The sequence below is a fragment of the Lupinus angustifolius genome, chromosome LG11, assembly GCF_001865875.1.
Source record: "Lupinus angustifolius cultivar Tanjil chromosome LG11, LupAngTanjil_v1.0, whole genome shotgun sequence".
Taxonomy (NCBI): domain Eukaryota; kingdom Viridiplantae; phylum Streptophyta; class Magnoliopsida; order Fabales; family Fabaceae; genus Lupinus; species Lupinus angustifolius.
In genome coordinates, this window is record NC_032019.1 from 12,011,427 (window position 1) to 12,083,515 (window position 72,089).

A 72,089-nucleotide genomic window follows, 5' to 3' on the forward strand; every position below is an offset into this window, starting at 1 on the left:
CTTCAACATGATTAGAAAATCTTAGATGGTATTTCTGCATTTACTTATTAATCAAAACATGATTGAAAGATTTGTATACTAGTTTAATGATATCATGATTGTATTTAAAAGCATGTAAATGTAACATACAAAACATTAGGCCTAAAAATGATCTGTGGGGGAATTCATGATTCATGATTCTTGAGTTTATGGCCTTGCTAGGATTTTATTTTAGAATATATTTATGACACCTAAAGTATGTAATACTTGTAGTTAAGAAGAGATACCTTGTTTTACCTTTGTTGCATGATACTTCCTCTCTTCAAGCATTTATGATGACAAGTTGCTCATAAGTGTCATAGTCTCCTTTCATTTGATGACAAGTCAAAGAAGTTTGATCTTCTCATCTTCTTATGTGCCTAGAACATTTGTTGCCGATATGAAAGTTGTTGTCCATATGTCCTTATGCACACCTACAAAACACAATTACTTGCTTTTCTTGGTTACCCAACTAAGCTTGGGTCCCTTGATGTTAGTAGCTTGGGGTTTTTGTTTGTTAGTAATCCACATACAATTTCCATTTGGAACATCATGCTTTTTAATATTACATGCATTCAAGGTATGACCATACAATCCACGATGAAAGCAATAGGGGACTCAAGATGTGAAATTTTTAGAGCATTTACTTGTTTCTTGTGAAATGTGTTATTTGCATGCATATATCCAAACTAGATTTAAACCCATCATTTTTACATGCTGCAAGTAAGTTGTTTGAGTTGTGATAACTAGATGTGAAATTAGCAAGTTTATTATTTAAGACATTTTGTTCATCTTTCATGCAAATGAAATTTTCACAAATAGATGTCACACTTAAATTAGAAGTACAATCACATGAAGAGTTAGCATATATAGCATCTAAGGTTTCATTTTCAATTTTCAGCTTATCAATGAAGTTTTGCAATTCATATATCTTTTTTTCAAGATCTAAAATTAACCTTTTTCTTTCTATATTATTTTTAGCTAACATTTTAAGTTCTTCATGCATTTCAACATAAGCATCATAAAGCATGTCATACGTGGGAAGTATATCAGAATTTGAAATAGAATCGGATGAGTATACCTCGCTAGGCTCATCTTGCTCACTTACTATGCAAGATTTCAGATTTTGAGCCATTAGACAAATCTTGTGTGATTCTTCATTTTCTGAGATGCTTGTTGACGAATCGTCCTCTTCGGGTTCATCCCAAATGATATAAGCCTTTTTAGCTTTGATGTCCCGATAATCTTTCTTCTAATCTTGTTCAATCTTCTTGGAAGGGGTAGGGCATGTGTACCTCATACATCCTACTTTCCTACTCTTATGACAAGTGTTAGGTATCAGTGGACAAAACGCACCTAGAAGGGGGGGGGGGGTTGAATAGGTGTCCCAGTTACCAATTACCGCTTTTTGCACTGAAGCCCTATTCTGGAAAAAGCCTTAGTTAATCGATTAACTCAATTAACACTCTATCTTAATCGATTAACTAACAGAACATAGCAAGTTGTGAAGTGGCTTATTGCTCAACCACTCACCGATAATTAGATACAGATAAAGCAAATATACTTGAACATAATTAAACTCAATATGACAATTTTACAGTATCCAAAATTATCAGCTACAATTAGGCAATTATTACAATTTAAAATTAAAGAGATTAAGGATAGAAAGAGCCTGCAACAAGGAATTTTATCCTGGTTTGTTTGCGGGTCCACTTGTAAACTACATCCCGACCTCCCCTTCTGATCTCAAGAGATTTTATTCACTAAATACTAAAACGAATTTATTTTTACATGCACACTTCCAATACACAAACTTAGATGTTCCCTTCTTGAATCCAATAACCCGATTTCTTAGTTTGACTCACCTAATCACCTAAGAAAACCTTTCTTACAATCTAGCCCCAGCCAAGAAACGTTCTAAACTCAAGACCTCTAAGTCTTGGTGAAGACTCATTGAGTCTTTTTGGTGGTATAACACCAAGAGACGATTTCCCGTATTACAACACTAAAAACAGTACAAAAAACAAAGTATTATCAATCACAATGTAGCTCAAAATATCACAATTAAATCTCAGCTAAAAACTCAATACAAGAATCCCAAGTAAGCATGAATATGTATGAGTTAATTGATGTGCGAAAATAGAGAATTTCTATCCTAGAATTCTTCTAAAGAAATGCAAGAATCATGCAAAAGAAGATAGCAAATGTTAACACATTAATCACATGCAATTAGATCACAATTAAACCATAAACATGATACTATCTCTCACTATATCACTATGCATTTCTCTCTGCCTAAAATGACACAAATGAGCACGAAAAATATACAACTTAGCAATTCTAAAATGAATGATATGATGTATGGTGCAAGACCTAAAAACACGGTTTATATAGAAAAGCTTTCTGAGACTCAGTTAATCGATTAAGTGCCTTTTTAATCGATTAACGGGCTGTTGAGAATAACTGAAAATAGTTTTTCAGTTTTAGTGAAAATATATTTCAGTTTGCGATTATATATTTCTAATACTACTCTCCTGAGTTAGGATTCTAGTTTGAATAACTGAATTGTCAGATAGTTAGGTTCACCTCTCGATCCTTCCCCAATGTATCTAAGAGGTGTAATTTGTTGACTAGACAACTCACACGAATAAAACTCAGTTTAATGATTCAAATCACAACACTGAATGAAATAAAAGTAAGAACAAATATTTATTGAATGTAAAAGGGCATAGCCAAAATCCTAGAAACAAAGGGAATTACTCACTCATGATGGAGAAGAGAATATCAAATTCTTAGTTAGAGAATTGTAATGTAAAGTGTAAAGTGTATCATCCTTGAGGGAGAACCCTCATTTATCCTAATTACAAAATATTAGCCTAAGCCCAACAAAACAAATATAAAAAATATGAATATAATATAACATCTATAACGTCTTTTGGTCATTCAATTGGTCTTCGATAGCCTCAACGCGAAATTCTATCTTCTTGCACCCAATCTCTATTCTTTTTTGCTTTAATCCATCCAAACTGCACAACATAGCCAAAAACACTCGCTCACCCCGAACAAAGAGAAATAAAAGCTAAAAACAATCCTAAAGTCCTAATTATATCCTACAATGTAAGTTAAATGTAATACAGATGTAGCATAATTTCACACTCATCAATGTTCTTAGTGAAACCACTACAACCAAATTTATGAGGATTCCCATTCTTTTGTCTTTGGCTAGTTAAAAATAAAAATAATAATAAAAAGTAAAACAAATTAGATAAAAATCCCAACCCAAAATAAAGTAGGATTATCATTTAACACAAATGTTATGGCAAGTAGAACAAAATTCAACTGCTAGAAACATGTCGGTTGTTGCACAAAGTTGGGATGACGCACCTTGTCTCAATTGTAAGATTTGAGCCTTATTAAAGAGAAGTTTTGGTTTTGTTGTTCCTGCTGTGACATTATCTTGCAATGAGATAACATAGCCACATGTGTTTTGTTTTTTCTATTTGAAGTTACCTTCATTTATTATGAATAAAACCACTTAGTATCGGAGGGTCTGTGGTATGATATCTATATGTGTATATATTTTGAAGAATATATGTGCTTTGTATGATATCTATATGTGTATATATTTTGAAAAATATATGTGCTTTGTATGCTATGAATAAGTGTATCAAACTTTTCTCTATCAAATTACTTTATAAGAAAGTGGACAATTCTCTTGATATTTTCAATTATTAACAAATTAAAATTAGTAGTTCGTTTAAAGAAATTAATTTAATTGTGTGTGAGTTTAGTTGTATGTTATATTGGTTGGTAGTTTTTAGTATGAGTATAATTTGATTTGTCGTCTTTATTGTTGTTGGCATGTGTGAGAAAAGATTCTAAGGTTGAAGGAGACGACGGGAAAACTAGTTTAATTGTTGGATAAAAGAGCTTATGTAAACTCAGGTGAGGGAGAAACATTAGACATAGTGATATTAGAATATAGCATTGGGGTCTCTAATGATACTCATTAGTTGGAGAATCTTTAGACTAAAGTGATTGATAGGTGATCAATTGTCTTGATTGTTTTGAACAATCTCATTTAATCATTTTAGTCATGAATATTAAAGTATTTGTGTCTTGATTGAAATGATTATATGTTTGATATTGATGGTTTACTTATCTGACCTTATATTTAATAATAAATATACATGTTTGAATTATTATAGTGATCATGATTAATTTCATATTTGAATGAGAATTATTTGTACTTGCTTGAGAGCCTGTGGTTAATCACTCACTTAAAAATATAGTGACATTTGGAGCATTATCCATTTATTTTTATCACTAAGTTATATATTGAGCTCATCCTGATGATGTTATTGGAAATTGAAATTGAGATAATATTGATAAAAAGACTTAGTGGACTAACTTTGGTTAGTGCACATACATTATTACGTTTTTAGCTGGTATTGGAGAAAATGGAAAGATACAGTGATAGAAATATCATTGCAGATTTGGTTAGGGGCGACGATGACGATGATTCGTCAAGAAGCCTTGAGGGATAGTTTAGGTGGGATGATCCAGTGAGGATTCGGTCTTATAAACTGTATGACCAGGATAGTCCTATATGCAAACTAAGTAGTCTATGACACCCCCTTGTGCATTTCATGATCGGTAGAGAGGATTCATGAAACGGACTGGACTTACCATGTAAGCACTTCTTATAGAAGTACTGAAAAACAATAGATATTGTTACTTGTCATTGTTAAGGAAATTTGTACTCTGATTGCTTTCCCACTAGGCCACTAGGGTCTTGGCCTTCGGGCATTCTAATGGAGTTTGGTTTGTTGAATTGCATGAGTATAGCATGAGAGATCACTTAATGGTGGTTTATACATCTTAATACATAAGATACAAACATCATTCATTATTGTGCATATTTGTTATGAATAGAGATAATAATTGTTTTGTATATTGTCTAATTATGACATTATAATTGTTTGTGTTATAATTTTTTATAAATTCACATCGTCGTTTTTGCATGATTTAATGTCTTACTCCCTCTATGTCTTTTGTTTGTTTGCATATATAAATGAATTGTAGGTGGAACAGTTGAGTAGCTTGTTGAATATTTAAAGTAGTATAGTTTACCTATGACTCATGAAATCTTTCTAGTTTTATTTTGTGTATCATGTCTTCTAAATTTACCCAATTCATGCAATTTTTTAAACAACCTTGGTATGTTTATATTGTTTTTCTTACCTGATTTTTATACTTTATTTTACTTTAAAACTCTCTCCTACTACCAATAGATGTTGGTCAAGTAGTACATGTTTGATTCCTCTTAAGCAATGACTCAGGTTCGAGTCTTGTGGATGAAAAAATACCCGCTAGGAGAGTTAGCCCCACGTACCTGTGGATGTTCCCGGCTCGGACAGGAATGCCTCCAGTGCGAGGACGTCTGGGGTAAGACTTGTTCGTTACCCGACCGTAAATATTAGTCGGGTCATTTTTGAACCTGGACTAAACCAAAGTTAATCTGATCCTAAATGTCGTCTAGGTCAGCCTTTGAACCTGAATCTGACCTAGAACCCATTAAATATAAACTCATTTTAGTTCTCAATATTAATTATTATTATGAATATGTAATTTAACATATAAAATGATATACATATATATATTGTTAATCATGTATATATGATGAAAAAAATTAGAGAATCAATGATACTTTCAATTAAAGATGTGTCATTTTATACACAATTGAAAAAAGACATATACAAACATGTTGAGTGAGTGACAATAGGACAGGACAAGCTAAATCATACTTTTCTATTACCCAGACCTAAATATTAATTGAGTCTATTTTTTGAACTTAAACGTTACCCTATATCTAATGGAACCCGATCCTATTGGGTCTGATCATGGTCGTGCATACCGGCAGGTACAGTTGGGTTCTGCTCACCCCTACTCATATCTGCTCTATCTTACATTCCATTTTCAGTGTAAGAATAAAGATCACCTGTCCTAAGATTTAGTGTCTCATTGTGTACCAATCCTATCAAAAAATGTCAACTTGTTAAAAAAAACATAAAAACAGAAAATATTTTTTTTGAGTAGTTGTTGTAATATAATTGGTTTGGGATACAGAAACATGAATAAAGTGTAAGACAAATATTTTTCCTTTTCTAATTAAAAGAAAACCAAAAAGTATTCAAATTATATTTTTATCTCATTCCAAACGAATCTCCATTACTTCTGCCCTTCTCATCATGGCTTAAAAGATGGTGGTGGTTTTGGAACGGTTTCTAAGGGTAAAACTAGTTTGGGTTTATATTTGGGAGATTAACCATGAAAGCAATACTAGAGAGTTTCGTTGATTTGAACGGAATTTATATTATCGATCCGAACAAACAAAATATTTACGACGAATGTTAGGATTAATCCAAGAACACAAGGTCAAATACAGTAATCATCTAATACATCATGAACTATCACATAAAAGATCCTATATTTTGAAAAAGTTATTGACCAATTCAAAATATCAAAGTTGAATTATCTATTGAAAGTCTCATCTTCCAAATATCTCTCTAGATCATTTTTTTTTCAAATTTAGTTTTTGTACCCTTTAAGACTTTCATATGAGACTACATTTTTAGAAGAATCCCCATCATTTATAAAAAAAATTATTTTCTGAAATTCACGGAGAATAAAATTTACATAAATCATTTAATACTTCCACATCTTCAACCTAGCTTTTAAACTCTAAGTAACATATTAAAGTATTTATCGATGATTCAAGACAAAACTAACAAACAATAATAAATTAATCTTTTCGACATTTCCCTAATATTTTATCATTCTCATAGAACAAGTCATAGACCCTTGTTTGAATTTGTTATCACTCCACATGCTATTTCATCACGCCACACAGAAACAACCACAGAAATATAAAGTCATATGATAGAGAATTTCCAAAAACTTAAAAATATTAGCATCATGCCAAACAATCTCTATAAGTGGATGAAATATCCTTTTCACTTTGTCATGTTAAAACTTCTTGACGTTTTGGAACATCCACTCACACAAGGCTTTAATATTTGTTTTGAAGTCCAACAATATATTCAACAGAAACGCAATTGCAAGTCTTCAAAAACCAATCCTTCAGTTTTTTCTTTTCATCCAAAAACAATTTGTAGCAGTTCCTTGTGGTTGTGAACGTAAATGGGTTAATAAATCTACGCTCTAAATGGTTTATCATTCTACAAAACCCACACCATTGCTCAACCTTAAATTAAATTTCATAATGGATAGCATCTTCAAATACAATCCTCCTACAATCCTCTAAGTTATGGCCAATATAATTGCTTCCATTCAACACGCCTTTTATCACTTTTGGCATATAAACATTCAATGTTCAATTCTTACCTCAGAATCACTCCACGAGAAATAAGCATCTAGGGATGACAATTAAAAATAAACTTATGGATACCTTTTCGAACCCAACCCAAATTTAATGGAGGAAACATGATATGATTGGGTTCGGGTTTTATCCGAGTTCAATTTTTGAGTTCAGGTTTTATCATAGTTCAACTTTCGCGATTAGGTTTAGTATAGCTGATATCATATCCTGAATCCAATTAATATATATAAAATTATAAAATTAGACATAAATACATATATAAAACCTATATATATATATATATATAAACTTGACATATATATAGAACCTATATATATAGAAATATATGTCTCGTATGGGTTCGAGTTACCCGAAACCTGGTAGGTTCGAGGATGATAATATTATGATATCATACCCCAAACCCGATTAATATATATAAAATTAAAAAATTAGACATAAATACATATATAGAAACTTGACATATATATAGAACCTATATATATAGAAATACATGTCTCGTACGGATTCTCGTCGGGTTCGGGTTACCCGAAAGCTGGCAGGTTCGAGGATGGTGACTTATTTTCAATCCCGCTTAATTCATGTTCGGGTTTTAGATTTTGGGTTCGGGGTTGAGTAAGCACAAACCCGACCCTGACTCGTTGCCTTTCCTACTTCATCCCATCTTGTTTGGTTCATGTACATAGGAGGAAGGAAGAACTCATTTAATGGCTCCATAATTGCATCCATTACTTTGAATTTTAACCTTATTTATTAAGTAAGTAACTCTTATCCCATTAACACATTTATTAATATGTCATGATGAGCTTGGAGAGTAATGCTTAGTTGAAGATAGCCGTTATGGATGTTGAAGAGTTTACTAATCAGAGACTCTCATTATCCTTGGGAGACTTGCACCAATGAGTGTTCAAACATCTCCTACTCAAATTCTCACAAAAACTCACATGGGACATGTAGGCCACAATATCTATAAAAAAGCAAAGGGAAAATGATTCGGAAGTACATACAAAATGAAACAAAAAAATATCTTTAGAAGTATTTAGTTAATCAAATTTCACTAAGTAATATAAATTGTTAGTTTATATTTTTAGGATTTTTTTTTAATTAGACGAGACAGAAAACATAAATATGAAATGAGACTGATAATATTCATTCATGCAACATGAGATTTTAGCTTTATTATTACGACACTTAAAACTTAGAAAATCAATCTCAAATACATAACTTCTATCAACAAGGCGTTGATATAATGATGTAAGGTCTCACTAGTTCTTCAGGGTGGCCAAAATGTCAAAAATTCGATTCTTGTGATCGATAATTGTTAGAAGTGATAGCCACACCCAAAAAGTGATTAGTTCCTTACTCTTAGGGTTGGGAACAAAGATCACATGTCTCAAAAATCAAATACAAACACTAAATATATTAGGTGATCTCCATTTTAGAATGAGGAATACTCTTAATAATATCAAAAGAATACATATATTCTAGTTGTGCATTACTTATAGCTTATTACATTACTTATTCAATTCAAGAACAACTTGATACTAAATATATTTTTTTGAAGGCATTGACATGCACATTTGATTAGGAGGTCATACGCCTTATTGTTATTCTTGAAGGTGCATTACCTATATACTGTTGGAGAAGGATTGTCTATCGCTAATAATATTCTATTCCCTGTCTTAGGACAATAATATATTGTTACATGAATAATATACTGTTGGAGAAGGTGCATTACCTATCATGGAATGTTCAAGATATGTGATCTTCATTCATATAGTTATGAATAGACATCACTTGTCCCAAAAGTGTGTCCAAAACTCTATCCCTATCCAATAAAGTTGTGACACTTATTAAAAAAATTAAATAGTAAAAAACAGAATTAAAATTATATTTTATTTTTTTAATGTGTCACAATTTTATTGGACGAGATATAGTTGAAGACATATTCTTGAGACAAATGATCTCTGTTCATATAGTTATTGATTTGATGCCTGTCCTTTCAATCATAAGGTACCCCATTGCCACACATTACTCCCCCTCCTTCATTTCTTATCTCATCATTTTTATTAGTTATGACATGTGTAAGAATTAAGGGTAAGCATGAGTCGGGTTGGCTTGATGATCTAGTCATTTTATTGAATCTGGACTTAGACTCAAAGCTAACTAGGTCCTAAATGTTTATCGGGTTAGCCTATGAATCTGAACCTGACATTTGACTCAATTATATATAATGCATACATCTTTTAGATAAAGTCTTCTCCATATTATTTAGTATTATATGTATGTAATTTGATATATGAAATGAAATTTGTATACATATTGTTAAGAATGTTTTTTTGAAATGATATGTATATATATTATTATTTAGTATTATGATATGTAATTGACATATGAAATGATATATATTTGTGTATATCTAATTTGACATATGAAAAAATAGAGAATCAATGATACTTTCGACCAAAAAGATGTCATTACTATGTACATAATTGAACAAAGACACATAGAAGCGTGATGAGTGAGTAACCATGAGACTGGTTTGGGCCGGATCATGCTTGTCCCATATCCGACCCTAAATATGACTGAGTCTAAATTTTAAACCTGAACCTAGACCCGATAAGATCAGACCATATTTAGGCATGACCATTATTGGGACAAGCTAGGTGAACAAGTAGGATAGAGCCGGGTCGGATCCTGTTAACCCCTACTAAGAATGTTGAAGGGGATTTGTGTTTATAAAAGGGTTTGTGTTTCTTGGTTAAGTTGCATTTTGGGTAGGTATTCATCTACCATTTATGACCTTAAATATGAAGTGAAAAAGAATGATGTTCCCAAAGGGCTTGGCTTAGAGGGTCGCATAAACATCTACAAGGAGCAAACAATCTTTTAACTAAATCCAACTGCATAATGGTCAAACATGGTATCGCACTCTAATAGTAATATTAAAGAATGGAATTCGAAGACAAATGAAGTAAAAAACTTACAAGCTTTTACAAAGTTAGAATCTGAAATACTAAAACTTACAAACTTTAGACCAGGCCGTCTAAGGATCAAATATAAAATACCTATTTTTGCTAGGGGTGTAAAACAACTATTGAATATGTTAAATTAATGTTTCAATTTTTGCATAATACATTATTAATGTGATAATATATAGAGTGCTATTTGAATATTCTTTAAGATAATATAGGGATCTAATCTTCTTTAAGATAAATGTTTAATAGAAAAGCTGATCAATTTGATAAATAATTGAGAAATTGAATATTTAAAATTTCTATTGTGTCTTGGGAGAATTAATATAGTTTTTTTGTACTACTAAAAATATCTTAGGGCTAATAAACTTATCAATTTAGGAATATATAATTGTTCATTTCAACAAATATTGTTTCTAGAAATCGAATCCTTCATCTTTTGGTCATCATGAGGATCTAATGAGACTTTACACCACTAGACTAACTTGAAATGAGAAAATGAAGTAAGAAAAAATAATGGAGTTTGGAGATCATATAACACTCTATGTGTGATTTTATTTGATCACTAAGAAAAACATTTAATTATTGAACTTTAACTTAAATATATTTTTTCAATCAATTATAAAAAGTGATATACTTTGGGACAACATATATTCTCATTAGAATTTGGTGTCACACTTTTTAAAATGAAATCAACCATAATTTATATATTTTTTTAAATAATACAAATAAATATTAGATGATTCATTGGTTACATATTTTTTTTTTATAATTCTATATATTAACTTAACTGCTTTAACAGTTTTTTTACACCATATTAAACTATAATATATATTACCAATATGTATTTGTTGAAGTGGTACATACTTAATTCTCCTTAAAGAATGTTTTAGGTTCGAGTCTTATAAATGAAAAAATATCCACTAAGAAAGTTAGCCCCACTTACCGGTTAATGTTTCCGGTTCGCATAAGATTGCAAGGATAATAGTGGGAAACAAAAAAAACTATAATATATATTAACTGCTTTAACAGTTTCTTTTCCACCATATTAAACTTTGTTAAATGATAACGATGCTGATACTATTAATTATCACAAAACTCCCAATTTGATCTAAGGATAATAAATGTAACAAAAATCTAATGAAAACGGAAACTGAAAGAAAATAGAAAGGAAATTCTAGATCTGAATTCCAATTTTCCCACTCAATCGCATTTCCACGCCAATCCAATCAAGTTCCCATAAATTTTCCACTCAATTTCCATCATTCTATTTTCCATTTTCCATTTTCCATTTTCCATCTTCTTCATCAATTACTAATTCTGTTCCCACCGAATACCAAGCGATTATGTTTCTTGTCAAGGAAGAAAAGATCAGTGACCGAATTTGATTTTCACCTTTTCTCGATTGAGCCATGGCCGACGCTCTCTCGGTGGTTCCGGCCGCCGTGCTCCGAAACCTCGCCGATAAGCTCTATGAGAGGCGCAAGAATGCGGCTCTGGAGGTTCATTTTTCACTTCAATTTCTTGAATTGTTTTAGTTTTATTTTGAACTTTTTTTTTAATTATTTACGTGATTTGTTGAAATAGGTTGAGGGTATAGTGAAGCAACTTGCTGTTAATGGCGAACATGATAAGATAACCGCTGTTATTAAATTGTTAGCTACTGAATTCACTTATTCACCACAAGCAAATCACCGTAAGGTAACACACAAAAAAATTGATGATATATTTGTTTTTTTCATGAGCTTATAGTTATTTTTATTTAAATTAAATGATTGAGTCATAGTTTTTTATTTTAGTTTTAATTTAATAACGAGAAAAAATTGTATGCACTAATAGTGTTAGAATTTTATATATTCACCCCATTATTCAATCTTCATTTCTAATTATCATTGACTCTTCAAAACAAAATAATATAAATGAATTACAGATGACGCTTAAATTTCTGCAATGACATTGCATAGCACTCTTTAATAATTTGGTGATTTTATTTCTTTATTTTTTAGGGAGGGTTGATAGGGTTAGCTGCTGCTACTGTTGGGTTGACTACTGAAGCTGCTCAGCATCTTGAGGTGAGGAGTTTCTCACAAGCTACTTGAATTTACATGCAAATTAATATTTTTGTCATTTTTTAGAGTGTTGTTTTTGGTTATGACCTTCAGCTTTGTAAGTCATATTGGGTTTCAGATTAATCGAGTTTAGTCGTGAAGAACCATTTAAGGGAGCGATAAACATTTTTTCAGAAGACTCGATTTGGTGACCTTAAGGAGATTTGAGCTTCTAGCCATTTGGACCAACATGCATTCCTTTTTATTTTTTGTTACTTTTAAACTTGCATATTTTGGATTACAATTACAATTAGAACTTAGAACTCTTTACACTTGGGACATTATGCAAAATTAGTTCACCTAAGAAGTGGTAGTTGTCATTAGGTCTAGTGGTAGTGTCATAACTCTATTTTCCTTAAGAACAACGTGGAAGAGAAAATTTGAGTTGTATGTCTTAGTGATAGAATATAAAAGCTTTTGATGGCTTTGCATGTTTTCGCAGTTGTTTAGTTGCATGGGAAAAAGAATGATGGGTTTGTTAAGCTACATTCTGACCAGCTTTAATTTCCTGTTCAAAATTATGGCTTTGAGTGGTTTATTATAAATTGATGGGGATAGGGGACCGAAAGGGTTTGATGAATTATTTTGAATGATCAAAATCAAAAGATGCTGCAAAACTATGGTTGTGTTTGGCCTTGCTTATTTTTTACTTCTTTTCTCTTTAAATGTAGAAATTAGGCCAAACAGCTACATACAAAAAGCTTTACAAAAAAGTGGCTTCAATTAAACAAAGGAAGGTCTAGAAAGAGCTTTAAAAAAACCCTCCAAGGAGGAGCTTTTCCTTGTATACACGGAGCTTTTACTAAAAAAGGCCACCCTTCGATGTCCTCTAAGAGCATATCCAAGTTTAAAAAAAGCTTTTGCATACTTTTATTTTGTGCCCTCTGCCCTATTTTATTTCTATCCTGTATGAACTCCACTGCTAGTCAATTTCACGTTTCTATCCTTTTTCCATGTTTTTTTTTTATATTTTTTTCTCTTTCTTTATTCCATATTCATTTTTTATTTATTTTTAAACATACCTGTTTCATGTTCATTTTCCAGTTTTTTATTTTTCCTTTATTTTCACTATTTTAAAATAATATTGTAGAAGAAAAGGAGATTATCTAAGTAAAAAAAATTTCAAACTAGCGAACAACATTTAACCTGAAAGGAGCATATAAGTAATCAACATCATGAAATTACCTAACAACTTTAACTTCTATTTTTTAGCTCTAATTTTTTACTTATAATAAGGAGTTTTTTAAGTAAAAAATAAAAAAACTAGGCCAAACATAACCTATATAAGAAAGTATCTTGTTTCATATACCCTTCCCCAATTTTTCTCATACAGGGGCTTGGAAAATTCACTTTTCATGGTGCATTTATTTGTTATTTTCCGTACGTAGCACTTTTAACCTCCTAATGAATGAGGGCATAGTGTTATTTACTGCCCGTATGAAGACCAAATATCCACATAATCAGAACTAGACCAGAAGATCCCTAGGGCATACTTTTCAAAGCTGCTATGGCCATAGAATAGGTCCTTTCCAATTTTAGTTTATATACATTTAGGTGTATAATACTTATTTTGTATTTTTAGATAGTCTATAATCTTTGGTAAACCCTATTGATCTGTGTCAATGAGTAAGTCATAAGCAGCTTTGATGGTTTCTTTTGTGGGGTCGGAAAGTGCATCAAATGATAGGTTTAATTTTTATGTACTTGCCTTAATAGGTTTAATGTTTATGTACTTGTCATCGGTATTAAACATGCTGGTCACTTTGGGATGCTAGCTCTGTTCTTCCATGCTGAGCTGATTTTAATATGGCTCAAAATATCTGGATGAGGAATTAAAAACCAAAATGATGATTTTACCTGAAGGGATACAATTGAAATATGTAAAATTTTACCAAGCTAGATGATGTGTTACCGATAGTTGCACTATGTTCTTTATGGATGAATTTATCACAATTATGTATCAAATTTACCAAACCAGTGTATTTGTGCTTAATGTTGTACTTAGCTGGTCCTAAGCCCGGATAAAGGGTTAAGGTTGTGTTAGGCAGTCGACAACGAACATAAAACTTTGTCGATTCTCTATGATATGCATTAATGATGTTGTTGTATGTAGCAAATTTACCATTTTTCTTATGTACATATCTTGTATTTGACAGCAAATCGTTCCCCCGGTGTTAAATTCTTTCTCTGATCAAGATAGCAGAGTTCGTTATTATGCTTGTGAAGCACTATATAACATAGCTAAAGTGAGTATTTAATTATGCTAACCAATCACATTTTTAATAGGATAGTAATATACCATCATTCTCCAATGCGAATCTTTTGATGGTAGGTTGTGAGAGGAGATTTTATTATATTCTTCAACCAGATATTTGATGCTTTATGCAAGTTATCCGCAGACTCAGATGCCAATGTACAAAGTGCTGCTCACCTCTTAGATCGACTTGTGAAGGTATAAGTTTCTCCTTTAATATAATAATCTGTATTTAAATACCAACATCAAATAATCTGTAATGATTTGAATTGCTGTTCCCTTTGGATTTATCGATGACTAAACATTGCTCTATTGAAACAGGATATTGTGACTGAAAGTGATCAGTTCAGGTGCACATTCTTCTTCTCACCTCTACAACATATTTTCTCTATATCTCGTGTTTTAAATTTTCAAAAGACTTGTAGATACAAAGATCTCTATATGTAACTTATACTGCTTCATCCCTCTCACTTTTCTTTTCGATCTTCAGTATTGAAGAATTTATACCATTGTTGAGGGAGCGCATGAATGTATTGAATCCATATGTCCGCCAATTTTTGGTAGGTTGGATTACTGTATTGGACAGTGTCCCAGATATAGATATGCTTGGTTTTCTTCCTGATTTTCTTGATGGTAAGTGTATATTATGAATGGCCTTTTTTCTTTTTCTTTATTCTCTTCAGATGTTCTTTTGGTGTGGAAAAATCAATGTAAACTATGAAGCTAACTATTTATAAACACCTCAGGTCTGTTTAATATGCTGAGCGATTCAAGTCATGAAATACGTCAACAAGCTGATTCAGCTCTTTCTGAGTTTCTTCAAGAGATTAAGAACTCCCCAGTAAGGCTTCTGCTAAATTGTTGTTTTCCTTTTTGTTTAAGTCCTAAGGTTTCTTACACTGTTCAGATCCCAATTCTGCTTTTATCTCATTTTTTTGCCTATTTGCTGCCTGGGCAAGATTATTGCATCCATTATCCTCTTTTCTATGAATCCTATCTTTTAAGGTTCATCCATTTGTTGACTCCTTTTTGTTTGTGCACATTTGTGTTGTTCGTCTATAATGTGCATCATTTCAACCACTATTTTTATAAAAAGCAACATGTTTTGTTCATTTGTCATTTTCTGACTCGAGCAGTGCTACTCTTGAAGTCTGTAGATTATGGTCGAATGGCTGAAATACTGGTACAGAGGGCAGGTTCTCCAGATGAATTTACTAGGTTAACAGCTATCACATGGGTAAGTGGTGTTGCAATGTTTTGACTTGTTATACTAGTTTTCGCTGCTATTAAACTCTTGTGTAGTGTTGTTATCTTATCAAAATTACTAGATACAGTTTTGTTCTTCATTATTTTAAATAGTGCCTGTGGCTGTTTGTTTATACAGATAAATGAGTTTGTCAAACTAGGTGGAGACCAGCTGGTTCCATATTATGCTGACATTCTTGGAGCCATTTTGCCCTGCATATCTGATAAGGAAGAGAAAATTAGAGTGGTAGGCTTACTTGAGCTTCGTTTTTGCTTTACTGCACTCTTTTTATGGATTTTTAATTCTCTGTTTTCTTCACTGTTTAATTTCAGTGTTATCTTCCATGTAAAACATTGAATCTAAAATATTTTTTTGTCTTATGTGTTAGGTTGCTCGTGAAACCAATGAAGAGCTACGTGCAATCAAGGCTGATCCCTCTGAAGCATTTGATGTAGGAGCAATCCTCTCTATTGCTAGGAGGTATAGTTTTTAATCTGGGAAAAAGGCTAGCTTTGAATTTCATTAATGTACTTGTAAGTTAAGAAATTATTGATATGTGTAGTGCTTTGAGAATCTGAGAAGCTATTGGGAATTGATTATGAAGATCTTTTTTGTTTTGCCAACTCTAGTTTGCATTAATCGTTCTGTACAATGATTTTGGAATGGTTTGACTGGCTAGGCAACTGTCTAGTGAATGGGAAGCTACACGAATTGAAGCTTTGCACTGGATATCAACCCTTTTGAACAGGCATCGTACTGAGGTGACTAGATTGTTTGAATTCAGCTTTGATTTTGATATTTTATGGGTCTGCTATACATCTCTGGACTTGGTCTAGTTTCTTAATATTCCTTTGGAGTCTGTTATACAGCTCAATTGCATTCCCATTTGGCTATTGCTGAAGTCTGAAAATTTTCTGTTGTTGATACCCTATATCATTATAGGTTGTTGATTATAGGTTCACTGATAGCTCAATTTCCACTGGTTAATGATTAATGATGGATGCTACTTGGCTGTAACAAACTAATACTATTCTCCTTTTATATTTTACCTTTTGCCTAAAATCAAATGAGAGTGCTTTCCTTTAACTACTTAACCTGCAAAGCTGCAAATAATTATGGTGCGTGGTGAATGGATAATATACAATTTGCCTACCAATTTATTCTTTGGCATCTTCCTTGTTTGTGCGAAACTTTGCCTTTCATAAGGTCAACCCCCTTTCTGAATAATTACTTAATCAATTTGCATGCAATGTTTTGCAAAGATCTGATCTCCTTTATGTTCATGAGAGACTTTGATGTCCATTTTCACATATTGACTTTCCTTGTGCGAAACAGGTTTTGACATTTTTGAATGACATATTTGACACCTTACTCAAAGCACTTTCAGATCGGTCTGATGAGGTAGTGTTATGCTGATAACTTTTTTACCCCAAATGTTACTTTGCACGGGTTACCGATGCAACAATTCCGAGTTCACAATTGAAATCTTCTAAATATGATTAAAAAAATATTAAATTAATATTAAATCAAAATTTAACCATTCATAGCAAATGATATCAATTATTGACAATTGACATCTTTTTTTGTTGATATTTTAGACTATTTTTGAGGATTTAAATAGATTTTATTAGAGTAGTCCTTATGATTCACTATTTTGTATTCCCTCCTTTATGTTCAGCTCTTATATAGTTATATATATGGAGCTGTTAACCTTTCATAACTAATTTTGATAATATTCAATATTATTCATGCTCTTCTTCTCTCTTTTCTGATTCTCTCTCTTCTCTTGCTCAAGCTTTTCTAACAGATTTAGAAAACAATAATTAAATAATTTTTTTAAAAACCCACACAATGCACAGTTGTGACAATCATTGGGAAAGATGAAGGTACAACAATTTTGATTTAATTCCAACTTTACAAGTATTGAAGCTTGTTTATTTTTCCATTGATCATGATCATTAAATAAAAAAAGTAGCCTAATGCACGAAGCTCCTACCTAGTGGGATCTGGGAAGGTAGACGTATGCAGCCTACCAACCTTATATTCGCAAATGAAGAGGTTGTTTTCAAGATTTGAATGCATGACCTCTCGGTCATAAGTCAAACAACCTTACCAATGCATTGAAGCTCGCTATTGAGGGAAGACAAAAATTCTAAAAATAACACTTCCGAACAATTCAGATAAAAATTGTTCATATAGTTCCCCAACATTACCACAATTTTTTTACTTGAAAAAAATTGAGTGCATGTTTTGGTTTTGATTGTGAGGGTAAGACTGTGTACATCTACCCTCCCTATACCTCATTAAGTAGGAGACTAGTGCATCGGACTACCATGTTTTGGTTTTTCTGGAAGCCAAGATAAATTTCTTGGATAAGCCTTCTTGCCTCTCTAGTACTGGTTGAATAAAAATTGAAAAAAGGATATTTTTAAAGTTTCCTTTGTATAATATATTTGTTTAATTGTGGAAACTGGTTATTCATATGATTTTTAGTAATCCACCACAACTTTGTAAATATTAAATAGGTTGTGCTTCTAGTTCTTGATGTCCATGCATGCATTGCAAAAGATCCTCAGCATTTCCGTCAGCTTGTTGTTTTCCTAGTGCGCAATTTCCAGATAGATAATTCTCTTTTGGAGAAGTAAGCTTTTTTCTTCTTCCAATGCATTCTTGAAGTTGTAGAGTTTTCTAAAATATTTTTATTTATAGCTACTAATTTCAATTTTTCATTGACTAAAATTTTAATACTATATAATTTATTCCAGGCGTGGTGCTTTGATAATCCGTCGGCTTTGTGTGCTTTTGAATGCTGAGAGGGTCTACCGTGAACTTTCTACAATATTGGAAGGGGAATGTGATTTAGATTTTGCATCAATTATGGTCCAGGTATATCTGGGCTAAAGAGACTGCAATTCACTTTCGTTTAGCTGTTTCATTAATATATTTTCTTTCAGCCTTTCAGGTATGGAAGAGGTTAACCTGTTTGCATTTATGAGTAGGATTTGATGTGCACTTTTATTTGACAGATGGCTATCTTGTTTGCATTTATGAGTCCTACTAATCTTACTGTTGATGTGGATATACTTAAGATCTACTTGTTTTAAAATATTATATTGTGCTTCAATGGGATCAGACGCTCAAGATTCCAAAGGTCTAGGCTTTTGTTAAATGATTCATGTTTTGGGGGAACGGGTGCTGTTTTTATTTCTTACCCCATTGCTGAGCAGTTCTTTGGCAGTTTTAAGTGCAGTTGTTATTTGTGTGAATTTCTGTTATAGGCCTCAGTCTATTTTATGGAAATGGAGAGAGATTAATGACTGTGTATAACAGGTCTAGATGTTGATAGACCAGACACTAGTATCAATGTTATATTTATTTGTTTGTTGCTTTTGTATTACTGTCGTGATTGCTTTTCAAGAGTCTAACATTTATACAATCTATGCTGTGAAAGAGTATTCATCCTCCTTTTTAAAAACATTTCAGGCTTTGAATTTGATCTTACTTACATCATCAGAATTGTCTGAGATTCGAGATCTTTTGAAACAATCACTGGTAAATCCTGCTGGGAAGGACTTGTATATTGCTTTGTATGCTTCTTGGTGTCATTCTCCAATGGCAATTATAAGTTTATGTTTTATAGCTCAGGTAGGTATTTATTTAAATTTCTATTTGTCTTGCACATATGCACACAAATACACAGACATTGATATTAGTTTTAGCTTTATTTGGTTAATGTGCCCTCTGTTTTTGTAATAAAACTTTTGCCTCTTCCTCAACAGACTTACCAACATGCAAGTGTCGTGATTCAATCTCTGTTAGAGGAGGATATTAATCCCAAATTTTTGGTCCAGCTGGATAAATTGATTCGCTTGCTTGAAACTCCCATCTTTGCTTATCTTAGATTGCAGGTGCTTAATTACTACAGCATGTTTCATTGATGTGTATCCTTTTAAGTTTATATATTTTGTACCTATTCTTGTAAAATATGATTAATGTGGAGATGTTGGTTGTGTTTATGATGATTATGGGTAAAGGTCAGCAGTCTCTTATTAATTGTTTTTGTTGGCTACACTACCATTGTGCACCCTATGTTTTATGATTTTTATTCCAGGCTTCATGTATCATACCAGATACCAATTACTAAATATTTTCAGTTTGGGTCAAACTTGAAGACTAGACATCTAATCTTTGATATAGACTTACTTTTGATAGTGTTTTTTATTTTTTATTTTTAACTTGAAAAAGAAGGTTTAACTTATTAGTAGGATGATTGTCAGAGGCATTGCTTGTATAATAAATCACACTCTGTTTATCCAGTATGCTTATTTGGGAGAACATTCCTTATAAAGTAAAGAGTAATGGTAAATATTACAAATTGATTTTCATAGATGCATACAGGATAAGAATTTACTGTAATATATATTAAAGTTTAGGCTTTTAGATTCAATCCTTATAATTGATTTATCCCACTAATATAACTAATCAAAAGGGTGATTTTACATTTTTAATACAATTTTGTATAAAATAGCAAACAGCCTAAAGTAAATTGAGTCTATGGTATGGGAACCCCTTGACTGTGTTTTGTTTTGTTACCTTTGTAAGGAAAGAGAAAAGGAAAATTGAGGGAATATATTCACTATGTTACCATTTAAGTGCCTGTCTGCTTAAATAGGTTCAAGATCATATAATATTTTTTTCGCCTCTCAATTCTGTTGTGATGAAACCCATTCTTATCACTCTATTGAGTATCAGCATATGCTGATAAACATGTTAGCTTTTGTCCTTTTTTCGTTGTGTTCTCTTTTATGAAATGATTCAAGTAATGATCAGTCCTCTTTTTAATTGTGATAATGGATAGTTTTTTTTGTTTCTCTCATGTGCCTGAACTATTATTTAATTTTGCAGCTTCTTGAACCTGGAAGATATATATGGTTATTCAAAGCATTGTATGGTCTTCTAATGTTGCTTCCTCAGGTATCTGCAAGTTTAACAATTTCTTTTCTTCAAAAGCTAGCGAGGCTTTAATTCTTTTACGAATGGGGTGTGTTCATACGCCCTTCCTTTTTGAGCATTTATAAGTGACATTATGTGTTGCATGACCAGTTTCCTAGTGTATATTACTACATTCTTAATCAAGCTCCAATTTTCTCATTTCTATGTCATTAATCATTTCAAAAGCAAGAACATGGTATACTCTATATTTTGTTTCCTTCCCTTTTGCATCCGTTTTATTTGGAGAGACATTTCTTATTTGCCCATGATAGGCCTTGCCCTTGCTTATAGATGATTTCTTTTTCAATCTAGATGCTACCTTCCTGAATTTACTTTGGTAAAAAATGCACTGTTATATACTCTTAAAGGCTGGGCAGTCAATCGCACGCAATCACGTAGGAGTGGTGCACTCTGACCTATAGTTATCTACTAGTAAAGCTTTGATACCGTGTTACTATGTATATTGGTTGGTGCAAGTTCATCTTTATATGCTTTGTATTTTAGTTTTATGTTTTATGTTTTTCTTATTGAATGCACAATTTTTTTAGATGTGTTTATGCCAGCCAATAAAATTAATGATGATTCTGATGACAAAAACTATTGTTGAATGTATCAACTTATCTTCTTGCTGCTTAACTTCTGCATTTTCTTGACAAACTTGGTGATATGAATGGTTTACTGTTTACTTGTTGACTCTTAAGCTTATACCACTATGCAGCAAAGTGCCGCCTTCAAAATACTAAAAACTCGTTTAAAAGTTGTTCCATCACATTCTTTCAACGATTTGCCATCAAAGAGAATGCCTTCAGGGGATCCCTACCAATTTCATCACATGTCTGATGGATCACAAATTACAGAGGATGGTGACTTAACTAAAGATTATGAGAGCTCACATAATGGAATAAATTTTGCAGCAAGGCTACAACAGTTTCAGCAAATGCAGCATTTGCACCAGATGCACTTTAAAGCACAGGCGAAGCCGCACAATAAATCCATTCCAGTACCAAAGGTTTGGGGCCTTTCCATTATGCATGTTGATTTTTTTTCTTGTTCACTATATAATCAAGCACAGACATTGGGATACAACATTATGTGTAAGAGCAACATGATGTTTTTAATACGACTTGTGTAACTATTTTCATGATATTTTAGGTGATCAATTTCATATGACATGCATGGCTTATGAGGGACTCCGAATGGTCCCTTGCTAGGATCAATATTATGGCAAGGCATATTGTCCTGTGATAATAAGCCTTACATAATATAAGCACTGTTCACTATATAATCAAGCTCACTATAGAGGAGTCCAATCCTTCGCTCTATTCATGTGCAACATATAACATAGGAAAACTCTAGTCTATCTAATACATTTCCCCTTCTTGAACTTTTTGAAATTACCATTTTTTGTGAAGTTTTCTGAACTGGTGTGTCATTGAAGATGACTATGCATTTTTGGGCGTCGACGAAGTGTATGAGCATTGAGCAACATTTTTTTAATTGAACAACTAATGAGGTTTCTGCACTAGGTATCGGTGTTGGAAACATGTCTGACACTTGGAAACCTTGATAAACAGAGGTGTCCGTGCTTGCTAGGTATCACATATTAGGAAAGAATGTATTCAATCAAGTTGTGAGAGTATTACGGAATGGAAAGGATGAGGGAGATGGTGCCTATTATTCATGGCTTAATATGACATATATTCTCTATGATGGATTATTTTGTCCTCATTTAAGATATCCTTTTTCTGCTTTCTGTTCTCTGATGTCATCATCAACAATTTATGCAGGAGGCGCAAATAGAGGAAGAACCAAGTAGACTGCAGTCTATTGACCTTAATGTTCCTCCTCCCAGATCATCAAAGAGAGGTCCAGGGATGCTACAATTGTAGTTCTAATGTTGCATCTGCTTCCTATCTCTTTTTTTTATTGTGCATTGATCTCAAAGTGTATGTGAACTTTGAATGGGATCAGGTATGATTTGTAAAGTTGTAAATCATTGTAGCTCGTTTTATTGTAGTTGTGGGATGGTGAAAATTGGGTTTTGGAGTCTGGGGCTTTCCTAGGCTATTCTTTTAACCTTTGTAAAACTTGATACCCGCGTGGTTCTGTTATTTTTTGCTGATAACCATGTGGGATGGAGGGGCTATCTTATCTAGGAAGTGTTATCTTTTTGTTTAGCTGTTCATCACTTACTGTCATACTATATATATATATATATATATATATATATATATATTGTCATGTATTGTTTTGGGATATACATATAATGAGCTTTTAAACTTGTGCAAGCAACAAATTGGCTTCAAAATTTAAACTCATGACCTTTGAATAACAAGGTAACAATATATCTTTGTGCTGAGGTGCATCCTCATTATTGAATAAATTATGCAATGCTACAATATTTAGTTGGATTAACCATTTTCGAAGTAGTAAACTGTTAATCAGTCGCATCATGGTTTATGATAGGTTCAGTTTTTTAAATCTTTATATTTATAGGAGTAAAGAGTTGCACATGCAAGAATTTCCTCACAAATCTGAACCACATCAAATACATACAATGAAGTTATTTCCTGCGTTAGGCTAATGAACACTTATCTCATGCATTATAAGTAATGTATATGAGTATGATACCAATATGGTACAGCTACCAATACAAAATACAACATTTATAGCAAAATAAGAGATTCAGACCCATAATTAGTTCAGATACAAGGATTAAAGATGATTAATGTTAGTAAGATTTAGTATTAAGATGTGAGTGTGGAAACAAAAGGATAAAAATAAAACAGCAGATTATAGCAAAAAATGATTAAGTTTTAGAATAATCCACACCTAAATTGTATCAAAAGTACTCATTACATGTGTACTAGTATGTTCAAACTAGATTTTGCCTTAAGTAGGTCTAACCTATATAGCATATAAACTAGATTTTGCCTTAAGTAGGTCTAACCTATATAGCATATAAACTAGATTTCAAAGCCTAGGTCCGCTTGTTTAAAAGTCTGATCTGACTTGTTAGTCTGTTTAAAGACTTATTATATTATATGATCATGAAATATGTCATCATGTCTATATTTTAATGGGCTTATAAGCCTACTTTTAGTTAGGTTCATCTAATTCTAATAATTAAATTATATTTTTATATACATATTTATAATAATATTACTTAAATTAAAATAGTATAATTTCAACATTCTTATATAATATAATTAAATAAGTCGGTATGTTAGGTTCAATAGGCCTTTTAGGTGACCTAAAGTCTAGCATGTTAAGTTAAATAGACTTTTTAGAAAGCCTGATATAGTTTATCATACTTCATAACTAGGGAAGGCAAAAAAAACCCGTATCCGTGGGTATCCACGGGTAAAACCCATACAGGTACGGATCACAAAGAGTACCCGTGGGTATTATAAACGGGTTTTTAAAAATATCCGTAGTACATACGGGCAGGTATGGGTATTATAGTACCCGTGCCCGCGGATACCTGTTATTTATATGATTAATATATTATATTTAATTAAAATAAAAATTACATTATTCTAACATTCATTACACTATACTATGTACATCTTTTCATTTTACTTTGTTTACATATTTTATTGAGTTTGGTAGTGAAAAACCCTACAAATATTATTACATGTGTAGAAACACACATGTTTTACAAAGAAAATATATACTTTTTGTTAAGGAAATGAGAACAAAAAAGCACACAAATAGAAAACACCAATAATTTTAGCATTTTTGTCAAATAGTTAATCAAAAGGTACAAAAATAATTAAGTTTCATCTCATTTGAAACATAATAGAAGTAAAAAATTACCAGAAATACCCGCACAGGGTACCCGTACGGATACGGGCGAGTATGGGTAATGCTTTCCTATTTTAAAACGGGTAGTGGGTAACTACTACCCGTGTCCGTCTGTGCCCGTTGTCATCCCTATTCATAACTTCTCTTCATCTTCCATCCATTGCCCATATTAAATTCATAAATGAGTATGGATGCATGACCAACAAACCACAAGACTTAGTTGAGTATGTTTATTTCATTCTAATTGTCCAAATCATTTAACCTCCCAACCTTCATAACAATCGAAAAGTGCTGAAATGCAGATCATGCTTCAAATTACATTAGTTCAATGGAGAATATAACAACAATCAAGCCTTAATCTCATCAGATTGGTCATTTGTCGAATGAAAGATAACTCTGACATGTAATGATAAATTCTAAATACCGAATTACTTTCCTTTTCCATCCCAACTTTAGAGCAGAAAAGAAAGGCACTTACAAGGCTTAATATATCACTAAAATCCCAACCAAACAAATTATGGAGCAGAACCATTTCAAGAAATCCTAAGATACCCAAAAATAAAAAGGTAGAGAAAGAGCAAAATTCCTGAGCAAGATACAAACTCAGTAGTTCACTCCATGCTATATTTTTTTTCATATACACAAATCTACATCGCAGTACTTATTGTCAATCAGTGGTCTACAGAAACAAATAGTTAACTACAAATTAAGCAGCTAAATACTAGTGATTAAACTTCTTGTGTTACCTCCTCCTAGGTTGCGGGATATCAGTTCAAGCTAGAAGGTTGAAACATCAATGTTCAATCGTAATAAACTCGGCTTACAGAGCATATATCTTCTCGATATCGGAATTATATTCATCCACGTCTGATATATGTGCAGAGTAAGACCACGAGAACGATTTGCTTCCACTTGCTCTCTTGATTTGTCGCTGGGAATCACTGCGGTACGTCCCAAAGTGCTGCCTAAAAACAAAGTAGCATAAGCATGCTAGAGTCCCAACTAGAGTTGGTACTCCCAAAAGGGTGATGGTAATAGCCATCCATGTTTCCCTTCCAACAACCACAAAAGCTAATGCAAGAAAAGCCCCACAAGTGCAGGAACATGCAGCCCACATTAGCTTGTTAATCACTGACACAACCTGCTTTTGAGCCCTTGTGTCCCATGCTACCAAAGTGATTTGAACGACAACAACTGCGAGAGAAATGAAAAGTGATGTAGAATTCAAAAGGCAGAAAACTCGGAAACCAACTTTGTCGGCTATATTGGCCTTCCCTGCCTCGGGCCCTTGCATTAGGTATTGACCAGGCAAATTGAATATAGCCAAGAATGCGATTGAGGCAAAAAGGACAGAGACGACCGTGACAGAATTGATGGTGTTTTGTACTGCCTCTCTATGAAGTTTCTTCAATTCCTTAGCGATACCAGAAACTCGTCTACGGGTTTTTTCATTCTGTTTAAGTTGTGACTGCACCTCATGCTTTATATCACTCACAGTTCTTTTAAGTTCCATGGCTTCGTCCACTCGGCCAACATGTCTGGCATGCTTGGCGCCATATTCAGCAAGGGCTTCATTGATTTCCAAAGCTGAATCTCCATATGGAAGTTTATCTGCTAAATCCAACGCTGTCTCCTGCTGATTATTGATGGCATTGACATCCATAGCTGTATAGCTTAACAAAAAGATCACTATCTAAAATAAGAAGAACCAAGTGTCAGTAGAGGCAGACAACAATTTTGAAAGGAAACAATGAATGTTCTTCGCTATAGCATGATATCAATTACATGAATACTATAGATAAACTTCATATCATAATTTGGAGATAAATAATTACATGGTTCCTTATAAACTACTGGTTAAATTGTTACAACTTACAAGCATACAAATATGAGTTTGGCACTGTGGTTATGTTTTATGTGTCTACTTCTTCTAGCATACAAAATCCCATGATTACTCCCTTGCTAGTTATCTAGAATCATTTTTAATTACGAAATGTTGAATTTCTCTTGAAATGGATTTAACTGCATAATTACAATTTTATTATAGTTCTGTGGAGTCTCACCAATTATCATATCATGTCTCATGGAGTTTGTCATCATTTACACATAAAGTTAAACTTCAACAGAAATGTTAAAAACATTCTCTACATTCTTATACATTTAACTACCCAAACAAGGTTGTCATTTTGTTTCTAACAAGGAAAAATGTTAGAATGAGCAAAGTCATGCAGAGCTTATATGGTCAAAAAATGAATATCCCACTGATATACAAAAATGAGCAAATCCAAGTATAGCTGCAGCAAAATGCAAAAGGATAATGTAAAACAATGAGCTGCCACCTGAATTCGTTTAACGAAAACGAAAAAAAATGTACCACAATTATAGCATCTGAAAGATTGGATGGACCAGTTTATAACAAAAATGAAGCAAAAAAACATTCAAAAAACAAAACAACTGTCTCATTGCATTGCGAAATTGACCTGTGAACGGGCTTTCCTCGTAGCAATGTGTAGAGCTGTATTACCCTTCTTATCTCGTTCATTCAAAATGGTAGGATCTGCTTCTAATATCTCTTCCACTGCTGAAGTACTCTGTCCTTTTACGGCCATATGCAGTGCAGTTTGACCCTTTCTATCTTTGATGCAGACAATTGCGGGATCTCGGGCAATAAGTGCTTTTACAATAGGAAGGTTGCCATACCTAGCAGCATTGTGCAATGCAGTTTTGCCATTTTTCCGAACTATCATCATTGAACTGACATCAACATCCAAGATGGCATTCACCACATCTAAATGACCTTGAACAGCAGCTGAATAGAGAGGGCTAGTGTTTGTGGAGTCACATAAGTTACAAACCTCAGGCCATGTACTCAAAAACTCCCTCACAATATCTGGAAAAAGAATGACAAACTAATCATGATTGAAATCTTGGTATCATCAACATCGCAGTAAATTAAGAATATGTAATTGCAATATGATAATTCTCCCTTAATCTTGATACCTACAAATGAATAGTATACCTTGGTGTACTTTTAATTTTTTTGGAATAACCAAGGGTATCCCCTCAACCTATGGATAAGGAACTAATTCCTTTCGGAGTGTGTGACTGTCCCTTCCAACAAGTGTCACTCACAGGAATCAAACCCTTGACTTTTGGATTATCTGAAGATCTAGTGCAGCCTTAAACCACTATACCAACACTTGCTGGTTGGTGTAGTTCTAATTGATAGTTTATTATAAAAAGATAGAAACAAAAGAAAATCATTTTGTAGAAGGTGGGAAGGGAATTAACAAGTCTGTCTTATAAAGTTAAATCCTGAGGTCCAATACATACTCTTAGAACTCAATTGCAAGTTTGCAACACATGAGAATGATTTTGCCTCATTATGAATTTATGATCATGTAATTCTAGCTGAACCATCAAGGATTTGCCAAAATGGACATGAATTATATCATAAGGGGAAAAAACTCAAGAATAATGACATGGAATGTCACAAATTTGTCATAAAATTGATTTCTAGTCTTCTGAATATCTAATCTTCCCAAAGTTCAAAACTTGTGAAGCCATGGAGGCTTAATTAATACAATACAACCAACCCAAATTTGTCAAAATAAATATATATACATATTAAAACAAAAGCAAAACATTATGTTTCAAAATCAATTAGATGAACACAACAAACAAATTATTACTCCACAAAAAGCTACATACATTCCCTCCATAAAAAATCTGTAAATCAAGCCCAAGAATTTTCGCATATAAATTATAAAAGAAAGTTAACTCAAAATAACATATACCCATTTATGCAAAAACAAAACTTTATGTTTTACAATGAACCTTGATGCACACAATAAACCAACCATTAATTCAAAAAAAATAACAATCCCTGATTGTGTTAAGGAAAATGCAGCAGCACGGTCACAATTGCAGTTGCTAAAACAACTAAAATTACAAAATTGCAACCTCAAATATATTTATTTTTCTTTAAAAAGTTACCTCTAAATGAAAAATATCCAATTGATAACCAAAACAAAAGCAAGAACTATAAATAAATCAGAGGAAAATACCCAAATGGCCACACTTAGCTGCAACATGAAATGAATTCATATCAGCCTTAGACCTGATCTTCACAACCTCAAAGTCACAGAACCTGAACAAGAAACTAAACACCTCTTGAAAACCATGCTCTGCAGCAATATACAACATGGTTTCTCCAGCATCGTTCTGAAGTGAGAAAAACTCAGAAAAAAGTGATGATGGTGATGATGATGAAGATTCATCCTTGTTCATCTGTTCTAGCTGTATCTTCAACCCATCAAGGTCACCAGATAGAACAGTGTTGAATATTGCTTGGTGGGTTATGAAGCAAAGAGCCTTTGAGTCCATGATGATGGATGCAACAAAGAAACAAGAAAAAACAAAAGTACAAAACAAAGGTTGATTTTTTTGAGGTTTGGTTTTTACTTGTAGTGGAAGTTTCTGTTAAGTTGCATGGTTTTGTGTTTTGATTAGAACCCAGAATAGAAGAACATGTGAAAGAAAGGATCAAAAGTGTGAAACTTGTTTCTGTTGCAACAAAGAGGAAGAGAGTATCGAAGTGAAGTTGATGACAAAGCTGTAGTTTTCTTACACGCATACGCGTTATTATTTTATTATTGGTGAATTGCGTGGGCGTTTTAATTTGTATTTATTTGTACAGCAATCTTTTTCAACAAATTTTATATTCTAGCTAAAAAGAAGACATTAGTCTAGCTATTAAAGAGCTCTGATTAATTAAAAAAAATCTTTCGGGTCCTACCTTTTCTTCCTAAGTTCCTATTTATTCTCATCCTTGCATCATTTTGCACTAAAAAATGGAAATGGAAAAACATTATTCATTCAGAATTTTGAAAGCAAAGATTGTTTTGAAACATGGTTAGAAAAGTGGTATGATTAAAAGAAAACTTTCAGTTTACTTTCTGACTTTTTTAAAAAATGTATGTAAAAATGACCTCAACTATGTTTCAGGTACAAAATAATTTTTGTCTCGAAATCATTTTTCATTGTTGATAAACTTTGAATAATGTTGAATTTAATCTTGAAAAAGTTGTATATTAAGATACACATTCTTGAACAGAGAATAAAATATATTCTTATGTCAAACTAGTAAAAGTATGAGTAATGCACCATTTTGTGTAATTTTAAAAATATTTTTTATAAAATAATTAAATATGACATATATCATAATTTTAGTGGATGAAGAAGATGACTTATCTCTTCATATCAGAAGATATTTATTTTGATTTAAAAAATATATATTAAACTTGTTGATGACAAGAAAAAGGGTTGGAGAACTTCCTGTCCTAAATGTTTTTTTCTTTCTAATTTATTCGGATTAGTGGGTCCAATCTGAAAATAAATATAAAATTAAGAACTTTATATTGTGCCAATTTTGTACCTTCTTGTTTTAAACACAATCATACTAGATTATTTCATATTTGTATCGGTACTGAAAGTATAATATAATTATTACCATCGTATAATTTTTGTTTTTATTTTATTTTTAATATTTTTTAATTTCTAAAAAAAATCATATAATTATATATAATCACCATCAATTTTGTTAATTATTATCTCACCTTAATTTAATCATTAAAATAAAGACAAAAAACATAATATAATGTGTATTCAATAAAAATTACAATATAAATTGTATCACATATAAAAAATATTTTAATTCACTAAAATAAAATATATAAAATTTAAATATTTGATAACAAAAAAAATAAAAAATGGCATCGTCACAATAGTATAAATAAATATAAAAGGTGTATATGGTATCATATCTGGTTGTTCAATAAGCCAGAATTTTATTTGTATTATTTGTTAGGGTGGGGTCTAGTTGTACAGAAAATCCATGTGAGGTTGAGGGTGATATTGACTGTATTTAGGTAGGTTCCTTCTCTGTCACCATAAAATAATACAAAAGTGATATATTATTATATAAATCACTCAATAAACTCTTCTCCAAATTCTCTTATACCTCATAAAATAATATTTTTTTTGTTAATAGTTTATAACTAATATATCTCATTTTCTTGTTATATAAAAAATTTGTATGTTGATTTTGCAAAATAATATAACATTACTTAGAACTCAAAATATTCTTCATACGTTTGAATGGTGGAATGTTTTATAATTTATATAAGACTATTTAGTTCTTTTTTTGTCTTCAACCCTGTATATTAGTCTGGGTCAGTTTGGTAGTTAGTAAGAAAGATAATGTAATATTTATCATTTATTATTTATGGGTTAAAATTATCATTAATTTTTATATAAAAAAGTAAAATATATAAACGACAAATAATATGGTGATGATATAAAATAATATTTTAAACTCAAAATAAATAGTTTGCTAGACTTTCATTTATGCATAATTGTTTAGTTCATAACGGAAAAAAAAAGTCAAATTCACATATTACTTAATACACAAAAAAACATGAAAAGTAAAAATTTCATATTTAGATTTTTTTTTAAATTATAATAAAAGAAGGAATAAAGAGAGACAGTAGATATCTCTCTCCCCTTGGAAAATCCTATTTGGAATGAACAACGATGTTCTCCATTAATAAAGAGATAAGTGGTTGTTTTCACCCATATTTTTAATGACAAAAAATATGATTTCATGATAAACAAAGAGATAAAATATTATTATATGTAGCTTTTTATGTGGTACTTGTCTCTTCATTAATGGAGAAATCCTTGCTCATTCGGAATTGACAAATAATTACGATAATGAATTGTCAAGGGATGGCTATGGGCCAAAAACTATACCTATAGTGGGCTATGCATTTGTTTGAATATGATTGTCAAAATAAAATTGCATAAAATTACAATTGATAGTGCAATTTAAGTAAGGAAGATCTATTAAATTGAGAAAACTGAATCACAAGAAATTCCATGTGTGCTTAAAGTTGTTACACTCTGGAAGGTTTTAAGCCCACCAACTCTCCATGTTTGTTTAATTTCAAACTCCACCCACTATTCATATAAAAATTAGCAAAATTAATCTCAAATATCCTCCTTAATTGCTCCGTATATAATTTAAATTAGTAATTACTTTCACAGTATAAATTCCAATTGATTAACCATCAAACAAATAGCAGTTGGCACAAAGAGCTAAGTATGTAGTTCAAGGTGCATTCATGCACTGTTTTGAGGATTTGGTTATATGAATAACAAGAGTTTAACTACAATAGATAAGTATCACAACTAGTAAGAGAAAAGAGATCCACAATCAAAACTTTAATCAAGCCTCAAGGCAATTGTTTTCATATTCCCTTGAACTTCCTTTATTATTTAACATCGTCCTATACACAGTTTTATTGAATATGCGATATTAAAAGGCAATTCTAGCATAGTAAGAATGCATGTGGAGAGTTATGATATAAATTATTGACCAGACATCTTTCCAATTAGTAGTTTTCAACAAAATATAAGTTGAAAAGGTCTCAGGGTGTGACGGTGTATGTCGAGATCACTCTAGCAAATGGATTTTTGAGTTCTATAAAAATTTGGGGACATCTAATGTTTTATTGGTAGAACTTTGGGACATTTTTTCCATTCTCACTATAGTGTGGAACAAGGGAGCTAGCAAAATTATTATGGAAAGTGACTCTCAAGTGGTTGTGAACCTGGTAAACAATGGTTGTGATAACTTTCACCCTTATGCCTCTTTAGTAAAAGTGATCCAGGAATGGATGGATAAAGATTGGACAATTCGCTGCACTCACATTCATATGGAAGCTAATCAAGTTGCTAATTTTATAGGCACTCATGTGATAGACAAACCTCCTCCTGGCCGTAGGGATTTACTTTTATTTGATTGTACGGGTATGTTCTTGCCTAGAATGTTCAAGTGTAGTCCTTTGGGGTCCCCCCTCCTTCTCACCAAAAAAAAAAAGTCTCAGCAGAACCATTGTCACTTGTTCTAAAAGTGATATTTTGAAGATACAAGAGTTATAACGCTGGAAACTCCAATGTTAGGGAGTAATGGCTGCGTTACTGATAGAAAATGTGCAATGGGTAAACTCTGAAGAATTGATATCAAGTTTCAGTTGATGAATTGAACACCATGCAACACAACATATTTAAATGAACTTATTCTGGCGATTGACGAGTCTTACCCTTCATACGAACATCCTCAATTCTGATGCTCTCATTTTTTCATTTCATATTTCTTAACTATAATAGTTTCATATCCTTGGATTACTCCTCTTTTGCTCTTACTATTTTTTACCTTATTTCTTTATAAATAAAAACTACTCTCTCACATTATGTAAATCAACTTTGATTTGCTTATAATATATTTTGGATGTCCACACACATTCTTATATAAAATGACATTGATACGGTGCTTGCACTTGCTCAAATTTCAAAGTTGCTTTTAGGTTTGTCAATTTTATCTTAGGTCAACTCAAACACCTCCTTATCTCATTTGTGTTCTAGTTCCTTTGAGTTTAAAGAGTATCTTGTCTACAAATTGGCCTCTTCAATGTTTAAGGATAGGTGTCACACTGTTTTCCGAAAAGATAAAATGTCACCAACTTTTTTGTAGTTTAAAATATATAGAATATGGTGAGGAGAGAATATAAGACAAATCTTCTAATGCAAGAGTGTATTATCAAAAGGCAAAATATAAACTAAGGATTGATATTAAACTAAGCTATAGTTTTGTTATCCATTACACTACCAAAAAAGAGTATTATATGTATATATATTGGAATATATTTTTTTCTATTTCATTAAATATACCACTTATCAATACATATTTTCTATTTCCAATACATATTTTTTTTGTTTCTTTTCTATCCCCGCAGGCTAGCAAAATCATAGTAATATTTTTATTATTAACCGTAATATCAGTACAGAAATAAAGACTTTTAATTATGAGTTTTCATTCATAAAAAGAGATTTGGGTAAAAAGGAAAATAATGTCAGCTATAAAATATATCTAGTACTCTATCATAAATGAGCTTATGAGTTAATAGTTTATTCAAATTACTATCTTTGCCAAAAAAATATAAGGTTATTATAAACTAATAGTTTATTATTATTATTATTGGATGTGCAAAAAAGGAAAACAAATATGTTGTCCCATAATAAAGAGAATAAAAAATCTAAAAAAGTGCAAATGTGAAAAAAGAACAAAAGAAATAAAAATGACTATAGCAACAACAATGAAAGCATTATGAACATATTGCAATTGAATTTTCAACAACAATGAAAACAATAGAATTGCTAGTATGTACTTTTTAAATAATTTTTTACATTATATTATAAATTTTATGATTGGCCGTGAATTTGTATTGATAGGGTGTTAATTTTGGTAATCAATGTAGTATTAGTTAATACATTTAATTCTGGTTGTTGGTTTGTTTAATATTAAATTTATACATTGATTTCTGATTGTTCAGATTTGCTTATTTTCCAAATAATCTTGGTATTTGATTATTAATTTAATTGATTTAATAGATTAAAATTTGATATTCAAGTCATAATAATATATTTAATTGTTTAACTTTATACATTATGATTTATAATGATCATGATTTAACAAAGTATTATTTTTTAACCAATCATATCTCTCATATATGTCAATACTCAATATCCAGTTTCCCCCTCATCAAATACTACTCACAGATTTTTATTGATCAGATAGTTATCTAACTTAAGTTATCTGATATTCTTGTTAAACGTGCTTCATGTAAAATCTGTTAACTTTAGTCCAAAATTATTATTTTAAAAAATTGTCCTTCGCAGAAAGTATTGAAGAATCGTAACTTTTTTATGATGATCCAACGCTCAGTTAGATTTTAATCTATAATCTATAATAGAGTTACAAAAAATCAAGCTAAATATTATAAATATATTGAAATTAACATAAATCGGCATTAAATATAATATGATCCAACATAAATATATTGAAATTAATATATAATAATATCCAACATAAATCGGCATTAAAATTAACCCCATATTTTTATAATTGCATTTGTTATTGTAAAAAATCAAGGTATATTTTGTAAAAGATCTAACAAATATATTGAAATAATTAACAAATTCTGTTTAACAACCGGATTTCCATGCTATAATCAAGCTAAATATTCTCCAAAATTAGAACGAAATCACTTTTCTAGAAACATACAGCACACAAACACCTTAATCTGACTACCATAGTTTGCCGATAATTGCATCTTTTGTTCAACCAAGCCAAACTTTCTTCCCATATACCATTCCATTAACAACAATTTCCTTTGGTTTTCTTTGGCTTTCTTTCCTAAAAATCATGGGTTTCAGATCCCTCTTCAATCGCAAGAAGAAACTCATAAAAAACTCAACATCATCACCTAACCATCTCACCAGCCCCATCATCTCTCGTTCTACATCCGTTTCAATACATGCCCGCGCTGAATTCATGGCGGAGCTTGAGCAAGTTTTCAAGAAATTTGATGTTAATGGTGATGGCAAGATCTCTGCCTCGGAGCTAGGGTCCATCATGGGAAGCCTAGGGCAACCCTCGAGCGAGGAAGAACTTGATAACATGATTCGTGAGGTTGATGCTGATGGTGATGGATACATTAGTCTCGATGAATTTATTGAGCTAAACACGAAAGGTGTCGATTCTAAGGAGGTTTTGGAGAATCTTAAGGATGCTTTCTCGATTTTCGATGTTGATGGCAATGGCTCCATCACCACGGAAGAGTTGCACATGGTGATGGCTAGCCTCGGCGAGGAGTGCTCCATCGACGAGTGCCAGAAAATGATTAGTGGGGTTGATAATAACGGTGATGGCATGATCAACTTTGAGGAATTCAAGATCATGATGATGGGGTCTCAATCAAAGGAGAGAGTTGAGGTTGAACCATAAGGAAAAATTAAAGGCATGTTTTCTCTTGTTTCCTCTTTATTGTTATTATCATTTTATGCATTCCAACTTGTTTAGTTTCTTTTCCTTACTTTTGAAGAAATTATTGATTGAAGGGGTTTTTCCAATGTTAATATGGATAATCTGTTGTCACAAACATGTCCCAAACTATGTCTCATATCAATTATATTATGTCATGTGAGTTAAAAAAAATTATATATTCATAACTTTATCAGTCTTTATTGTGATTGATTAAGGACGTGATTGGGGACATGGTTAGGGACAGCAAATCCCCATCCTTTAGTCATACTTGTTTACTGGAGAGACATGTAGGTTTTAAGGTTTCTGGATCCAAATTGAATGATGTAATGCAATGTTTTTTTCTTCGATTGTGCATCCATGGCATCATTTGATCCTCTTTATTAATTTGTTCTTATATTTTTCATACTTTGCCATTTTTATAAATTGTTTGTGATATACATTTGACCTAATTGTAATTTTTTTTGTTTATATATGTTTACTTTTATTTTGTAACAATTTATTGTGATGAATCTTTAATTTCAAATTTACTTTTTGCTTAATTTCGGATGGATTAAAAATAAAGAGCAATATAGAAAATTAAAAACACTCTTTTTATATTTTAAAACATAAAATATTATCATATGTGGATTTCCACCAAATAAAATGTATTTATTAATTGATTGTATTCTTTATTGGGTATTATAAAAAGTCTCTAAGACTTTGTTTGGAAGTTATGAGGGAAGGGAAAGATTGTCTCCAAAAACCGTAAATTGGAGGAATTTTAAAAATAGATACTTAAACCCTCCAAAACCTTCCCCCTCCTTGATCTCCCAAACAAGGGGAAAAGTTTTCTCTTCCCTTCTCTTCCTCTCCAAAACCCCACTCCCAAGCAAACAAGGCCTAATAGGCTTCACTTGTACTGTCTGAATGCATGCTTGTGTCATCTTTATCCCAGGAAGTGATAGTGGGATTCATTTCTTGTTGCTTCTATCATTTCTCTCTACTCCAAATTCTTCTCTCTACTCTTATTTGTTAATGTTTATTTCATGCATAAAGCCGTATCAGTATGGTAAGGCTCTATAAGGTAGATCTTTTGCCTCTTGCATTTGTTATGTAAACCTTATATATATATATATATATATATATATATATATATGTATGTATGTATGTATGTATCTAGTGAGAAAGACATACTTATATGAGAGTGAGGGAGTTGATTATTAACCCTTAGAATAAAATGAAAAGCTTGGATTAGATATCTCTTTTAAAAGTCACATGACTTTACATTCCTTCTACAACATACAGTGGAGCCACAATGGAATAAGCAAAACCACCAACATCATTTTGATTCTTCATTTTTGAGCCACCCGCATAGAGAAGCCACTAAGTTCTGTTGTGACAACCTAACCTAACCATCACTCGTGGATAAAAACCACATGCTCCTTCACGAATCACAAATCTTAGATCTGAACCGAACGTCATATCTTATGTTCTCTTTTTGTTGCGTCTTAAAATTGAAACCATAATGTCTCAATGGAAGTAGTAACGTCATTTCTCTTTCGTTTTCTCTTCACTGTGTCTGTAAACCAAAATTATAAAAAGCAATAGGGTAGTAATTACATTTTGTATGTTGCATTTGGGAGTGTGTTTTGAGACTGCCCACCTGTTTGCCATAATGCCTCAATCAGTAAACAATTTTTTTTGAATGTGTTACTTTTGTTTAGCTTAGTTGAATACTTATCTTATCACTGCAATTGAATGTCATTCACTTGTTTTATCCTTTTTCACCATTAGTGACATGTGAATGTCATTCACATATGCTCTTCCATGAGTTTCTTCCATTCACTTATTTTATCATTGCACTTGGATGTCATTTTATTTGTGTAGAATTATATTTTTTCTATTGTCCATTTGTGTTGAAAAATATATTTCAAGTTATAATTTGATAATTTTGATGAAATTGATCTTTGATATATTACAAATTTTAGCATTTCGAAGTGTAGAATTCTTATATATTCGGTTTTAGTATGTGTACATACTAACAATATCAAAGTGAAGAAAAAAAATCTCGCATGTCTCCAAAATTGGTTCTTCCTAGACTCACTATGAATAATTAATAGAAGTGTTAATCTAGATTTAGTGAGTTATAAAAAAGGATTTTTTCAGTTCATGGGGACACACTTCTTTTGTTCCAATGATAGGTGATTTGAGTAATAACATAATAAGTTAGCAATTATTCAACTTTTCTATCAAAGTTTTTGATATGCATAACAATATTTTTTTAATGTTTAACTAACTTGAGCATGCATTATTTAGTTCACATGAATAGTAGTTCCTAGCTTGCATAGTAAAGTGAACAGACTCTTGGCCTTTTGATGGGCGAGTTTTGTGAGTTCTTGTAAGAGGAGGGAAATGATTTCTCTCGTCTCACCAGAACTCACAAAACACGCGCATTATAAGGCTGAGAGTCTATTCACTTTAACTAGACATGCTAGGAACTGTTCTTCATGCCAACTAAATAACTGCTAACTTATAATATCATTACTCAAATCACCTATCATTGTAACAAAAGAAGTATGTTCTTCGTGAACTAAAAAAATCATTTTTTATAACTCATTATATCTAGGTTATAAGGAATTTATTACTTCTATTCATTATCCACAGTGAATCCACGAAGAACCAATTATGGAGACAAGCCAATTGTTTTCTTCACTTTGGTATTGTTAGTATGATAGAGTATGATAAGAATTTTGTACTTCAAAATGCTAAAATTTATACTATATCAAGATCAATTTTCATCAAAATCATCAAATTATAACCCAAAGATACTGTTCAACACAAATGTACAATAGAAGAAAAAATAATCCTACACAACTGAAATGATATCCAAGTGCAGTGACAAAATAAGTGAATGAGAGAAAACTCATGGAAGAGCACATATGAATGACATTCACATGTCGCTAATGGTGAAGAACGATAAAACAAGTGATTGACATCCAAGTGAAAAAATAAGTATTCAACTAACCTAAACCAAAGTAATGCATTCAAAAAATTGTATTTACTCATTGAGACATTTTGGCAATATATGGTGAGCAGTCTCAAAACACACTCCCAAATGTAGAATGCAATTACTACTCCCATTGGCTTTTCATAATTTTGGTTTTAAGACACATTGTGAATACTCAATTTAGTCCTACCCAATTTCATCATGTTCTTATACAAAATTACATATAAATTGTTATAAGTCAAAATACCAAAAGACTTGTTCTCATCAATCTTGTAATTTTAGGATCAAAAGTTCATCTTTACTTATTCACAGATATAGGTGTTAAAATTTTACAAAAAAGAGACGACCAAACTTACAAGGAAAAGCTTGATATCTAAAACAACTTATCGTCTTCGGTTGTTTCACAACTATTAATAAAAAGGAAACAAACTAAAAATATGCCAAAAATAGTAAACTTCTATAAGGATTATTCTTTTTCAAGAGAACTATGTGCTTGTTTGGAGATTGTCATATAATATCAACTTGGAGATTTCAGTAAAAGCTTTTGGGATAATCATGTTTTGATGAAAAAGGCTAACATAGACCCTGCATCCATACATCACATAATAAAGTTACTAATCAATTCACTAATGAAGGATGCAGACTTCCCACAACAACCAAAATGTTGTACACTCGACAAAGGCATAAGCCATATGAAATAATTCATGGAGTATAAGCACTAGCAACAACAACTTAAAAGAACCATTGGATATCTCTCATTTCTCATCTACAAGCAAAACAATATTTGAAAAAGACCAAAGATCTCTCTCTTTCATATTCTCATGGTATACCACAACAAAGAGTGAATAATTAAATATGGGTAGTAGTTATTTTGGAGAGCCAATCATGGAAAAAGGGGAGTGGGTCTTCCCCTTCTTATTCCTTAAGCAAAGGGAAAAAGAGCAATTTAGATAAACCAAAACAACCTGTTGGGGATGTAAATATGTTATTATATGAAGTCCCACATTGCCTAGAATTAGAATAGAGTAGAATATCAATGTTATATATTGAACTCAAGTCCCTTGTTATAATGTGCACCAGATATAAACACCTAATAGAAACACCACATGGGCAGGTGGGCCCATGGGTGTGCTAGGGTTTGTAATCCTTATTCTCTAATAATATCTTGGTAGTCGCTCAACGCTCCCGGGGACGTAGACACAATTGGCCGAACCCCGTTAACAAATTCTCTTGTTTCTTCTCTTCTACTTATTCTATGCACATTATTTGATTGCTTGCGGTCAACACTGCCCAACGGTCGCTTCCGCTGCACCAACAATTGGTATCAGAGCCGATTGGTAGTTGGCTCTTAGCCCAGACGTCAGATAATGACTAAAGAGGGTGAAGGCGTCATGACTAGACAAGGTGCGTCAAAGGTAATGGCAAAGATAGAGTATATGAGTTGAAGGAGAAGGAAACATGGCGGAACTGTAGTGTGGGCGATGCATGTGTTGATCCAGAACCACATAAGTTCATGTATTGGGTTTGGATCAAGGTGGAGATAGAGACAAAGGTGTTGAGTTAGATGCTGACAATATCTCTCTGGATGTTGAGAGAATGTTCTCATTGGAGATGAGAAAGAGAATATCGTAATGACGTGTGTGAGACGTCATAGTAAAAGATATTAATTGTTAGCAGATCCACAATAACACAAGGGAGATGGTTGACTTTGATGTAGGGTGTGACATAGGCATTGACTTTGATGCAAGTTGTAACATGAGCATTGGTAGAGATGTAGATGTGTGACATGAGCATTAGCTTGGATGCAATGATGTGACACAAACATTAGTTAGCATTGATGCAAGGTATATTTTATGGGTATACTCCTTATGGTGGAGTATGATAGTTCTTTTGAACTAGGATTGTTGGAGTAGACAATGGTGGTAGCGGTTGAGGCTTTCCAAGGAAGCTCTAAGGTTCAGTTTGACTGAGCATTGAAGAGGATGATTGTTGGTGAACTTTTGTGTAGAAGTTCCAATATATCGAAAGACTTCCTAGCAATAGGTGGCTAGGCGGCATGTTCCATTTGATGGCGGTACGGGAAGCTGCACTATAAGTTTGGATAGCTAGGCTCTTGATAACATCGTCAATGATACTCAGAAGGTCTATGCTGTAGGGGAGCAATTAAAGATAATTATACATTGAACAAGGTGGAGTTATATATTCACTAAGGTGGAGATTCTTGTGTAGATTTCCTAAGGAGCAATATATTCGTCTATTTCAATCAAGGTGGAGATTGTTGGGGATGTTTGAAATATGTTATTATATGAAGTCCCATATTGCCTAGAATTAGAATAGAGTAGAATATCAATGTTATATATTGGACTCAAGTCCCTTGTTATAATGTACACCAGATATAAGCACCTAATAGAAACACCTCATGGGCAGGTGGGCCCATGGGTGTGCTAGGGTTTGTAATCCTTATTCTCTAATAATATCTTGGTAGCCGCTCAGCGCTCCTGGGGACGTAGACACAATTGGCCGAACCCCGTTAACAAAATCTCTTATTTCTTCTCTTCTATTTATTCTATGCACATTATTTGATTGCTTGTGGCCAACACTGCACAACGATCGCTTCCGATGTACCAACACAACCACAAAAAGGACTTTGAGTTACTCAACTAGAGAAAATCAGTTTACCTAGTCAAGTGGCATGTAGATATCATTTTCTTACTCATCATCATCTACATCATGCTCACCACCTTATGGCTTCCAAGCCGAAGTTGTGATAAGCCTATCCGAATATGAAAAAAATCAAACATCAAAAAAGGAGATTCTCAACCAAACAACCAGTTTTTTACATTATCCTAATGACTTTCTAGAAATTTTGGCCATTAGAATAATGTAGAAAATTGATTGTTTGGTCAAAATCTCCTTAGTTGATGTTTGATTTTTTCATATTTAGGTACGTCCATCACAACTTCGGTTGTAATCCATGAGGAGGTGAGCATAATGTAGACGAGGATGAGTAAGAAAATGATGATGATATCTGCAAGCCACTTGTTCAAGTAAACTGATTTTTTCTAGTTGAGCAACTCCAAGTCATCTTTGTGGTTGTTTTGGTTTATCTAAATTGTTATTTTTCCCTTTCCTTAAGGAATAAGAAGTGGAAGACTCACCTCTTTTTTCATTTCCTATGTTTGGCTCTCCAAAATAACTACTACCCATGTTTAATTATTCTCTTTTTGTTGTGGTATACAAGGAGTATATGAAAGAGAGATCTTTCGCCTTTTGAAAATATTGTTTTGCTTGTAGATGAGAAGTGAGAGATCTCCAATGGTACTTTTAAGCTGTTGTTTCTACTTCATGTACTACATGAATTATTACATATGGATTTTTCCTTTGTCGAGTGTACAACATTTTGGCTGTTATGGGAAGTCCCTATCCTTCATTAGTGAATTGATTAGTAACTTTATCCTGGGATGTATGGGTGGAAGGTCTATGTTAGCCTTTTTCATCAAAACATGATTATCCCAAAAGCTTATACTGAAATCTTCAAGTAAATATTGTATGACAAACTCCAAACATGCAAATAGTTCTCTTGAAAAAGGAAAGTCCTTATGAAAGTTTACTATTTTGGCATATTTTTAGCATGTTTCTTTTTTATTAATAGTTGTGAAACATACGATGATGATAAAATTTAGTATAGATATCAAACTTTTGCTTGTAAATTTGGTGGTCTCTTTTTTGTAAAATTTCAACACTTAATACACTAAATAAGTAAAGATGAACTTTTTAACTTAAAAATTACAAGATTGATGAGAATATGCTATTTCGATTCATAACAATTTATATGTACTTTTTGTAAGGACATAATGAAATTGCATAGGACAAAATTTAGTATTCACAACTGCCTCTATTTACTTATTGCTTATCAGATAGCAAACAAACCAATGTTTGGGTGTTATCTTGGTAAGTAATCAACAAAGAAATGAACGTCAATTTTTAAAAAAAATAGACGAAAGCAGTGGTCACACTACAACCTTAAATGTGATGTTGATAGAATTCGAGACAATATAAATACGAGAAAGCATATCAAGTACTACCAAAACTCGAGAAAATAAAAATAAATACAGGAATGTAGGTTTGGTAATGCTAGAACTCGAAAATTCATATTAAGCTCGGGATCCTGGAAAGATTGGTTGAGAACACATTAAGCTTAGGGCTTGGAAAGTAAAAAAAAATTAAACGAAGACGTGTATCGGGTAATGTAGGAACTCAGAGATTCACATCAGGCTCGAGGTCCTAGATAATTATAATTGAAAGCACATCAAGCTCGGGGTCATGGAAAGGAAATGGTTTTTAAAACAAGCACACAAGTCGGGTTTTATGGAACTCAAATTCACAGCACGTATGGGACCATGGAAAGTTATAATTGAAAGCACATCAATCTTGGGGTCCTAGAAAGCAAATATTTTAACTTTAGAATGCTTTCCAAGGACTACCAGAACATGGAAATTCACATTAGCCTCGGGGTCTTGGAAAAGATTGGTTGAGAAAACATGAGGCTTAGGGTCCTGGAAAGAATAATTTTTATGCGAGAATACATGTCGAGTACAGTTGGCACTCGGACATTCACATCAAGCTCGTGGTACTAGAAAGTTATAATTGAAAGCATATCAGGCTTGAGGTCTTGGAAATGAAAGCTTTTTAAAATGAGCAAACAAGTCGGTATTGCCAGAACTCATAAATTCACATCAAGCTCGGGGTCCTAGAAAGTAATAATTGAAAGCACATCAGGCTCGGGTTCTTGGAAAGGAATTATTTTTTAAAAAGATCACACATGTAGGGTACTGCTGGAACTTGGAAATTCATATTAGGCTCGAGGTCTTGGAAAGAAAATATTTTAATACGAGAACGCAGATTGGGTACTACCGGAAGTTGGCAATTCACATTAGGCTTGGGGTCTTGGAAAGGAAAATTTTTATACGAGAACGCAGGCTGTTGGAGCTCGGAAATCCAAATCAGGCTCGGGGTCTTGGAAAGTTATAAGTGAAAGGACATCAGGCTCGGGGTCTTGGAAAGCAATATATTTTAAAATAAGCTCCCAAGTCGGGTACTTCCGAACTCAGAAATTCACATCAGACGCGAGGTCCTGGAAAGTTATAATATAAAGCACATTAGGCTCAGGATACTGGGAAGCAAACATTTTAGGATGAACACGTAGGTCGGATACTGCCGAAACTCAAAAATTTACATCAAGCTTGGGGTCCTAGAAAGTTATAATTGAAAGCACATCATGCTTGAGGTCATGAAAAGGAAAGATTTTAAAATGAGCTCGTAGGTTGGGTACTGTCGGAACTTCGAAATTCACATCAGGCTTGAGATCATGGAAAGTAATAATTAAATGCATATTAGGCTCGGGGTCCTAGAAAGCAAATATTTTAATATGAGCACCTGTATCAATTACTATTAGAAATTGAAAGTTTACATTAGTCTCGGGGTCCAGTAAAGGAAAGATTTTTATATGATAATGTAGGTTGGGTACTGCCGAAACTTGGAAATTCACATCAAACTTGGGGTCTTGGAAAGTTATAATTGAAAGCATAGGAGGCAAAAGAAAAATATTTTAAAATGAGCACACAAGTCGAGTTCTGCCAAAACTCGGAAATTCACATGAGGCTCGGAGTCTTGGAAAGTTATAATTGAAAGCATATCAAACTCAAGGTCCTAGAAAGCAAAATATTTTAAAATAAGCACGCATGTTGGGTGTTGCTGGAACTTGGAAATTTACATGAGGCTTATGGTTCTGGAAAGTTATAATTGAGAGCACATCAAGCTTAGGGTCCTGGAAAGCAAATATTTTAAAATGAGTATTTAGGTCTGGTACTGCTGCAACTTGGAAATTCATATCAGACTTGGGGTCCTAGAAAGTTATAATTGAAAAACACATCAAGCTTGTGATCCTGGACATGAAATATTTTAAAACGGGCACACAGGTCTAGTACTACCGGAACTTGGAAATTCAAATTAGGCTCGAGGTCCAAGAAAGTTATGATAGAGAGCATAGCAGGCTCGGGGCCCTTGAAAGGATTTTTTTAAAACGAGCATGCAGGTCGAGTACCATTGGAACTTGAAAATTCACACCAGGCTCGGGGTCATGGAAAGTTATAACTAAAAACACATCAAGCTTGGGGTCCTAGAAAGCAAAGTTTTTCAAGTAGTGATAAAGAATGCTTGAGAATATGTCGTGTATTATGTTGTCATTCTTTGAATGATACAAGTGATGTCATGTATGAGTAATGAATGTAATGCATATATAATTGTTCTATTTTGTTGCTCAAGATTTTCTAGAATCTGACAATCTCTTTTTATGGACTTGAGTTGAATGTGATCCATCTTGGATATAGTTGTCGACAATTTGTCTTCAATTTTAATAATTTATTGAAATAGTAGGATAATGTAATAAATTTACTAATGTCATGTTAATAATTTTTTGGAAGAATATGACCGTTCAATAAATTGCCCCAATATCTTTATCATAGACTTGTTATGAAAGGTTGCAATTCAGACTTTAAGAAAACTGTCACAATTGGCATAGTTGAGGATAAGCAATAAGGAATTTTTACTTAAGGGTGTTCATTTTTATTTCCTAATTTTCCCTCTGAATACCTAGTGTAGGTACCTGTAAGCAATTCCGTGTTTTTATTATGATACTAAGTCACCGTTGAATATTTTCGACTTAGTATCGCTCTCCTTTTCTTAGGTTACGCTTGTTGGTTTTTAACCTAGCACTCTTTTTATTTTTTGTTTGTTTTTTCTTGTCCTTTTGCTTGTTTTGATTATTTATTAACACCCTCAAGTGTGATACTCATAAGTGCATTAAAGCACGAGTCACCGTTGAAGCTTAAAGGCGAGAACATAAGCTTTTGCCTCTGCTTGGTTGAAGGATTTTGGACTGATCCATGACGATCATCTTCAGCCTTGCCCTAAATATAGGTTTCTTGGTAATTTCATTCGAGAAATGAGATCAGCCCCCATAGATGCCCTAGTTTGGATAGTCACCCTTCTTTTGATTTCCACTTGTCATGTGTTTTCTCCATGCACAATTTTTTAAAAAGAAATACTAAAAAGCAATGAGCACACAAATTTGAACTATTTTTTTGGTTTTAAGTGTTGATGTGGTGGTGGTGACGATGATGAAATTTAATCCAATGCATTAAAAATGAGATATCTAAATTTAGTAAGATTTAGTAGAGTCATCGTTTCTCTGCCCAAGTGTGTATACCTTCGGAAAATCAAATCCTCGACAAGGACTTTTTAGCTTGTACCATGACCCGACTAAGAGTTTCAAAGAAAAATGATATAAAGACTCAAATCCTCGACAAGGACTTTTCTCTTATATCTTTTGTTCTATTATTCAACAATTTTCTGACACGATATTCAAATACTAGGATTTTTTTTCCCGAATGGGTGAAGGCCTAATATTAAGACCAACGTTTTTTTATCCATAAGAATATGAGTAGTTCATTTGGCGGTCATTGACAATATATTTTATTTGCCCTAACCTTTGTCTGAGATTTTATTGAGGATTCTCAGCGGGTTTTTTATATATATATATATATTTTGTTTTTTTTTTCTCTTTGCACTTTGACCAATGAAAATTTATGACTTGACTTTAATTCTTTATCCTCTGGGTTAGATTGGGAAATGATGTATAGAAGAGTGTGTTTATCTCTTAATAATTGAATGTCAAAGAAAACATTTGAAATGCTACCATGCGCTGGGTTATAGATATTTTTTGGGTAATTTAGAAGAAATCTTCTTTCTTAAATTTAGAGATCAAATGAGATGACTTAGGGATATATTCTTTATGGTTGGGATTTCATGAATGCCTTGTATCATTAGAAAGATTTGCCTTAGGATCCATTTTGGGTTTTACATTTGCATTATACTCCTTTTCATTTCAATTATTAAATCAAATATCTCATATTAAAGCGAGAATCGACTTTTATGAATGAGTTTTTGTGGAGCGAAGCATGAAATGGAAATTTTTATGATGAATGTACTAGTATGTAATCGTTAAAAAGATGCGCATTAGAAAATGAATACTTATTGATGAAAAGAGACTTGAGTGTCCCACTATTCATGACTCTAAAGCTCTAGGGAGGGAAATAGATTTGTATTACATTATTTTGCTAGTACCAAGATGACAACATGTTGCGATTTAAGCATTTATTAAACCAAGACATTTCCTTGAAAATGAATCAATCTTGAGTTAATAACATATTGCACTTTGCTTTTTAATTGATCACAATCCTTTCTGAAATGACCAATTGCACTAGTATGATATTCACATTTAGCATTTAGGTTGAATCCTTGTGGGTGTGGGGATTCCACCTACTTCGAGAGGATAGGAATCAACAATGATCTTTGAAAAAGTTATGGAAATAACTCAGAATACGACATCGGGATTAGATCTACAAACTCATAAGTTTTTGCTTTCAGATCGCTCTTCTGTACCCTTTGTAAGGGATTAACATGATGCTTGTGGAAAATAAGGCCTTTGAGGTTGGTCTAGGGTCTTTATGAATGTGGTTCCCTCATTCATACCTTCACTTGCAAGATCACTTTGAATTACCTTGTTGGCTAGGTTTTTCTTAATCTTATTACTCTTGAAGTGATTCTCAATTCTCTCCCCAATGGTTATCAAATGACGGAATCTCAAAGGACTTTTCAAATCATCATATCAAAGTTGGGGGATTGTAGGGTATTGATAAACATTGAAACATTCTCTTCATTAGAAAACTTGGGCTTAACATGAGCGGCCAATCCTCCCCATCTTTAGATATACTTCCTGAAGGTCTCATTATTTCTCCTAGAAATATTTTTGAGTAGCATCCTATTAGGATCTTGATCAATGTTGTATTTATATAGTTTAAGTAAAGTGTTAGACAAATCCTTAAAACATTTCATATGAGAATGTTCAAGACACATGTACCAAGTGATGACAACTTCAATAAGGCTCTCCTAGAAAACATGGATTAACAAATTGTCATATACATATAGGGAGTCATTTTCCTAGAATACATAGTGAGGTCATCCTTAAGATAATAAATTCCCTGATATTTCTCAAATTCGAGCATATTGAACTTTGGTGGCAATATCACATTCGGGACCAAACACATGCTTGTAACGTCCTTCAAACTATAGGAACTTGTTTTCTAAATAGTTTTAATTCTTTCCTCGATTGCCTTAATCCTCTCCCAATCTTGAGGATTTCTAAAATTGTAGGGAGTAGAGGAATGTTTCGGAATATCCTAGACAACTGGAATTTCCATTTGTAGGGAAGATTCAGACCAAGTCGTGAGGTTGGAATGCCATTCTAGGCACTAGAGTTGTCTCTTGCACTGTCAATCGCATGAGAGTATTCCATGATAGCAAGATCTTTTCGTCCTTCTTAAGTTGCTTCAGCTGAGTCCTTTAAAACCAGTTTTCAACACGAGTGCTCGTATACAAAAATGATTTATATTTTTTGGTGCATGTGTGCGATTCTTAAATGAATTTGAATGAGTAGGTGATATTTTTTAATTGATATATTTTTTATTGTTTTTTTAGTATAAATTTTAGACTGAATCTTTTTTGTTGAGAAATGTTGGTAAAGTGAGACACTTCATCCCGCACTTGAATACTATGAGGTGTACCCTGATAGCTTCTCCTGTGTTGATGACAATCTAAGAGGAAACACAAGGCTTCAAGTCAAGATTGTATTTATATCGTTTATTAGCATTGCCCAATAAACCTCTTTCCCTACATTTGGTATCTTGGTAGCATACCCCACTAGGTCGCTTGCAGTTGATGATAATTTCAGAGGAAACTCAAGGTTTCAGACCTAGAGTGCATCTATTAAACACATAATGTTTTTTTAACTCCTTTCAGTTACTTTGGATAGCAAGATATTGTCATAACACTAAGAACTGATGTATGTATCTTTACCTAAATCTCTATCATAAAAAAGGAATTTATTGAAAATTGAAATATTTTATGCATGAATCGATGATATACATATTGTATGAGACGTATTATTTTTTTACATGTGATGCATGCAAATATATTTTTGTTTTCGTTTCTTGAATGCATAAGAAGTGCATAAATTGGTTTATTTTGTATTTTAGATAATTTATGACGGTGTATGAAATATATTTTTAGTGAATGTATACTTATAAAGGTGCATAAGTTGACTAATTTTTTACTTTTTAGATAATTGGTTGTACATGATATGATAGTGTATAAAATTCAATGTTTGAATGATACTTTCTAGTTTTTTTATGATAAATCCATGCATGAGTAGATGATGTGGTTTTTCATATGATTAGATGGATGAATGTTTAATTGATATTTTTTCGGAATGAATGTTAGAATGATAAGTTATTTTTTTATGAATGTATGAATGATGTTTTTCTTAATGTATGTATGAGTGATATATTTTTTGGTGTGATTTGGATGAATGTTAGAATGATATGTTCTTTTATTTTTGATGAAAATGCTTGAATGATGTATCTAATGAATGAACGTATGTATGGTATGTATGAATATGATGTATAATGGCTATATATTTTGTATGCCCCTAGGGTGTGATACCTTATTTTGGGAAAATATAGTCTTAATTACAACATAGTAAAATGACATGGTGAATTTGACATCTATTATACTATTAAGGTCACTTTGAAGTTAAATAATATAACTCCATGCTTATTAAGATGATAGAGAACTTATCCCTAGGGCGATGAGTCCATCGAAAGAAATGAAACTTGTTCCTAGGGCGTTGAGCCCGTTGAAGGGAAATGAAAATTTTCGTTAGGGAGTTTAGTCTAAGAGAATACAAATTATCCCTAAGGCGTTCAGCCCATCATAAAATATGGAAATTATTAAGTCGTCCTTATGGCACAAGGACATCAAAGTGCAATGACATCCTCAAAATACTCAAACATGATCATTTCTAAGGGACAAATGTCTCAATTTGAAAATGGTGACAAACAAATTTTTGGGTATGCTTCTCGTGTCTTAAATAAGATATACTTACAAGGTTTTGATATTCTAAAGCTTACAACCCTATGGAAAGGTACTAGGGCATGATTAAAATAGACTTATAAGAGCTTTAGACTTCTAGGTCATCAAAAACATCCAATCCTGAAAGAAATGAAATCAAATATCATGGGCTAGAAATGAAAAGGATCGAGCCCTCGAAGTCGCTAACTCATGATACTGGAAATTATATGGGTGGTCCATCAAGCTAATATCAGATGCAATACGATGGCACTTAACAGCAAAGCATATGTCTCTTCTATCTCAAATCCTAATCACTAATACCCGGATCCAGGACATATGTGTGTCTAACTCAAGTGTATTATGTTTGTGTGTGTGAGGAAGTGTGAAAACCTTTTATCAAAAAAACATTCCCACCTCAAAAGCTTCAAAAATAACCACAAAGAGTTTATATATAATAAATTAAAGTAGAAAAATAAACCAGATAACAATTTATTGTTCTAAAAACTAACAAACAATGCAAAATTGGTATTTAAGTCTATATCCTTAGTAGCTCTAGGCCTGACTCTCTTATGGGTTACCCCTAGTAGAGTCACCAATTGTCGCGACCTGATTTTCAAATGGAAGACTGGCTTTGTGACTTAGGAAGAGACAAACTCGATTTTCACCTCTCCCAAATGATTTGGAGTCACCACTATGTTTTTTTACGAAAACTCTCTTTAAACCCGAATTGGATAAAAATGGTCTTTAAACATATATTTTGAGTTCAGGAGTTGATTACAGATCGGGGAAGTTATTAGCACCTCATCTACCCGTATTAAAATGACAACCTTCTCTAATAACATGGACTTTTATATCCTTAAATATTATTTATTAAAATTCATTAACTAAATCAAAATGTTTTATTTTTATTTTTGTGTTTGACAAGAGTTCATCTTCATCCTATGTATCCCTAGATGCAATATGGAAACTATTCTTCCAATCCATGAAGTCCAACTCAAAAGGAGTGAACAATGCCCTACTATTTCTAGGCAAAGGCACGTCCACCCATGATGACTCACCTGTCCTTATCCCTACTCGTGTTGTAGGTCACCTGGAACAACCAAAAAGACCCGAAAGGAGTTAAGGAGCCCCATTTCCCAACAAAAGAGGTCAAAAGCCAGAACAAACACACATTCACTCGGTTGAAGTTGAGTAGGGACCACCTGAAGATGATGAAGAACCAAGGAGCACCACTTACCCAAGGGAATGCAGAGCCTAAATTCCCGTGGGTAGATCTCATACATGTAAAATGAGAAGCGATCTCCCAACTCTACCCAATGTTCACAGCAGACCTTGTCATCCTTCCCTGGAGCACACAAGGCAAAAGCCAATCACATCAACCCTCAGGCGCTCCACATAAGAGAATGAAATTTTTATCCCCAACACCTCATTTGACACAACAATGAACATAGTTATACCCCTCATGACCACCAGGGATCATATACTCATCGGCCTAGGAGGCAAAGTCATGAGTCATCTCAGACCTGCCATCATAAGAGTTATCCGTTAATAACAACTCAAGGCCATTAACTAGGGACAACTACCCTCTACGAAGAACTATATTGCTAACAACAATAGTAAATAAAAGACCACACAACTCTTATACTACTCTAGCGTGCGAACTCTACAATTATTGCACCACGACAATGAAAGAAGAACGTCAAGGGATGAGTTACCTGAGTTTTGAACAATGAAAAGACTCTGTGTGAATAGTAGTAATGAAGGTTTGTGATGAACAAGAAAGAGAACAAGAAATGTGAGTAAAGAAGTCAAATGACATTCCCCACACTATTCATAGAAAAATGAAGGAGAAGGGTGCACTCAAGCCTACATTGTTCCAGTCATCATAACTGTCTGAAAGAAGTAAAGACACAATGATCTAACAATAGACACGAAAACCTAAGCATGAGATATGCTAGAAGTCAAGGTTAGGTACATCCCCACCATTCAAGGGAAAACATTCGAGTGCAATCCAATGACATTCCAAGGATAAATACAATTTATTTATTATGTGTAAGGGACAATACGACTTATTTAATGCATGAGTCGAAAAGATTGGGGGCAGGTCATGCCTCATCATACGTCATCATTATAGAAGCAACAGAAAGCCCAAAGCTTCCCTAACTAACCATGAATATCCAAGCGATAAGTACTAAAGAAGATAGGTGAAAAGCCTGAAAAACAAATTCGAAATGGATGTAGGGGCTATTTCTCGTGCTTGGTTGTACACCTGGAAGTTCCCCTCACCTGGCCATGCAGCAAAGTCTACCGACATACCCAACTTATCGGTTATACCGCTAGATTGAGGCAACTATTCCATTTTAATTCTAAGAACGTGTCATTCCCGGACAAAGGCAACCACTATTGGCCCGAGACTGGGTGAAATAAGCATGATGCAAACATCCCCAGACCTTAAAAGGGAAACTAAACAACCCTAGCGAAAAAGTTGGTCATTGGACAGAAAAGACAAGATGATACCAAGACCATCTCTATCATCCCAATGCCACACTGCCTGAATGACACAGACCCTTGCCACCTGCCGCATGCTATCTACACCATATCGTACCTCTCAACACAAGAAAAAAATGGACATATGCCATTATGACACTGACTAATATAAGCATAAGTCAACTATCAATATAGTACGAACCTACTAAAATCACCCGACACAAGAAAAGCAACTTTACCTGTTTGTGACAGACTAGATGTAACGCCCCGAAAATTACTCAAAAAATATTGCCAAAAAATGGGTAATTTTTTTTGGGATAATGTAATATAAAATTATTTTCCTTATATTCGTTTCCTTTTCAGGACATCACTTTAAGTAACATAAATTGCGGAAAGTCAACAACCGTTACGTAATGGTAACCAAAAATAACCCAACATAACTTTGAATAGTTATTCATTAAAGAGAATGAAACCTTAGCACAAAATACAAGACATAATTCTGACCGTCGCCCAAATAAAACTACTCAAAATACCATGCACAAGTACCCCATACTCCTATTTGGTATTCCTTCGTGGTTTACAATCATATTACTTTATATTTGAATCTATCCTAGGGCATACAACTTAAGAAATTATCTATACTTAATCCAGGTATGCAAATATTTGATTAAGTACAAGTTTCTTAATACAAAAATATAACTCCAAACTTTTGAGATAATTTAGGAGAGCCGGGTGTCATATTCGGACACCACTATGTCACGATGTATTCTCCCTCACCTTAGGTTGTTGAGCGATTGATTCCCTTTACGCCAATGGTTAGGTTGTCCGACTTCGAAAGCTTCAAAACTAAACACAAAAACAAATTAGTGATTTGCGAGTTAAATTTTTACATGATAACCATAAGGTAAAGACATCATTTAACCTATTTATGAACTCAATCGCTTTCATCCATCCGGTCCAAGATTCATATTTCTTGAACCCTCCTTTATCCTTGAAAGTCTCGTTCACGATTTCCATCGTTTTCATGGAGACTTTTTAGGTCATACTCACCACTTTGAGGTAAGTTTCTTAATCAAAGTCCATACTTTTAAATCAATATCTCCTAAGTTGATCTTACCACTTTAAAGCAAGTCATCTTAAGTAGATTTCATATTTTGTACAATAGCTTTCCATGGTCATTTCAACACATCCTTTTCTAATACAAACACAAGTGTTGATAGTGTTGATCTCATACTTAAAATAACATTTTAAATCAAGATATCATTTGTTAGTCATAAAATTTTAAAGTAAGTTAACTAAACTAGACTTTACAAGTTCCATGATCATTTTAACACCTCCAAACATAACCACAAAAGTTAATAGATGATGGCTTCATATTCATGAATAACATAATAAAGTTAGCATTTTTAAACCAAAATATCATTTGTTAAACTTATCACTTTAAAGTAAGTTAACTAAGGTAGATTCAACAAGTTTCATGATCATTTCAACACCTCTAAACATAACTACAAAGGTTAATAGGTTTGGTTTCATAGTCATGAATAACAATGACCCATCTATTCAACAAACTCATCCATCTTATAAACATTTAACTTATAAACATGGCAAAATAAACACTTTCTATATTGTCCAAGGCTATGGTTTTTCAAGCCAAAAACAAGTGAAAATATTCAAACTTTACATGGTAAGAAAACTCCTTAAAGGTTCCTTTGATTTCATAATCATCCCTTACACTAAAATCAACAAAATACATACTTTGAAACACTAAAAAACATCCCCATGAACAACAAAGATTTCATGGTTTCAAAAAAAAAATTCTAAGTTCAAGAAAGCACATATTTAGAGTTTTGAGCATAAAAAGAGTTAGGAATATTATTTGAAAATTCCAATGGTTGAAAATGTTCATAACATACATATAAATATCATACTAAAATTTCATAAACATCTAATGGTTAGATATTAAGATATGAAGAAATCAAAATAAAAAACTACCTTGAAGTTCGTAGAAATTCAAAAGTGAAGACCAAGGTTTTTCCAAAAAAGTGGATTGTGTAAGAGGTAGATGAGTGATTTAAGAGACTTCGTGTAACAGATGTGTACTTTTGCTTGTTTGACAAACAAGCTTCACTCATGAAAGTGATGTGACCTCTTCAACAAGACATTCACGACTAAACCATGCCCGAGTATTGTCGGTTAATACTCGGTCGAATATTAAAAATCTCCCGATTTCGGTTTACGGTTAAAACTTCGAAACACGAAATTTGGAGTGAAAAATATTAAGAAATGCGTTCTGGATGAACTTGATGTCTATCTTGAGTCGAAATAATATTTTGAAACCAATGGCGCAATCGGAATTTGATTCCGAGTTATGGAACTAAAAAACACGTTATTGGCTGAATTCGGGCGAATTTTGGTCCGACAGCAGCTCAAAAACTTTCCATCGCAGAAAATTACGAAAATTTACAAAAAATTAGGAAATCAGAAAACAAGACTAACACTTAACTTTGGTTTATCCTAAATCAATACGATTAATTTCTAAAATTAATCGTTGGTAAAATAAATAATTAGTAAAACATACATAGAAAATTCAAGGTGTTACACCCGACAAACCATTTGGTCAGTCAGACCAACATCATTTACAAAGGAATATTATTTTTACCTCTCCATTATAAATAAGGGAATCCCCCTGAAGGAAGTTTACATACCTTTACTTACTTTCATTCTCTTACTTGTTTATTATTCTCCAAGTTTTTAACATATCTCTTCTAAATATCCTTCACCTACTGACTTGATCATCGAGTAACTTTTTCAGGTACCTCTTCCAACATATTCAAGCATCTCTCAAACGATACTAAAAGATTCTACACGAGCTTCTATCCATCCAGACCTCATTTTAAGACAAAAGAACAACATACCTGATATAATTACAAAATAAAATCGCGTGCCACATATGTTATTCAAAAGAAACTAATATTTAAAGGTTTTATTTTCTCTTTTATTGCAATATAATTTTTTCCAATTTTTTTGGTATTAACTTAATTATAAATTATTGTTCTTTGCTTTAACGTGAAGCAAGAAAACATGAACAAATTGTGATTTCAATTTCTTCTTTGTTCTTTATCTAATTTTTTATCCTTGAAAAATAGATATTTTATCTTTTCATTAGTGATTATATGTTATTATCCAATCATATTTCAAATTAATTTGTTTAAAGAATGTTATTAGGATCGGATTAGACAGGGGGTTGTCTGACCGTCATCCAATACTACAAATAGTCTCGTTTTGGCTAATAATCCAATTTAACCCAAAACAACCTAATGAGTTAGACCTTGCGGGCCAACTACAAGTTAAAAAATAAACAATTAAAAAACCCTAAAATCTAAATTAGAAACAACCGTAGAATATAACATCCAACAAACGTAACAACAAATATTACCATCACAGAGGAATGTCATTGTATAGTAGTCTGGTTGCCAATCACATTCTGCCGTCCCTAGTCACACTCCACCATTGCCAATGTAAAGTTGGAGACTATAACAAATATATATTTGAATTGCATAAAAACATAACAAAGGTATATATATATATATAATGTTTGTAAATAATATAAATTTAAATATTTATTTGAATTTTTATAGTGTACTTTGCATTGTTATTTAATAGTGCAACTCCATCATATATAAAGTTGAATAAAATTTTAATTTTTATTTATCTTTCTCTGCATTCACATTTAATACAACTCAAACAATAGCTCTACTAATTGGCAAATTGAGTATAAAAATAAGTAAAGAACAAAAGTTATCTTATCCACAAGGGCTAGATTTTAGCATTTCAACTGATAATTATTATTTGAAGTTATATTTCAAATGGTTTATGGTTGATGATACTAAAATATGAAAAATATTTTGATAAAAGATGTTGAGATCAAACTACCCACTTACTATTAATATAAACACGATTTGGTAACACAAGTTCACTTAATTTCAATGCACCAGCTTGTGTTAGGTGTAATATCTGCACTGAGCTCACCTCCCACTTGCGTTAAGTGCAAACCTTGCACTTAGTGTAATCGATTTTATTTTTTGTCAAATACACCCAATGCACAATTTGCGCTGGGCGCGGGTCTACTACCGCTAAGTAGGGATGGCAATTGAAATATAATCTATGGGTATCCATCCGAATCCAACCTGAATTTAACGGGGAAAACCGACTTGATTGGATTCGGATTTTATCCGAGTTCAACTTTCAGGTTTGGGTTCCTCTATCCTGAACCCAATTAGTATATGTAAAATCACAAAATTAGTAATAAATACATATATAATACCTATATTTATATAAAAGTTTGACATATATATAGAACACACACATATATCCTCTATCCCGAACCTGATTCCTACGCTGATCCTAGTCGATCTTTGTTCTGAAACTTAGTTTTTTCGATCATTCCTCTGATTTAAGCTTAAATGAATACTTCAATGGTTATATTTGGTCATTTAACAAGCTTTTATCACGTAAGAGCATAAAATCATTAATTTTGGTTGATTAAAGAGTTGATGTACCACAAAGATGTGTATATTTTATGATCATTTTGGCAATTACCAAGATCCTAGTACTGAGTCTGTTAAATCAAAACCAGACCCAACATAGAATCATTGTTAATTACTAAAAGATGCTAAAGGAAAGAAAACGATAACGTGTTTGTATTGCTCAAAATGTTTCAAATATGGAGGAATACAGTGAATTAAACAACATATTATTGTAATGTACATTATATTTTGTAGGTATTATTGAAGAACAGAATATTACAATTGGTTGGATGGATTAGTTACACTCCAACTACATCTCCAACGGCAATGTCAAATTAGGATAAATGAAAAAAACGATAATTGGATGGATTATGATATTTAATCTCGATAGTTGTGTTTTGATTTATTATTCTAATTATGTAAGACTTAAATTTACTTGATGCACTTTTGTTTTAATTTATATGTGTGCGCTTTATGCAAAACGTGATATTAACACACACATATATATATATATATATATAATATGTATGTATATGTGTATATATATATGTATGTATATGTATAATTATATATGATTATGACATCATTTGGTCTGATCGGATATCCTAACTCGTTAGAACTCGTATGAAACCGCTTCTAAATTAATGTTCATTTCAAGATTCATAACAATATAAAAATTAAGTATTTACTGTGAATAGGGCTACTGATTTGTACTTGTACATGCTCAAACACACTTGATCTCATAACAATACATATAATTAGTTCAAGAACAACTACTCTTCAGATAAATGAATAAAATCATAAATGATGTGCACTCTTTAGATATTTTATGGCCAAAAGTCATAATCACTTGTACACATTTTTTTGTTTGCAATAGAATGTTTACAAATATAATTGAAGCTTTTTAAATAGTAAAATACTATGTTTTCAATGGGAACAAATTGTATAGTATATATGTTATATTTGAGGAGATCTTCAAGTAATCTACTAAGTGGAATTGTGCTAAACCGATAAATAGGTGCAAAAATATAACTTCAGTGGACACAAATAAGTAGAGAAAGTAAGGGGCTGATGTATCCAAGGACTTTCTAACTCAACACTTCAAGATCAAATTATTATCTTAAGCTAGTTTTCAAAAGGTTTTTCAGTTGGTTGTTGTTTTGGCTAAAAAATTTGAATAATAAAAGTGTTGGTGTTCACATGTGGGATTGACTCACTATTCATAACAGTAAATTGACAAACAATCAATCAATAAAATAAGTACATTTTTACACAATATTTGACATCACTTACACTAAGAACTAATACTTTAGTCTACTTAGCAACTCATGAAATAAAGCCTAAACCTTAAACACAAGATTGATGATTATGACACCGCATGCATACCTCTATGTCTAGTAACTACATGAATGATTTGAGATTAATGCATGTCCTCAATTGTGTTAGTCGTCAATGTCTTGGTCTATATTAATAATTTACCAAATTAGACCTATGTCTAGTAAACATGTGAGTAAAGACATTCGTTGTGACAATTATACATGTAATTACGTCTAATATTATGCAAAACGGATAAATTATTTGCTTCAGACTATCGAACCGGGATTTTGCCTCAAGATTCTTTTCACAACATTTGACTATGCATTTCATCAAAAAAAATATGGTAAGCATTAAGAGTACATCAACAATTATTCATAAAAATCATGTCATTTTATTCATAAATCGAATTAAAAAAATACGTCAATGAATAATTAAATCAATCTCAGCTAAGAAACAATCTAATTAAATATTCTCAAACATAACTCAATAAAAATAGAATTTGGAATTTGAGTTCATGGATATGTATATATCTCCCCATGAACATCAATTATCCTCATTATTCCTATTTCCTAACATTTACATCTTAAATCTAACTTACATAAACTTACAAACTAAGAAGACTAGAAACCATACCAAGGAAATACAAAGTTCAGAAAATTAATTCCTAACTCCTCGAGTGAAATCTATGATAAGGTTCTTTTTTAATGGAATCTGGAACTCTTTTATTTTTTTCTCGATCTAGGCTCCTAAACTTGGCGCAACAACGGTGCGTTGAGCACATCTTCATTCAACTCATACCTTTCGCATGACTGCATCCACGCTTTGTGTGGCTTACCATGCTCAACACCATTGCGCTGAGCTCAGTGGAGCTGATTTGAGGCTTTTGTATGCTTAGCCCAAATTCGTCTATTCTTAGTCCAATTTGTCCTTTTTCGACCTCAAACACATAAAGGGATTTGGAAAATGGGATTAGTACAAATTATCCTCAAAATATTAACTATGATTACATAAAGTAAGTATATAGAATCGAAAAGTGCTAAATTAATCTTATGAATTAAGGTAATTTTGGCACTTAACAAACTGGAATTTGATGCTCATGAATGTATATGTGTGTTATTTGGAGGAACAAAATTACAATTTTTTTGTACAATAAAAAATATCCCTTTACATATGGATAAAGAATTAATCCTTTTTGAGCTATGTGGTTACCCCTCCCAATAAAATCAGATTTCTCTCCATTATTGGAGAAGAAAGTTATTAGTTTTGCATTTTATTTTAGGGATAGAAGTGTCATATAATTATATTTAATGGGTAAAACTATCACATAATTTTTTTCCTTTAATTTTGAGGTACTTTCCTCTCCATTATTCTCACCCCTCCTAACCATGTCATTCTCAGGAATCGAATATTAAAGCTTGTGATAGGACATTATGTAATCTTTATACATTACTCACCCCACGAGCAATAGCATGTCTTGTCTTATGTAAGGAATTTTTCTCCACTTGCATGGCATTCACCCACTCCTCATTAAGATCTTACATATCCTTATCATAACATTCATGCTGACCTCCGCGGATGAGTAAAACATACTCATCAAGAGTATACTTCGTAGAGGGTCATTTGTCTCTCTTGGGAATACTTCCCAATTGATATGGAAGCATGATCAAGGAATCCTGATAGATGACCCATTGAATAAATTTAATTATGGTTATTCCAAATTTTTGGCATCATTCCATGACTCTTGAAGACTATGAAGTCCAACTTAAAAAGTTGGAGTAATATTTTCAAGGTATATTAAAAATATGACAAGTTAATACCCCACTATATCTTTATGATGAAGTCTTCCTCCCCTTTACTATATAAATAGAACTTGTGATGAAGAGAGAAATAATCAAGTGATAAAGAGCCACAACATATAGCATTAAGAATATCTCAAAGTGATAGACGATTTGTTATTCCTGATGATTATGTGGTTTTCCTACACAAGTCAGAAGGTGACATATGAATTGAGAATGACTCAGTTATATTTTCACAAATTATGGATAGTGATAATGCTGATAAATGATTAAATGTTATGAAAGATGAGTTAAAAAATAAGAGACAAAATGAGGTTTGGAACCTTATTGAGTTACTAGAAGATGGTAAAACAGTTGTTTGTAAGTGGGTTTTCAAGAGCAAACATGACTCTAATGGTAATTTAGAACGTTATAAGGTCATACTTGTTGCAAAGGGCTATACTCGGAAAGATTGTATTGATTATAAAGAGAAACTTTTACCAGACTCTAAGAAAGACTCTCTCAGGATTATCATGTCATTGGTGGCTCATTATGATCTTGAGTTATACAAAATAAATGTAAAATTGTCTTTCTAAATGAGGATTTAATGGAAAATGTCTATATGGATCAACTAATGGAATTCATAGAGAAAGGAAAATAACACATGATATGTTAACTTAAGAAATCAATATATGGACTTAAACAAGCTTCCCAACAATGGTATCTTAAATTTAGTCATACTATTGTATCCTTTGGATTTAAGGAAAACATTTTGATCAATATATATACCTAAATATCAGTGGGAGTAATTTTATCTTCTAGGTTCTATATGTTGATAGTATCTTACTTACAACTAATGATCTTGGTCTTTTAAATGAGACTAAGATATTTCTCTTTAGAAATTTTGAATGAAAGATGTGGGTAAGGCTAGTTGTGTGATTAGAATAAAAATATTTTATGATAGATCACAACAACCCTTAGGCTTTTCTCATAAAGCTTATATTAAAAAAAATTAGAGAGATTGAGAATGGATAAATGTTTAGCATATCTCATTCTGATTCAGAAAGTAGACAAGTTTAGTATCATATAATATTCAAAGAATGATTTGAAATGGAAGCAAATGGAAGAAATTCCTTATGCATAAGTAGTTGGGAGTTTAATGTATGATCAAACTTGTACGTGACCATATATTAGTTTTGCAGTTAGAATGTTAGGAAGGTACCGGAGTAATCCTGGTATAGCACATTGAAAAGTTGTAAAGAAAATTCTAAGATATTTCCAAGGTACAAATGATCACATGCTTATTTATAGTTGATCAAATCATCTTGGGGTAGTTGGATATTTAGATTCAGATTTTATCAAATGCACAGACACAAGAAAATCTATTTTCGATTACATATATTTATTAGTTGGAGGAGCTATCTCAGGGAAGAATGTGAAGCAAACTGACATTGTTGCATTCACTATGGAAGCTGAATTTGTGGTATGCTATGAGGCTACAGTTCATGCTTAGTGGCTACATAAGTATTTCAGGACTTGGGCTAGTCAACAATATTGTCAAGCCGCTGAAATTTTATTGTGATGATTCTGTAACAGTCTTTTTTCCTTAAAATGACAAGTACTCCAAATATGCTAAATATATGTAGGTGAAATACTTTACCATTAAAGAAGAAGTTCGTAAACTTAAAGTGTCAATTAAGCATATTAATAATAACTTTATGATTGTAGACTCTTTGACAAAAGGGTTACCACCTAAAATATTTATTGGTCATGTTAAAAATATGTGTATTATGTCTAATAATAAATGTTGAACATTATTGATATTAATAAAGCTTTAATGTTTTAAACGCTCTAAGTTCTTTAATATTTAAATTTCTAATTAATATTTTATTTTAATACTCGTGTACCATCTTATAATACTAATGTTGAAAATAAAATTTTCTTTCTAAATGACATTATGACTATATATGGGGAGCGCATCTATTGTTCCACAGTTTGTACCACTCCATGTATCATAAATTTATGATTGATGAGAAAAATATTTAATAATTAAATTTTAACTTAAATGTATTTTTTCTAACCAATCACATGCCTATGGGACATGCAGTGATACAAATTGTATAACAACAGATGTATACCCCTATATATGTCATATGAATAAGACTAATATAGTAGTAAATAGAAGAGACTATATCAGACAAATGATATTGTCATGGCTCTTATCGGTTCTCATTCCTAATCATGACTTGAAATGTATTGAATATGGAAAACATATCTTGATTATACACATCATATTTGATGTTCATAAAATCATGAATTGTATTGTTACATGAGCCAAACAAGAAAATGTAGGAAATGTATCATGTAATATGAATGGATATATTATTTTGTTATGAATGAAATGGTAAAACTCTTCGGAAAGAATCTATATATAGTGCTTGATGGAATCACTATAGTCATCAGAAAAGAAATTGAAGCATTGTCCCTATCTTTGCCCAAAAAGGTTGTCTCTATCGACTATCAATTAAGGAAGAGTATAGAAAGAACTGAGAGAATATAGAAGAGTTTCTCTATTGATGAAGAACAATACACAACATCTATATAAAAATTGATCGTCATAGATAGATGTTATTAGTAATTTATTATCATTTTTATTATATGAAAGTTATAAATTCTTAAGATCAATTTATACTTAATTTCTATAATAAGTATCAACACTATTAAAAGCATCATAGTCTTCACCAATAAGGAAAATCATCAGATGCCACATTAGCTCTATTATTACTGAGTAAGGCTCCTCTCCATTAATGGAGAGGCAAGTGACACACATTAACACACAAAATGCAACATGTAATAACAACTTTACCCTTTTGTGTATCATAAAATTACTTTTTTGCCATTAAAAATATGAGCAAAACAATCACTTGCCTCACCATTAATGGAGAGGATCTTTGTTCATTATTACTAGAGTAGTTGTCTTCTTTACTTTTGCCTTTATCTTTGTCCATGTTATCTCTTGTCATCTTCCCACAAAACTTCAGGGTTTGACCTTTCATAGCACATTAGTTGCACTAAAATTCTTAAACTTGTTTCTAGAATTACTTCTACTCTAGTCACGGTTGCTTGAAAAACACATTTTGCTTCTACCTCTTGACTTTGTAACCAAAATCTCTTATCTTGAAGAACCTAGTGACTATCTCCTCATAGGTAACGCACCATGAGAACAAAAATTAGACAATGAGGTTATGTAAGTTTCGTATGAATCTAATAAGGAACCAATCGACCCTTGTCTTTCTTCATCAAATCTAATACCCATAGCGGAAAGTTGATTAACAGTTCCCTTGAAATATTCAAATGATAAGCCAATGGAGTTCTATCTTGATATTTCCAAGCCTACATCTTTATCAAAAAAATCTTGTTATATACAGTCTTCTTCGCATACAATTATCCAAGCTTATTTGTGTTCGAGTATCTGTCTCTACATTAACGTTGTTCAACACGTTATCAAACAAATGTACCCATAAACATGTTTATGCAAAAGACTCAATTCTTCATTTATTTTATTAATGATTAGTTTATAAGTGACAAATTTCAATTTCTTATGGGCATGATGATTTGTAGAAGAATTTTGCAAGAAGATATAGCATTACTCTTTTAGAAAAAATGATACATCCTCATACTAAATGCTCTTATTCATTAGAAAGTGGCATATGTTATATAAAGTGATATCTTATTCATTATTGATTGGTTTACAAGTGATATATATCATTTTTATGTGAAGAGAAAGGTTTGGTAAGAAGATATAACATTGCTCTTTGTTTTAGCATTAGGCTTCCCGACAATGAACACAAGTTGATAGAAATTTTTAACATAAAGTAGATCATTCATCTTACTTTTCCAAAGGGCATAATTAGAACCATTAAGATTCAACAGCCTGCTTATATTGACTTCCATTGTTCACCACAAAGAAATTACAGTCACTTGTTGGAACTAAAGTGCACAATAGAATAATATAGGACATGGATATCTTTAAAAATGATGATAGAATGAACATGTGATTTAAGACTTAACAATTCACATTAATATTAGTCAACAATGCACAAACAACAGTTTGTTAGCCTTGTAAGGTCGGTGACTTAGACGTTAATGAGAGATTGAGGATGAACTAACAATACACAAATTGAAATGTTGAAATATTAAAAATCATCAAATAGAAAGAGGAACCGAGGAATACATAATTAAGTCTTATTTTTTCATACAGGACACATTTACCCTTACACACATTAATAATTTTCTCTACGTTCCTTCTGTACCCAACTAGACAAGAGGCGAGAAATTTTTTTATTTTTCTTTCAACACAATATAAAAATTAGTAAAATAATATATTATTTTATTAACAATTAACAATATAAGCAGTAATATACTGTGACAAAATATATATCATTCAATTCATCTTCTTTGTTACTTTTTCTTTGTCTCTCATTTTCTTAAAGAAAAAGTGTAGCTAATGAGCACATTCTTATCTCAAAAAACAAACGACAAAAAGATAAGAAGCAACGTCAATCCATACATTCGAGTAACCGCATCTAGCCATATACTCATTAAAGATGACTGCGCGTTTCAACTAAAACAGACAAAATTATTGTATCAAGATTGACTTGTGTTACCGTCATGGCATACGCTGATACGCACTTACGTACCCAATCACCTTTTATTAACAAGATTTTTTTGTCTCAATTTTTTTTATCCTATCAAATAACATATGTTATTTTATATTTTTATTTTTTTATTTTTTAAATAAATGATAACTTTTATTTGAATTGAGATACAATATCACATAAAAGGAAACAGCTCATCCTCATACCTTTTTATATGCCGCGCTTCTCCACTTGTCATATCCTAACATTACAAATTAAGGTTAAAATTTTCGATCAAATCTTTATTATTATTATTATTATATTAATTATTTAAAATTTATTCATTTATTTCAAATAGATAATAGAGATGTAATTGAAATTATTAATCAATTAGTGTAATGAAAGTATAAAAATTAGGGATTTTATAAGTATAAAAAAGTGATGAGTGATTTGTATAATTTCGCTAAAACTCAGGGGTCAGTGTAATTTACTCTAACAGGTAATAGTTTGTCTGCTCACTTAACAACACTAAAATAGTCTCAGTCTCAAAACTTAATTTCTATATAAACTTATGTCTCTGGCAAAGGCTAACAAATCGTCTCATCGTAATTAATAAGAATAGATTATTAAGAATTTAATTTTAAAAATTGTTATCAAATATAATAAAGAATGTGAAAACTTTTAGCATGTTATTTATATTAATGTATTAACAATATAAAAAAATCTTACTCTGCCGTGATATTAAAATCATTTCCAATAACACTAAATTTCTTTCAATTTCATCATACTTTAGATATCACTTTTACTTTTTATTTTTGAAAAATGGTATTAAATACGATATTAGTAATAATATGTAATACAATAACGTTATCTCCTTGTAACTTTTGCAACAAGCTGTTCCACACACTTGTACTTCAGCATTTATGGGATTATGTATTCAATAGTTATTGAACATTTCAACGGGTACAGCTCATAAATCAATGTGCAGCCATTTAAGATTATCCATATCTAACAAAGATATGTTCCCTAAACAATATTCTAAATTATGTCTTACATCTTAAAATAAAAAAAATATTAATTTTTAATTTTTTAATTAATATAACCGTTTTTATTAATAATAGGAGTTAATTATTCTAACACTTCCTAAATTTTAGTAAAATTATATAAACCATTTTTTTTTTCTTTCTAAAACCTAAGGAATATCAGTATAATTTATTTAATAATGAATATGATTGTGACTAATGTATCTTTCCTATCTATATGAACCATATTACATGCAAACTCGTCGGTGATAGCCAAGCTAGTTCGCATGTTGGAGGACGTCTCATATTTATCCTTCTAGTTTTATAGATATTTAGTAAGTTGCAATATTAAAAAAGAGAAAAAAAATGTATATATTAATAGTTGAAGAGTTTTTTATTGTATTTTACACAATTTATTTTTTAGTATTATTGATTCTTCAAAAAAATTTAAAATAGAGATAAATAATATATTAATTGTGTATATGTCTTTAAACTATTATTAGTAAATATTACCCTTAAAAAAACTACTTTTTTTTTCTTTTTTTCGATATATAATAACTCAGCAGCACCAAATTTCTACAACCACATCCTCATCATTTTCCAGTTTCCACACAACACTCTCACTAGTCACTGACACTCTATTCTCACTTAATTAGAATGTTGCCACCAACAGGAACCATTGTCTTCAACACCGTCGGAAGACCCCAATACGGTTTCGATGTTTTCTCCGTCGACCTCCACCACCAACCACCGCACGATATAACAGACCACCAACCACCGCACGATATAACAGACCACCGCCTCACCGACGGCGTCTCAATCAACTTCAACGCCCAGTTCATCGACAATGATGACGAACAAAACAGCATCGTCTTCATCTCTGAACGAACCGGGTCACCCCGTTTCTATCTAACCCGACCGGGAAACAAACCACAGCCTTTGCCTTTCATCCCAAACAGCCTCTTTCACGATCGTCCATCAATAAAACACGGTAAACTGTTCTTCGTTTCAACGCACGACGAAAACGATACCGTTTTCAAAAGCTGGAGTGCGGTTTATTCTACTGGTGTTGACGGCGACGGAACCGTCACAAGGCTAACACCAAAAGACGTGGTTGATTACAGCCCCGCCGTGTCACTCACCGGAAAATTCATTGCCGTAGCTTCCTACAATTCTCGCCGGTGGGGTGGCGATTTTCGCGAACTCAAAACGGAAATTGTTGTGTTCCCTGAGTCTAACCCGGAGAATCGTGTTATATTGGCTGAACATGGTGGATGGCCAACCTGGTCACAAGATTCAACCATTTTCTTCCATAGAATCGATGAGGCTGGTTGGTGGAGTATATTCCGGGTTGAATTACCCGACCCGAGTTTATCCACTTCTCCGTGTACTCCTATTCGGGTCACACCGCCTGGGGTTCACTGTTTCACACCGGCAGCCATGCACAATGGAAAATCAATCGCCGTTGCTACTCGGCGGAGAGGTAACAATTTCCGCCACATTGAGATCTTCGATCTCGAATCCAAAACATTTCAACCAATCACTAATTCAATAAACCCTAGTTTTCACCATTACAACCCTTTCGTTTCACCGGATTCGCGTTACGTTGGGTTTCACCGATTCAGAGGTGAGTCAACTCAGTCCGAGTCAACATACCCTCACCTCGATCGTGTCCTATCTCCAGTGCAGGATTTACAGTTACTTCGACTAAACGGTGCGTTTCCAACGTTCTCTCCTGAAGGAGATTTCATTGCATTCAATCACGCTCTCGAATCCAACGGTGGAGTCAAGATCATAAGATCCAACGGTTCAAAACGTTGGACTTTGCTTAAAGGACGAACATGTTTTCATAACTCATGGAGCCCCACTGAGAAGCACGTGATATACACTTCAATCGGTCCAATTTTTGAATCAGTTTCAAAAACGGTTCAAATCGGTCGAATCGAATTCGATCCGGTTCATCTCACAGACGATAACGAAGAGATTCCGTTTACTTTAACGATTCTCACAAGAGACGAAACCGGAAATAACGCTTTTCCGTCATGCTCGCCATACGGAAAATCAATTGTGTTTCGATCAGGCAGATCTGGGTACAAAAATTTATACATAGTTGACGCCGTTAACGGCGAGTTTAACGGGAGCTTAAGAAGGTTAACAGAGGGAAATTGGATCGATACGATGCCGTGTTGGTCACCAAAGGGTGACGTCATAGCTTTTTCTTCAAATATGCATAATCCAAAAAATGCTGAAGGGTTTGGTATTTATGTGGTGGGGCCCGATGGGAATGGGTTGAGGAGGATTGAGGTAGCAAAGGGAGTGGAGGCAGAGAGGGAGAGGTTGAATCATGTTTGTTTTAGTGGTGATGGAGAGTGGTTGTTGTTCACAGGGAACTTGGGTGGTGTGACGGCGGAGCCGGTGTCGTTGCCCAACCAGTTTCAGCCGTATGGGGACTTGTATGTGGTGAGGTTGGATGGGAGTGGGTTAAGAAGGCTGACGTGTAATTCGTATGAAAATGGAACGCCTATGTGGCACGATAGGGAATTGGTGTTGTGTTCAGTTGATGTTGATGGGGATAGAGATAAGGTGACGGGTGAATTTCAAGAACCACTTTGGATCACGTGTGAGAATTTGGACAATTGATACAAGTCAACTGTTTGGAATGGATTTGATTTGGACACCAAATTTTAATGGAATAAAGTTTAAAATGTTTGCTGAAATAAGGAATAAACTGAGATTTTAAAATGTGGAATCATTTGTAATGGTTATGGATAATTATGATAATGATATGCAATGAAGTTTTTGAATTTGGCTCTTTAAAGTTCATTGAAAGGATAATGTGAACTACTTCATTGAAAGTGGGTAAGGATTTTCTATTACTCGAGACACAATTCTCATATAATAACAAACAAAAATAACATATAATGACATGTTTATTTATTTATTTACCATGAAAATATATTTTTTATTATTAAAAACACATGGAAAACAAGTATTTGAGAGGATTTTTGTTAATCAAAAGTGAATTGCCTGATTTGGAGAGTAATGAATGCTTTGAAATGACCATTACTTGATAGTAAAACTATTGTTCAAAATATAGTCAATTCCAAAATAGCCGTGAAAAGGTATCAATTATTTCTCCAAAGTGGGGGTAAGTTGAAAGTGGGGTGGGGAATATACAACTAGTTTGATGTTTGTGTTAGGTTTACCTAACAGAATGAAGAGGTTCTTCAATGATATTTCCATACACTAAATTTCTTTTTTACTTTTTTTCCACTATTCTATTATTAGGTTATTGTTGTTTATTAAGTGTAGTGCCCCGATTTCGAGTACACGATCTCTTTTGAAGTTATCCTTATGTTTTTTGCAGTTAAAACATAGAAAATTTAGTTTAGAATAAAATTGTCTTTTAAATTATAGTTATGGATTTAGGAATCGTTTGCGAATTGGTGAAGGTATTAACACCTCGTTCACTCATAATAAAATAGTATCCTGTCTAATTGCATGGATTAAATATCCTTCTTTAAATTATGTAAAAAATAAATTATAAAGAAACAAATATTTATTTTATTTTGTGTCTGATAAACATAACTCTTGTTCCTACGTGTCCCTATATGAATTAGGCAATCAACACTACCTAGTTCTAGTTTAAAATTAATTAGCTTATTAGTTGGATTTGATTAAAATTTAAGAAATTATTTAAATTGATTGAAATGTAATTAATAGACAAAGAATTGAAATAGGTCATTTACCTCCTTCCAGTTTCAATAAATAACAAAGACAAAACTAATGATCACAATCACTTCTCGACTCGAAGGGGGAGAAATATATGACACGAGTCATAATCTCGCAATCGGATCCTTATTAAAATATTTGAAAATAATTTAATCTTTTATTATTTATATTTTTATCAATCATTAATTATTGAGATATGATTATTTTATAATAGAGTTTAGTACAAATAAAAGACATTATTATTCAAATTCATGTATAAAAGGAAATGGTAAAAGATAATACTTGCAGATGTGAACATTGTAGACAGACAATTAGTGGTACTAAGCACGTGAGGCAAGATGAATGCATGGTCGTCAATGTATTTGTGATCCACTTTTATAATCCATTTTGTAACTCATTTCTAAAGATTGAATGATTTCTTCCAGTGTACTTTGTTTAGAAATATATGTTTATCCTAAATATTGTAAATGGGTTGCTTCCATTCCATTTGCTTTATTCAAGTTTGCTTATATCCAGGTTTGCTTTCTCTTTGAAATATGTATCCCTCCAAACTCTTTTTTAGCACACTATGCATGTACATGTGTCATAGTGTGAGAACATGAATGAATGAATTAGTAGGAGGGAGAGATTGATGGGTGAGAAGTTTTTATAAATAATTGAGAATGGAATATAAATTCATAATATAAGTAAATGAGAAGTTTTTGCAAATTTTTCTTCACATTTATTTGCAATTATTGCACATAATATATAGACACAAAGTATAATGACACTTAATCTAGACCATACCCTTAGTCAAATCTAACAACAAAGGAAGTTTAAAAATAGTTTATTATATGAAGCGAAGTTTAAAAGAAGTTGAACAATATCTAAATCAAACAAATTAATCTAATGTATAATCCTTTAGCCATGTTGGTTTGATATGTTCGCCTTTGGACCTTAAAACAATAATGGAGGCTCTATCATTTCCCATGCCATAAAAAAAACCTTGTCATCAAGATTTAGGAGCTCCCAAGGTGAAGTTTGCAACCCATAGTTGGTGTTGTATTTGCTGGAATGGAGGTGTGGTTAGCATGTGAAGAATTAGTGTGGCTTGGTGTAATACAATTGGATGGCACTACATAAGAATCCAATGAAATGGACGATCTAGATGAAGGCAGTAGTGGGTGGGAAGATCTAACGGCACCTGCACAAGCTATGTTCTTGTTCTCTCTAGCCCGTATGCTAGCTTTTTGAAGGGCCCCTGGACACGTGTTGATATCGTGTCTCCCTAGCTGCAGGACATACAGTTGAGCAACGGTCCAGATGAAGACAAATTTGTGGGACACATGTTGAGTGGGCAGTAAACCATGTCCTTCTACTGTAGAATTTTTTCTATATTTCACTGTTCAAAAAAAGATTCAACGATGCTCTAAATTGGTACATGTTGTAAGCAGTTGGATAATGGAATTAATAGTTCAGAATGGAACCTGTTAGTACCTTTATTTTGAATTAATGGTCGTGAAGGAAAAAATGACACTGCATTTTCAGAAATGTGGGTGGTTTGGAAATACACAGATCTTGGAATTTATTTTCTGGGAGATGGGTAACTGGAAAGAGAGAATTCTTTAGAGAAGGGTAAAGTGAGTCAAAAAAATTTGTTTGCCTATGATGAAGCACTAAAGTCATTATGAGTGTTTGATATTCATGTTGGTTTATGTTCTCCTTCTTTCTTTTGCAACTTAATACTCTCTAATTCTTCCATGGTATCTGAAGAACTAAGTAGTGTAATGAATTGAGACTCTAGATCTCCATGAAACTGACGGAGTGATACATGAAAGACTAGGTGGATTCTCGTAGTAGGAGGTAATGATAACTCACATGATACTGCTCCAATCCGACGTTTGACCTTGTAAGGACCGAAAAATCTTAGTGATGGTTTGTTAGAGATTCGACGTTCAAGGGATATTTGCTAGTATGGTTGAAGCTTTAAGAGTACCCAATCACTAACGTCAAATGTAGTATTATTCTTTCCAGATTCTATTCGAGCTTGCATCCTTTATTGAGGTCTTAATAAATTCTTTTTGAGTATTGATATGATTTATGTTCTTGTTTGGAGGTTATGTGATAATGAAGTCATGTTGGAGGAGTCCAATGAACACCTTAGGCTGGGTAGCTGTCGACCATAGACAACTTCAAAAGGAGACATGCCAGTTGAAGAATTTTTATTGATATTGTACCAATGTTCCGCAAATGGAAGGTGACAATATCATTTATTTGGTTGTGTGTCGCTGAAGTAGTGAAGGTACGTCTAAAGATAACGATTGCCTACTTCTGTCTACCCATCTGTCTGAGGGTAGTATGCGGAACTGAAGGAAAGGGTGGTGCTTAGAAAATGAAAGAACTCTTTCTAGAAAGAACTCAAGAATATCCTATCTCAATCCGAGACGATGGAGAGAGGAGCACCATGGAGGCAGACAAACTACACAAGGAAACAATGAGCCAAATTTTCAACACTAAATTTGGTGGGAACTCCGATAAAATGAGCATACTTGGAACAACGATCAACTATAGCAATGGTGTTCCATATTTTGTTAAGAATTGGAAGTGGTTGGAGTAACTCATTTTGTTTTGTAGGTACATATTTATTATATTGACAAGTGGCGCAATTGTTGATAAAAATCGTGAATCTTTGTTAAGATCTGACCAGTAACAAGAAGTAGCAATGCAAGCTATAGTGGGTTAGAGACTAGAGAGTCCCGCTGTTGGAGTAGAACGAAGCTTAGTTAAGAGTGAAGCTCGAAGACCCAAAAGATCACGTATGAAAACTTTGTTATCATAAAATAAAAGTTCTGT

The 72,089-nt window shown here is 32.5% G+C and overlaps 4 protein-coding genes across 5 annotated transcripts; 3 read left to right on the plus strand and 1 right to left on the minus strand.

Moving 5' to 3' along the window:
• On the plus strand, positions 11,504 to 23,175 carry LOC109360882 (protein VAC14 homolog). The gene is made up of 20 exons (XM_019606078.1): positions 11,504 to 11,894; positions 11,980 to 12,093; positions 12,399 to 12,464; positions 14,657 to 14,746; positions 14,833 to 14,952; positions 15,076 to 15,104; positions 15,245 to 15,387; positions 15,501 to 15,595; positions 15,905 to 15,991; positions 16,139 to 16,246; positions 16,389 to 16,480; positions 16,680 to 16,761; positions 17,336 to 17,401; positions 18,526 to 18,641; positions 18,766 to 18,886; positions 19,484 to 19,645; positions 19,780 to 19,908; positions 20,906 to 20,974; positions 21,711 to 22,001; positions 22,780 to 23,175. The coding sequence occupies exons 1-20, from the start codon at positions 11,805 to 11,807 to the stop codon at positions 22,879 to 22,881; spliced, it is 2,172 nt and encodes a 723-aa protein (XP_019461623.1). The 5' UTR covers positions 11,504 to 11,804; the 3' UTR covers positions 22,882 to 23,175.
• Positions 25,271 to 29,438, minus strand: LOC109361086 (ankyrin repeat-containing protein At2g01680). 2 transcript variants are annotated; one of them, XM_019606406.1, is made up of 4 exons: positions 28,867 to 29,438; positions 27,280 to 27,689; positions 25,582 to 26,492; positions 25,271 to 25,550 (listed from the first exon to the last, which is right to left on the minus strand). In XM_019606406.1, exons 1-3 carry the CDS (start codon positions 29,183 to 29,185, stop codon positions 25,620 to 25,622), a joined length of 1,602 nt encoding a protein of 533 aa, XP_019461951.1. In that variant the 5' UTR covers positions 29,186 to 29,438; the 3' UTR covers positions 25,271 to 25,550; positions 25,582 to 25,619. The 2 variants fall into 2 exon arrangements, with proteins under 2 accessions (XP_019461951.1, XP_019461949.1); XM_019606404.1 differs by having other exon boundaries at positions 25,274 to 26,492.
• Positions 35,000 to 35,709, plus strand: LOC109359585 (probable calcium-binding protein CML25). Its single transcript, XM_019604288.1, has one exon. The coding sequence runs from the start codon at positions 35,127 to 35,129 to the stop codon at positions 35,706 to 35,708; it is 582 nt and encodes a 193-aa protein (XP_019459833.1). The 5' UTR covers positions 35,000 to 35,126; the 3' UTR covers position 35,709.
• Positions 66,100 to 68,270, plus strand: LOC109360960. The gene has a single exon (XM_019606205.1). The coding sequence runs from the start codon at positions 66,183 to 66,185 to the stop codon at positions 68,163 to 68,165; it is 1,983 nt and encodes a 660-aa protein (XP_019461750.1). The 5' UTR covers positions 66,100 to 66,182; the 3' UTR covers positions 68,166 to 68,270.

Bases quoted from the DNA above. Each gene is read 5' to 3' on its own strand.
- LOC109360882 (XM_019606078.1), top strand. From the start codon at position 11,805: ATGGCCGACGCTCTCTCGGTGGTTCCGGCCGCCGTGCTCCGAAACCTC. The intron at 11,895-11,979 runs GTTCATTTTTCA...TTGTTGAAATAG, and splicing joins GCAAGAATGCGGCTCTGGAG to GTTGAGGGTATAGTGAAGCA. The intron at 12,094-12,398 runs GTAACACACAAA...TTTATTTTTTAG, and splicing joins CACAAGCAAATCACCGTAAG to GGAGGGTTGATAGGGTTAGC.
- LOC109361086 (XM_019606406.1), bottom strand. From the start codon at position 29,185: ATGGACTCAAAGGCTCTTTGCTTCATAACCCACCAAGCAATATTCAAC. The intron at 27,690-28,866 runs GTATTTTCCTCT...TTCTTTTTCCAG, and splicing joins AGCTAAGTGTGGCCATTTGG to ATATTGTGAGGGAGTTTTTG. The intron at 26,493-27,279 runs GTCAATTTCGCA...TTCTTATTTTAG, and splicing joins CGAGGAAAGCCCGTTCACAG to ATAGTGATCTTTTTGTTAAG.
- LOC109359585 (XM_019604288.1), top strand. From the start codon at position 35,127: ATGGGTTTCAGATCCCTCTTCAATCGCAAGAAGAAACTCATAAAAAAC.
- LOC109360960 (XM_019606205.1), top strand. From the start codon at position 66,183: ATGTTGCCACCAACAGGAACCATTGTCTTCAACACCGTCGGAAGACCC.